Source organism: Mustela putorius, unplaced genomic scaffold, assembly GCF_011764305.1.
Source record: "Mustela putorius furo isolate JIRA1106 unplaced genomic scaffold, ASM1176430v1.1 tig00000460_pilon_pilon_pilon, whole genome shotgun sequence".
Taxonomy (NCBI): Eukaryota; Metazoa; Chordata; class Mammalia; order Carnivora; family Mustelidae; genus Mustela; species Mustela putorius.
In genome coordinates this window covers 25,050,517-25,122,237 of record NW_025421389.1, presented here as the reverse complement: position 1 = coordinate 25,122,237, position 71,721 = coordinate 25,050,517, and the positions used below count along the sequence as shown (strand labels likewise).

The 71,721-nt window shown below is 42.6% G+C and overlaps 3 protein-coding genes across 3 annotated transcripts in view; 1 reads left to right on the top strand and 2 right to left on the bottom strand.

The window, feature by feature from the left end:
* Positions 1-7,902, bottom strand: part of TMPRSS5 (transmembrane serine protease 5) — a 24,795-nt gene extending 16,893 nt beyond the window's left edge. The window contains exons 1-2 of the mRNA XM_045080522.1: positions 5,112-7,902; positions 264-387 (exon numbers count right to left, since the gene is read on the bottom strand). Coding sequence (XP_044936457.1) covers positions 264-387; positions 5,112-5,114 — 127 coding nt within the window. The 5' untranslated portion in view covers positions 5,115-7,902. The remainder of the gene's footprint in view (positions 1-263; positions 388-5,111) is intronic.
* Positions 7,903-22,998: 15,096 nt separating this feature from the next.
* On the bottom strand, positions 22,999-55,019 carry ZW10 (zw10 kinetochore protein). Its single transcript, XM_004749857.3, has 16 exons — positions 54,802-55,019; positions 52,567-52,701; positions 48,283-48,384; positions 48,007-48,084; positions 47,699-47,858; positions 46,261-46,413; positions 45,657-45,848; positions 36,582-36,745; positions 35,788-35,970; positions 31,743-31,981; positions 29,628-29,699; positions 28,880-29,049; positions 27,902-28,032; positions 27,064-27,195; positions 26,069-26,271; positions 22,999-23,607 (listed from the first exon to the last, which is right to left on the bottom strand). The coding sequence occupies exons 1-16, from the start codon at positions 54,904-54,906 to the stop codon at positions 23,487-23,489; spliced, it is 2,340 nt and encodes a 779-aa protein (XP_004749914.1). The 5' UTR covers positions 54,907-55,019; the 3' UTR covers positions 22,999-23,486.
* A 5,050-nt stretch (positions 55,020-60,069) lies between these two features.
* On the top strand, positions 60,070-61,095 carry CLDN25 (claudin 25). The gene has a single exon (XM_004749858.3). It carries the CDS (start codon positions 60,219-60,221, stop codon positions 60,903-60,905), a length of 687 nt encoding a protein of 228 aa, XP_004749915.1. The 5' UTR covers positions 60,070-60,218; the 3' UTR covers positions 60,906-61,095.
* The last annotated feature ends 10,626 nt before the right edge of the window (positions 61,096-71,721 follow it).

Below are 71,721 nucleotides of genomic sequence, written 5' to 3'. Positions count from 1 at the left end.
TGGGGCTAGACAGCTATGGGGCTAGGGCAGGAGCTGCACCCCCCACTGAGCCTGCCCGCCTCCCCCTGCCCCATGCCCACAAGGCCCACAGAGCCACTCAACCCCCAAACAAGACACAGAGCAAAAGCAGGTCTGGGCTAAACTGTGGGATAAACTCGCCGTCGGCCACTGGGGGTTCTCTCAAGAAGGGTCTGGGGAATGTAGGAAGATTACCCATTTGCTGTCCCCACCCTGTCATTCCCCTATAGCCCAGTCTGGCCTACTGGGGTGCTGCTGGACTTCGGGCCTCTGCAGTGGGTCTCTTGGCTTTGCTTGGAAGTTCCTGGGTCCTGGGCTCTCCTCTGCATACTGAGCCTCCATGTGGGTTTGGCCATCCGGCATCAGGCTCTGGGGAAATAACCATTGGTCACTTGGGATCCCCACACCAAGGGGAGAAGCTCCAGCCCCTACAAGACGCCACTCTCTAACCTTGGCTGTGCACTCACTGCCTTTTTTTCATCTTAGAGACTCTGTGTGTTCCCACTGATGCCCCCCAACCAGGCCCTCTCTGCTCTCCAACCCCCTTATTCTCACACAGCCCGTAAGTACCAGAGCCTGTATTCAAACCCAGAACCAGCACTCCTCACCATTCCCTCCCTGGCCTCCTGCAACCATCAAGGATGCCCTCTGAGTCTCTCAGCATCCCTCCTCAGTCTAGATGCCAGCTTTCTTCATTACCTCCTGTCTCAGAGGAAGAAGGCCCCCTGCCCAATTCACCGTCCATTCATTTACCCAGTAAATAAGACTTAGCCCAAGCGCTTCTGGGTGGCTCAGTGGGTTCAACCTCTGCCTTCGGCTCAGGTCATGATCTCAGGGTCCTGGGATCGAGCCCCACATTGGGCTTCCTGCTCAGTGGAGAGCCTGCTTTCCCCACTCTCTCTCTCTCTGCCTGCCTCTCTGCCTGCTTGTGATCTCTGTCTTCAAATAAATAAATAAACCTTTTAAAATAAATAAATAAATAAGACTTAGCCCAAGTGCTAGGCCACAATGGAGGACAAGGTAGGGAGCTCAAAAGAAATCAACATGGAAAAATTCCAGGAATAAAATTACTATCTGCATGTTCAGTTTTTTAAATTATTGTTATGTTATGTCAGTCACCATATAGTACATCATTAGTTTTTGTCGTAGTGTTCCATGATTCACTGTGTAACACCCACTGTTCCATGCAACCTGTGCCCTCCTTAATACCCATCACCAGGCTCACCCATCCCCCCACCACTCTCCCCTCTGAAACCCTCAGTTTGTTTCCCAGAGTCCACAGTCTCTCATGGTTTGTCTCCCCCTCTGATTTCCCCCAACTCACTTCTCTCCATCTTCCAATGTCCTCCATGCTATTCCTTATGTTCCACAAATAAGTGAAATCATATGAAAATTGTCTTTCTCTGTTTGAGTTATTTCACTTAGCATAATCTCCTCCAGTCCTGTCCATGTTGATGCAAATGGTGGGTATTCAGCCTTTCTGATGGCTGAGTGATATTCCATTGTACATATGGACCACATCTTCTTTATCCATTCATCTTTTGAAGGGCATCTGGGCTCCTTCCAGTTTGGCTATTGTGGACATTGCTGCTATGAACATCAGGGTGCATATGTCTAAAATGAAAACTTATGATCACACAAAAAACTATATGTATATAATGTTCATAGTAGCTTTATCTGTAACAGCTAAAAAGTAGGAACAAGTCAGGTGTCCTTTAATGGATGAATGACATCACCCATCGTAATACATCCATACCAAGGAATAAAGAAAAAGGAATGAACTATTGACACGTGGGACAATGTGGGTAAATTTCCAGAGAATTATGTCAAGTGAAAAAAAAACCAGTCTCAGAAGTTCACATACTGTATGATTCCATTTATATAACATTCTTATAGCAATAGCATTAAAGAAATGAAGACAGATTCCTGGTTGCCAGGAGTTAAGGAGGAATGGGATTGGAAGGGAAGTAGGTGTGGCTACCCAAAAGGTAACAGGAGGGATCCTTGGGGGATAGGAATGTTCTGTATCTTGACTTTATCAATGTCAATATTGTCGTGATATTGTACTGGAGTTTAGCACTCAGAGGAAAAGGGTACAGGTGAGATTATTTCTTATAAGTGCATGTGCATCTATAATTAACCCCCAATAAGTTTAATTTAATTAAAAAAAACCTTTAAGAACCAAACAAATAAAAAAATAAAATTAATTAAAAAATAATAAGGGGAACCTGGGTGGCTCAGTGGGTTAAGCCTCTGCCTTTGGCTCAGGTCATGATCTCAGGGTCCTGGAATCGAGCCCTATATCGAGCTCTCTGCTCAGCAGGGAGCCTGCTTCCCCCATCTCTGCCTGCCTCTCTGCCTACTTGTGAGCTCTCTCTCTCTCTCTGTCAAATAAATAAATAAAACCTTTAAAAAATAATACTATAAAGTAAAATTATTACTAAAATAATAAAGTAAAATAAATCAACATGAAACACTCCCCAACTGCCCCAGAGAATTTGCAGTCGAGTCCTGACATGTTAAGTGACAGAAGAAAGCAGGAGAGCTTCTCACTGGGAGATCAAAACAGGCTTCCTAGAAAAGGCAGCCTGAGACGGTCCCTCCAAGATGAGCTGGGCTTGCACAGACATCCATGGGCACTGGGGGAAGAGGCAAAGGCACGGGGTTCAGAAAGCACAGAGCAGAGTGAGCTGCAAGGCTGCGAGATGCTCACGTGCCATGAAGAAGAGTAATGGGAAAGAAGATCTTGGAAGAAACCCCAGACCGGCAATGCAAATCTCGGTCTGCAGCCTCTTACGTGAGCTGAACTCAGCTCCTCTCCAAACTTCAGTCTCTAGCATCTGATTTCCACTCACTGTCCAAGCCGCAGCAATCCTCCTCCAATTCCAAATGAGCAAGTTGACCCCCTCTTTAAGGACCCAACGAATCTTTCTACTCTTTAAGAAGAATCCAAAGTCCGAAGGCACCACCTACAAAATCCTCTGAGCTCTCGCCCTTCCTCACCTCTCCATCCCCACCTGCCGGCATGACGCCCTCCGCAGTGGAACTCGGTCCTAGGAACACACACGCCAGTCTTCTGGGCCCTCACGTGCTCTCACACCACAGAGACTTTGCCTCTGCTGTCCTTCTCCCCGCGTCGCTGACTCGTAAGACCCAGCTTAGACGTCACTTCTCCAAGAAGCTTTCTTCTCTATGAGGCACCTGTTGTGTCCCTATATTGCGCTCATTTACTTCTCTTTCTCTCCGCCCTTCCTCACTGGTCTAGGCTCCCAGAGCCCAGCTCAGGGCCTGCCACAAAATGGGAATTCAATTAATGTACATTGAGGAGGAAGGGACACAGGTAGGGAGGCCACAAAAGATTATATGACCAAAAGGGTTTTATAAGTTATAAAGCACAGTGCAAATGCTAAGTATCATAATAATATTAATAAGAAATAGGGGACGCCTGGGTGGCTCAGTGGGTTAAGCCTCTGCCTTCAGCTCAGGTCATGATCCCAGAATCCTGGGATCGAGTCCTATATCAGGCTCCCTGCATGGCAGGAAGTCTGCTTCTCCCTCTCTCACTCCCCCTGCTTGTGCTCTCACACTCTCTCTCTGTCAAATAAATAAATAAAATCTTAAAAAAAAATTTAAAAAAAAGATTCTTTCTCTCTCCCTCCCTTTCAGCCCCTCCCTGCACCTCGTCACCCGCACGGGCACATGCACTCTCTCTCTCTCTCAAAAAAAAAAAAAAAAAAAAAGAAAAGTTAATAAGACTTGTCTCCTCTGAAGACCACAGCTTACCCTGTCAAGACCCAGAGTGGTACCCAATGATCATAAAAACCTGAAACACTGGGCACCTGGGTGGCTCAATGGGTTAAAGCCTCTGCCTTCGGCTCAGGTCATGATCCCAGGGTCCTGAAATCCAGCCCCACATCGGGCTCACTGCTCCGCGGAGAGCCTGCCTCCACCTCTCTCTGCCTGCCTCCCTGCCTACTTGTGATCTCTTTCTCTACCAAATAAATAAATAAAATCTTAAAAAAAAAAAAAAAAACCTGAAACACTGACTCCAAGACAATGTTGGTTTAGGTGGGATTTCCATCCATCAGATGGAATGTTCCTGTCACATTCCTCAGTCCTGCCTTTGTGTTCCATAGAACGTCCTCATGCTCCTGACCCTCTGGCTAGGAGGAAAAAAGGCCTTTGAAGACTCACCCAGATCAGTCACTTCTAAGTCACCCTGGAAATCGTTCTACCAGATGCGTCAACACCCTTGCCAGCTCAGCTCGCAAGTAGGGCAGCAGCCCAAAATTCCGTATGAAGCAAGACACCACCCCTACCTACCTCCTATCCCCTCCCCTCCCCTCTACCAGTTATGGCCCAGGACAGGTAGGGCTGGTCCTTCCACCAATAGGGCTTGCTGCTCCACAAGAAACATGGGGTCTTGGCTTGCCCCTCACCACAGACACTCCTTCTTGGGTCCAGAGATGAGGCTCAAGGACAAGAGCAATGAGACTGGAGAACCACAGGCTTGTTAGAGTCAGTCGGGCACCCATAAGAAAGCACAGAAGTGACAACGGCATTTATGGTTTGGGTTTCTCCTCTGGGAACATGGTTTCTCTTGAACGGATGTTCTTCTGAGCAAAGAGGCAATGCTTGGTCTGGAGAGAATTCCAGGGCATGGTCAGGCTTCCTCCTGTCTCAGTATCAAGGGAGCTTGGCTTTCAGTTCAGCTCCTGGACTAACTGGCCTCACCCAGGAGTTGCTCTACCTCCAGACCCATGAGCTCATCAGTAGCCTGGAACGACTGGCCATCATGGAGCAGGACCTCCTGGTCCTCTCTTTGAGTATAAGTTCAGTGTAATAATGACTTGCTAAGCTCTGTCTATATGCAAAACACCTGGATAGGCCTATGGGGGACAGGAGAGACTAACAGTCAGTCCCTGGGGACAAACATTAGCCACACAGGGTCCCCTCTAGGATCTAGCCCTTGTGCAGAGCTGCCAGACAGGGCTCTTTCCACCTGCCTAGAAGCCCAAGTGTGGGGGCAGGGAGAGAGAAAGAGAGAAAGAGAGAGGCCAGGTCAGGGATGGCAGACGTACGTACGGCCTTACCATTCAGGTCAGTGGCACTGATGTAAACCCTCGGGGTCTCTAGGCAGGGTTGTGCTCCTGTTCTTGGATCAGCATCGATCAAACAGCCCAGCCCGCTTGGTGGGAGGATGAGGTCTCCCTAGTTCTCATACGCCCCTCCCTTTATCCTCCCCCTACACACACACACATACAGACATGCTCCAGAGAAACAATAAATCTGCTCAGAACCATGAATAGACCCCTTGTTGCAGGAAAGGGGGCCAAGGGCTGGGCTGGGCTGGGCAGCCTCAGCCCCTCCCATCTGCTAACTAGAAGCTTAGAAACAGAGAAAAAGGTTACAGGGAGGAGGGGAGGCCAGCGACTGTTGCTTAGCAACCAGGTCCCTTGTGCCCAACAGTGTGCCCCATGCATGCTAGCACAATCCCCCTTCCTGCTGACAGGGCTGTATCAGAAGGACGGTTATCCGCATCTGTGGAAATGCTTCTGAGCCCTCTAGATTATACCTCCTCTCTGTGTGGGCCGGCCTTCCCAGCAGGCTGGGCTGTCACCGTGCTGGAATGGGGGAAATAAGGAGAAATCTTTGCCGTTTCTCTCCTCAGGGATGCACTTGTCACCCCAATGCTGGGGAACTACGGGCTTCTTCCCCCGGCTTTCCTGGGGGCCAGTCGCTGCAGGAGCCCTCGGCGCTCCCTTGCTTCAAAGCACAAGGCGGCCCAGCTGAGCCCAGGGTGGGCTGAACACAGGGGAGCCGCATCTCTTCAGGGAGGCAGAGCAGGTGCCAGGGAAGAAAAAGGCTTGTGTGGTCTCCCCTCCTCCGAACGCTCCTCAAGGATCCCTCAGATGGAACGGTTAAGAATATGGGCCTTGGAAGCCGGGCCTTCACCTAACCCCAGTTCTGCCCCTTCCCTTACACGGCCTCACGTGTAAAATGAGGATAACAGGACCCACCTCCGAGGACTGATGCTGGAACCGAATGAGATAGTGAGTATAAACCTCCTAGCCCGGCATGCAGCAGCATGGAAAAGACCCAGTAACTGTTGGCTGCCGGCATTATTATCACTGTTGAAGCTCGTGACAAGGGCTCTGCCTCTGCCCTCTGCTCCCCTCAGACGCTCAGTCAGCTCTGAGCTTGCGGTAGGCATGCAGAGCTCCCCACACTTCCAACACGATGGAGACACGAAGGTCAGTTATGCATCACTGAAACAGGAGGAGAGAACTGGTGGCTCGGACTGAGACTCCCCGGGCTAGGCTCAGAGATCTCCTAAAACAAATACCCCCAGCCTACAAGCAGGCATACTTGCTGTGTGTTCCAGAACTGGTCTGGGCACAGACGATGAATAAGTCACCAACTAGGGAACGGCAGGCTGCGAGAAGACATGGGAACAGACACAAGTAAGTGAAAAGTGAATTAATAAGGCATAAACACAGGGGTATAGAAGACAAAGGAAGAGCTGACTCCTTTGCCCGGAGGACACAGAGAAAGCACCAGAGGGGGAGACATCTAAGCTGTGTTTAAGAAATGAGAACGCAATCATATAGAAGGGCATTCCAAATATACTATAGGTGATGTCAGTGAAAATGCCAGAGTAAAGATCTCCAAAAATGCTCTTCTCCATTAGAGCAAGGAGAAAGCAGACAAAAATTTGTCAGAATCAAATTTTTTAAAGTCTGGAAATTAACCAAAGGCTCACAGCAATATAGAAAGTGTTTATTCAAGGAAAATGACACAATTTCAGTAAGAACAGTGATCTTTGTGGCATTTTAATTTGTTGTAATTCCATCGAGCTCTCTCTTAGAAACCAACATCCCTCAATCGCTAGGAAAACCAGCAGCCTAACAGCAACAGGTAGAACGGGTCTGGAGTTCCTTCAGAGCCTCCTCTCCAGAGAGCTGCCATTATTTGAAATGTCTAGAAAATCCCTTTTGTGAGACTGTCTTACTTTGACTAGACTCTGAGCCCAACAGCATATTATCGGGAGGGAACTCACAACTCTCAAATTTTCCCTGACGAGGGCAGTGTTTGGACCCCACATCTTGCGCTTCCAACTTTTCAGACTTCTGCCTGAAGGACGGGCTCCCCTAGTGCCTAGTTCTGGGAGGGAATGGAGCTTGCATGCTTGATAACCGCTGTAAGGTCTGAGAACCGTATTCATCTTAGAACTCTTTAAAGTTATAAACTTCCGGACTATAGTTTATAACACTGCAGTATATAATTAAAATTTGCTAAGGGTATATAACTTAAATGTTCTCACCAAAAAGGATGTAAATAAACATGTGGGGGGAATAGATGTGTTAATGAACTAGAGAAGAAAGAACCCTTTCGCAACACACATAGACATCGAATCATTAAGATGTACACTTGAATTTTACAATCACAATTTTGTCGATCATAAACCTCCAAAAAGCTGGGAAGAAAAAAAAAAAAAAGAGTGTGTCTTGGAGTAAACCGGGACTAGCCTCTCTATGGCCATTCTTCTCTGCTTTGCTACCTGAGAAGGCTCCCCTGTCTCTCTTCACTCCTTCCCTTCTAGGTGAGCTATTCTGAGTCCGCTGGCTGTTTCCCTGGTCCGGAGAGAATACCCATCTCCAGCATAAGGCAGAGGGGCCTTAGTGCAAACTTTAAGGAGGGACTCACTGGTAAGCAGAGTGCCAGTCCCTGAATACCCTAAGAGTGATGCCTCCTTAAATTGTGTCCCTTGCGGGCACTATCTGGAACCAATGGGAGCATGAGCCCTCTGCATGAAGGCCCTGGGAGCTCTATTTTTACCATGGTGATTCGTATGTAGGCTCATTTTTAAATTTAAAAAAAATTTTTTTTTTTTTTTTTTTTTTGGTAGGCTCATTTTAGTCCTGACCCTACTCTCTTACTTTCTGCCCCCTAACAACTCCCTGACTCCCAGGACCGTGTCTACGGATAGGCCTCGCCTCCTGAACGTTGAAATTTTGCTTTCGCTCCTCCTTCAGTCACTCTTCCCCAAAACAAGAAGGGCCTTTCTCAGCGGTCCTTTCGGGGAGATCTCTCTGTTGTTGTATTTCTCCTCTAGCTAAATGGAAATGTCTGAGTTCAAGTTATATAGAATTCTCAGACTTAACAAAGTTTGATGAAAGAATCCATCGTTCATGCCACAGGAAGTTGGAGACCACCCAAACTCAGGTCCCCTGACATCTGGTGTGGGGTTTTCTCCCATTCCTACCACACATACACACCCCGCAAGTCACCTATTCACAGAACATGTAGGCTCTGAGAAGAAATCCCGTCTATGGACCGATGCTCTGGCCAGTGCCTTCAGAGTTCTAGCCTCCTCGCGATGTTCCCTTCCCGTCTGCTGGTAGACGACAGCTCCGGCCCTCCTTTGTGGATTTAAGCCTGCCCATGATCCTCCTTTTCCGACTGCCGGCCCTACAGATTTCAGACGTGCTTGCATGGCCCCCATAGTCATTCACTCTTTCTCTCCCAGAGAAAGGGAGTTTGGTGCTCTCGGTGGAGGTCATGAGAGCAGGCGTGGAACGAGCTGCAGGACGGAGATTCTTAACAGCTCTGTACATGCCCTCAGTGCTGTCCATTCCCCTGTTCACCTTCCTCTCAACCAAGAATGCACCTCTTGCTCTCAGACCCTATCTGTTGCATAGTGCATCTGTATATACAATATCCCCGGGTCCCCTCAAACAAGTCCCAGCCCCTCCTAGTTGGGTTTGGACCACCACACTGGGGTTAATTCAAGCCACCAGACCCTCTAATGCCATCTCACAGCCTAATGAGGCCCAACTCCATACCTCCTTCCATCTCCAGCCCTCTGGAGAATGGTTTTCTCAGTGAAGAAATGAATGATTCCTAAGTCTAATAAAAGATAAACTTTAAAAAGTAAAAACTGGGAAAATGCGAGATCCAGTTAACTTATTCCAGACCATTACTGCGTCTTAAGAGGCAGTGAAGAAACCCTGACCGTCTGTTATTGTTTTGCTTGCTTGGAATACAAAGAAATGGATAAAAGAGTATTTAGGAGGAAAAGAAGAGCTCTGTGGTCTCCTATGGTAATGAGTTGCTTATTCATCAGCATACTGCTTTCTGAGTACTCCCTTCTGTCTTATTCTGACTGAAATCGAAAATAGGGGATGCCTAAGCAAGTGTGGAGGGCAGCTTCCTCAGAAGGGTCCCAGAGATGACGCCCATTCCGTCTTCTCCTTTCCCTCCCCCTCCCTTGCCCCAGCAAGACCCCACTGGCAAGAAGTTTGACCCTTGCTCAGCAAATAGCCATCTTGAATATCTTGGGGTCATCTTCGCCTGCTTCCAACTCCTGACCTTCTGCCCAGCCATTCAAATCGGACACCTCTCAAATCCCCCCCCTTCCTCCAGCATCCTAAACACCCACCGGCATCTTCCCCCATAACAGCCACCCAAATGATCTCCTGCCTCTCGTCTCTTCCATCCTGATCGATATGTACACCTTCCCTCCTTTCGAGCAAATCCAGATGCTCCACTAGCAATACGGAAGGGTAAAATAAATGAAAATGGTCCCTCCTTGGTACTCTGCTGCCAAAGTAACATTTCCTAGAGCAAAACTGAAAATATTTAAAAAACCTTCCATAGCTCACCGTAGCTCCCACAATAAAAGTATTGATTCATTTGCTCATTTATTCCTTCAACAAGTGTTTTATAGGTTCCTACCAAATGTAGGCATCTTCCTAGATTCTGGAATTACATCAGTGAGTAAGTCAGGCACCACCTCTGCCCTGGAGGAGCTCATGGGCTTGTTCTAGCAACCCAGCAGTTAGAACGCAGTCTCCGACGGGGGGAGAACAGGGTATAACAGGGTATACCTAACCTGCACCCAAGTTAGTATGGCACAGGTCTTTTTCACAGGTTTACCCAACATACTTTTCTAGCCTCATTGTTTTTCCTCCCCTTTAACCTCCCTCCCGTAAGCCAGTCACTGGTTGTTTCTAGAATATCCCCAGAACAAAACATTGCACCTTCGTTCATCCTGCTCTCCATTCCTGAAATGCCCTTCCTCATTTAACTAATTAATTATTTTAGCCCATCAATCAGCCAGTATGCATTCATGGAGAACGTACTATGGGCCAGGCACTGTGCCAATACTGAAGGTAAGAATGCTGGGCAAAACCAGACACAATTCCTGCCCTGAAGAGCTTACCAGTTAGTGGGAGGAGACACACACGAATCAGAGGACCACATGATGCACACACTTACAGCTCTGAGAAAAGCACTATGAGAGAGAGGTACAAGCTGCTAATGAAAGCATGTAACAGGGACATGACTGAGTCTGAAGACTCGGGAAAGACGTCTCCAAGGAAGGGATGATTCAGATGGGATCTGGGAGACATGAGAGTGCTCCAGGCAAAGACAACAGGCAAATTCCCTGTCCCAGGAGAGAGTCTGCGGACACCAAGGGACCAAAAGAAGTGGAAGCCAGACCGCAGAAAGGAGACGATGTGAGCGGAAGCTGGAGCAGGAGTGGACCAGATGAGGTGAGCCTTCAGAGCTGAGGTAAAGGTTGGTCCTTATCCCTAGAACCATAACAACCATTTTTAAAGATTTTATTTATTTGAGAGAAAGAGAGAGCATGAGTGGGGGGCAGGGGGTACAGGGGTAGAGGGAGAAGCAGACTCCCCACTGAGCAGGAAGCCCAATGCAGGGTTGATGCCAAGACCCGGAGATCATGACATGAGCCAAAGGCAGACCACCCAGGGACCCCCAAAACCACCATTTTTTAAAAGCAGCCCATGGACATAATCAGCTTGCCACCATCCTTTAAGACCCAAGTTAAATGTCCCTCTAATTCCCCCAACAGCCTCCACACTAGTAGCTCATGAATCACATGCATGTGGGACATGACTGAGGGCTAACTGGGGTAAATCCTTGGACCAGAGACACTGTCTCTTCACCTTTGTCCTTTCAGCTGCACAGGGCCTGTCTGGCATGTGGTAAGAGCTCAGTAAAGGTTTGTTGAAGCAATTGATCAACATGTGCCAGTCTGTTTTATTACCTCCCCTCCACCATGCTGCCCACTCAGGAAAGTTCTCCCCACCACTCCCCAAGCCCCAACCCTACCTTAGTTCAGACTCCTATCATCTCCTGCTTTCTAAACAATCTCCCTGCCTTCCTTCTCAACCCCACACAACCCACACTCCATGTGGCTACGGAGTTCCTCCCCAAACAAAGGTCAAACCAGGCCACTCTGCTCCTCATATAAACCTTCACTGACTCCCCATTCCCCTCGGGGTCAAATTCAAATCCTTTAGTCTAATTATTCAATGTAGATCATGATCTAATCTCAAACTAATCTTTTCAGTCTCGTGTTGCATTGCATCCTTTCTCCTCCTGTACCCTGTATTCCAACTACAGTCAAAGTCCTAGAATATTCCTCAAGTAGACCTGCACTTCCCGCCCCTACCCCCGACTTTTTGCTTAAACTGTGTTCTCAGCCTAGAACGTCCTTCACTCATTTTTTTTTAAAAGATTTTTTTATTTGTTTATTTGAGAGAGAGCAGAGTGAGAACATGAGTAGAGGGGAGGGACAGAAGGAGAAGGAGTAGCAGACTGCCCCCTGAGCAGGGAGCCCAACATGGGGCTCGATCCCAGGACCCTGGGATCACGACCTGAGCCAAAGGCAGAAGCTGAACCGACTGAGCCAGCCAGACACGCCGTCATGCAGTTTTCGTAAGGAGAAAATTGCAGGTGCTTCAAAATAGAGCTCAAATGCCAACCCATTATCAAACTTTTCACTAATCCCCCAAACCCAGAATTACTGGCTTCTTTCCGTACAGGCAGACCTTAGAGATATTGCTGGTTCAGGTATAGGCTACAGCAATAAAGCAAATATCATAATAAAGTGAGTCAAATGAATTATTTGGTTTCCTAGTGCAAATAAAAGTTATGTTCACACTATACTGTAGTCCATTAAGTGTGCAATGATAGCATTATGTCTAAAAAGCAATGCACATACCTTAATTAAAAAATATTCCAAAAAACTATCAACTGAGCTTTCAGAAAGCTGTAATCATGGATCACAGATCAAATATAATAATAAAGAAAAACTTTGAAATATTGCAAGAATTACCAAAATATGACACCGAAACGCTAAGTGAGCAAATGCTGTTGGAAAAATGGTGTCATAGACTTGCTTGAACCTTTAATTTGTAAAAATGAAACAAGACAAAACAAATCAACAAAACACTATCTCCAAATCACAATAAAGCTAAGTGCAATAAAGAAAGTATGCCTGCATAGATAGAGTTATTCCTAGCATTTTACCCAGTAAACAGCACGTCATAGTCCTCAAATTAAAAAAAATAAAAAATAAAAAAGCTCCCTCTGTCCTCCCCTGCACTCCCCCCACATTAGCCACTATGGCAGCCATAAAAAGTGAGAAAGACAGAAAAAGCGATTTTCTACTCCCCACGCAGGAGCACGCATTCCCGAGAGGCTAGGGAAATAAGGCCTCCCTTGTTCAAATATTCAGACAAAAAACTACCCAAGTTGTATTCTAGGAAATGATTTCTAAGCCTACAAAGATGCATCTATTGTTTCTGGTTGATTTCTCAAGCTCAGACATAAAATATGAAGTTTGTGATTTACATACTATAAATAAAATATCCCCCCTCAAATTGCTCATTTGTTTTTTTAAAAAACTTTGTTTAAAGGCCATTTACTTTGGGAGCCATTCACATTTCTATCTGAAGACTTACGCTTGCGGATTACTCAGCCAGATCTGGACTGTGAGAAGAATTCCCCACATGGTGAGTCGGTGGTGTCACTACTGGACAGAAAGGGCATTTTTCATCTGCTTTTAATTGAGACAAAAAGGAGAAGCCAAAAATATCAGCCGTGGGGTTGATTAAAAGTACCTTCGCAAACATTTACTCTAGCTTAGCAATAGCCGTCTGACACTTTAGATCAATGTTTAACGACTGGTCAGACTGTAAAACCTTCATGACTCCGTGTACAACCTGCTTGGACACCCACTTTGTCACCCACTTGTCTTTCCTTTCTTCTCCGAGACTGGCCTTCATCCATCAACCAAAGCCCATTCCCGCCTGACCGCACGCCGAGCAGGGTGGGGCGCCACGTGGAGTTCTCGCTTCCTCGGCGGTCAGCCTAGCACCGACACAACACATGCCTGCATCATGACCTGGCCAGTCCGACAGCAAAGTGAGAGTCTTCTTCGTTTCCTCATTGGCTTGTGTAGGGGCAGCTCCTTTGAAGTGGATTCCCTCTTCACAACCATCCTGGAAGGTGGTCCAGACAGGGACTCCTGTGTCCGTTTGGTAGGGGACCGCACTTAGCCGAGGAGTTAAATGGTTTGCCCAAGTTCACACTGCTGGGCCAAGAAGAAAATCGTGTCTTCTGATTTGGCATCCAGACCTCTCTTCCCATCTCCAGGGCCGCCCTAGCCCCCCACAGACTGGGGGAGGCCAGTGAGAGACTGACAAGTTCAAGGGCTCCTCAGAGCAAGAGGCAAGCAGGGTGGGGAGCGGGGGTTAAGAGAGGTTTGGGGAACCATGTCAGCTTGGATTGGGGGAGAAGGATGGAAGCAGCTGACAATGCCAGCAGCAGCCCAGGAAGGTTCTGCAGTAAAGGAGATTTTTGGAAAGCCTTTAAATTATGGGAGAACTGACTTGCTAAGTGGCAAGATGAGGAAAGAGGAAAATGAGACTGCAGGGTCTTGACTTTTGCTCTGGTTCACATTTAATTTTAAAAAATACATCCAGGGTAAAGAACCCCAAATGCCTCTTCAGCTTCTCTCTCTTTTCCTGCCAGAATAGGGGCAAAGTTGCTAGGGCCCGGGGCTGCACCGGGGATGCCTGGAATCAACAGTGAGCATTGCCCGTCTCGTCTCTGTCCTCTGCCGATCTGTGAACCAGGGTTACAAAGCAGCTGTCACAGGAACTTGACTAATTAAATTAGAGCCCACTGAATGCCTTATTGACCTCAAACTCAGTCCAGTGAGCAGGCCCACTTAAAAGGTGACTATGTTCATGGCTGTTAGTTAACAGATTAAATAAAACGGCACAGACAGTGGTGGGCAAGAGGAAAAATCCTGCTACCGTAAACAAAGTGTGAGGAGCACAGCTGCCAGAGTGTGACCTGTAGATGTGTGCCATGCAAGCGGGTGAACTGTGGCTCCCCCTTACACAAATACATATGTTGAAGTCTTCACCAAGAATCTGACCTTATTTGGATAGGGTTTTTACAGAGGTAATCAAGTTAAAAGAAGGTCATTAAGATGGACCCTAATCCAATATGACTGGTATCCTTAAAAATGGGGGAAATTTGGACAGAGACACATAGATGATACAAAGAGACACAGACAGAAGATGGCCATCTGCAAGCCAGGGAGGGAGGACTGGGACAGATTCTGCCCTCACAGCCCTAGGTAGGAACCAGTCCAGCCAACATCTTGATTTTTGGATTTCCAGCCTCCACAACAGAGACGATACATTTCTGCTGTTTAAGCTACCCTCTTTTTAGTTCTCTATTATAGCAGCTCTGGCCAACTAACACATCTGGAGACATCTGAGAGGCAGGAAGACCCCTGGGTGAAAAGGACTTTTCATGAAGACACTAAAAAGAGCACCAGCACGGGACTCAAACAAACCAGGGCTGGGTGCTTGACTTTGTGTTACCCACTGTGCGTCCTTAGGCAAGCTTCTCAACCTCTCTGTGCCTTGATTTATCATCCATAAAATAGGGATCATCATACCTTCCTCAAAGGAGCGGTTTTAGGATTAAATGTGAAAACACAGTCTTTGGTTTATACAGACCTAGGCTATACATGACCCATTAGCAATTAGGCACAATGGCCACCAGCAAATACTGATCGGAATGATCATCACTTTTGTAAAATAACAACAAAGTGCACATGACCCTGATAACCACGCTCCCACACGATTCTGCGAACGTGACTATTGACGAACATTCGCCATCTCTGTTCCTTCTGTCCCAGCTGAATTTATTGCACACTTGCTCCTTCTCTCTGTCCCTCTGACTAAAGACTTCAGCTCTGCTCCTGTGTCCCTCTCTTGCATTTCTTTCTCCTGCCAGACATGGAACAGAAGAGGAGTTTACTCGGCAGCCTCCAAAGCCTCTGTCCCTCATCACATCCCTCTCATACTCATTTCTGGAGACAGAAATACAGACTTTGAAAAAAAAAAGTTGTTGTTGTTGCCTGCTTTAAAAAGCAAAACAAACAATTAAAAAAAAGTTGTTACTTAACTCCTCCCACCTCCACCCAAAGTAATAAAACTAAATGGAAAACCACTTCCAGTAGCAGTAGTAATAATAATAAGCTCACATAATAAAGCCATATTTGTCCAGAATAGCTGGCAAATTGACCGCTTGGGTTAACTGCCTATTCTATTTAAAAGTTGCCCCAAGTTGAAGACCAACTTTCCAAGAATGAGAACGTAAATCATGTATGTTAATTCCAAGTGCACTAGGATGGTTTGATCTTCGCCAGTCCGGAAGCTTTGTAGAACTTGGCAATGGTTCAGGGACACTGTCAGGGCTTCAGTTAGTGCTGAGGACTCCTGATAACAAGAACTGAAGGTAATATATGTCTCTAGGTGGTATAAATTCTACGAACAGTCTTTTAAACCTATATGTAAATACAAATATCTACACACAGCCTACGGGAAAAGCCCCCTGGGGAACCCAAATCAACCCTTTCCCATATTAGAGGCCGCACAGGTTACTTACAAGGGCACCCCAACTCACAGGGCAAAGGTGCCCCTTTCTCTCTTTATGTGGGCCACCATGTCACACGTCCTGTGGGGCTGACATCAAACCACTCCGTGATTATTCATTAAGCTTACTCTGCCCAGCTCTAGATCAAGAAAGTATTGGACACCATTCCTGTCCTCGGACGAGTTCCAGTCAGGTCAGGGAACTGCCTACAACACTAAACTCTAAATTGGGTGCATTGAGCTAGAGGCGGCCAAACTGGTGTCAACGGATCTATGATCACTGTGCTGTGTCAGGCCTGTGCTGTGTGTTTGACCATGGATTATCTCAGTCAGTCTTCTTAGCGAGCCCATGAGCTCAGTCACATTATTATCCCCACTTTACAAATGAAGATTCTGAGTCAGACAGAATCAACAGCTTATGTGAGGTCACAGAGCTAAAGAAACGTGGACTTGGGTCAAGCCAGGCCAGTGCGAGCCCACCGCCATCCTCCAACCGCCCTTCCTTCCTCCTGAGTCCAGCCGGACCTGCTGCCCCCAAGAAGATCCACCAAAGGACCAGAACCAAGTCCCTTCAGTTTTTCTTCCTTTCCCTTTTATCCCCACGGACTCACCCACAGTTCCCACTAATCTTCCCTAAGATAAGATGAAACAAAAAAACAAAAACAAAACAGAAAAACTAAGTCTAGAGGCTTTCTCGGGAGCTCATTTCTTCTACTCTGAAGCAAACTCCAAGGCAAAATTTATTTCAGTGCAAATGTAAAAAGGTGTTTACTATCTTCGCTTCATGGAAGAATAATACTGTTTTCTTAATGAGACTGTGAGTTTGCCTTTATGAAAAGAAAACTGTCATATAGGTCTGCTTCTCCTCGAGCTGAACCACCCTTTCCTACTTACTGCTTTGCTGCCAGAAATTACTGAGACAAACAAAGGCCAGAAAGTTAAGATTCTGTGGTGTTCTCAGGAGCCCAAGTGAAATGATTATAGGTTGACAAAGTGTATGTGAAGCAAGCAGGCATGGGAGATAAAGGGAAACAGAAAGGGGCGCCTGGGTGGCTCAGTGGGTTAAGCCTCTGCCTTCGGCTCAGGTCATGATCTCAGGGTCCTGGGATCGAGCCCCGAGTCGGGCTCTCTGCTCGGCGGGGAGCCTGTTTTCCCCTCTCTCTCTGCCTGTCTCTCTGCCTGCTTGTGATCCCTCTCTGTCAAATAAATAAAATTAAAAAAAAAAAAAACAGTGGGGGTGGACAGAAAAAGAATCAGAAGTATGAAGCACCCAGGTAGTTCAGTCAATTAAGTGTCTGCCTTCGGCTCAGGCATGATCCCAGGGCCCTGGGATCAAGCCCCATGTCAGGCTCTCTGCTCAGTAGGGAGTCTGCTTCTCCCTCTGTCTGCCACTCTGCCTGCTTCTGCTCTGTTACATAAATAAAGTCTTTAAAAAAAAAAAGTAATATTGCCACACGTGTGTACTACAGCACCACCCAGCTAAGTGGACAAGGAAGCTGGTATTTTTCTAAAATGAACAAGAAGTTGATACACTGCTGTAGGGGCTGTCAGCTCTCCAGACACCCACTCAAAGTCCCACTCTGCTAAAAACCAGAATGTCCAATGTGTTAACTAGTAGTCTTGCTAATAATTGCTTTCAGAAAGTCAAAGAAGCAAACAGGGGAACTTTTGTCCAAAACATCCATTAGAGAACAATTGTGAATTTCACAACAGGCGCGGAAGAAATGATGTGGCCTAGACATAGGGCCCAGCTTTAGAAAAGCATAGTTCAAAGACCGCAGAAGCATATTTCATGGCCGTAGACTCTAAAAGACATCATTCTATGAATGAAAGTGGGGGGAGGCAAAGTTGAAAACTGAAAATCTGACAATATAATAAAATACGATTATATGAAAAAATGTGCTGCTATCATATAAAAACAGCAGTGTGGCTGCAAATGGAAACCAGCAATGAGTTCTACAAGACAACAACAAAACCAGCAAAAAACAAACGGAACCTTCATATTGCAAAAAATAGCAGAATGGCCTGGACAGAGAAAGATCACGTCAGGAAGATTAAATCCCAGTTTATGAAAAACATTATTTCAGGGAATTTGGTGGGGGGGTGGGGGCAGGGAGGGAGTGTTGCCCGTGAAAGGAAAGGAGCAGAAAGAAAGGCTCTGCTGGGAGCCAACAGGGTGACATTAAAAGCCAACAGAAAGCAAGCTGAACACCTCCAACACCGCTGTGCTTCCACACCCATAGCAAGCAGAATTCTCTTTGGCCTGGAAAGGATCGAATAGAAACATAGTCAGGAGGAAAAGGAAGCCCGAGATGCGTGACAAGACAGGAAGAGAAAAACTGGACTTAAAATGAGCTCACAATTCTCCCGCAGATGAATTCTATCCCATGGGACTTAATAAAAGAAACTGCACATGTAATCACAGACCCGTGCTACTAGTGAATGTGAGCAGGTGCCCCGACTTTGAGAAAGGGGAGAAAAGATCTACTGGTCCTTCAGACCCATGCAACTGAAGTTAATTTTACAAAAGATCCTAGGACACATTAGTAAACAGATAGTTGGTGAACAAAAAGTCCGTTTTTGGGGGGTTTTTTTAGTTTTAATAATAATAATAATGTAGATACAGATGTGGCAGACTACCTAGATTTTGCACTAAGGAATAGAGCTTGGTATTGAAATGCAATGAAATTGATAACAGGGTTAATCTGACATACTTAATGTTGTGCAAAAATTTTACCATACTGCACGATAATCAAGCATAAATGGAGCCCTTCGTGCAGATTAAAACAATTACTATTCTTTTAAAGCAGCATTACTAAAGTCAGAGAAATGGAGAAAGGGGAATGGGAGACAGAAGCCAGGTAGTGGCTGTTACACCCCTTGTCCCACCCACTACCCCCAGACAGACCTAGGGAAAGGGGGCTGCCTGGCCTTAAACCAAGCCAGTGCCGGACTCCAGCCAATAGCCAGTCCTTGGACCCACCAGCTGGAGCTGAGTCACTATGTCCTCTGGATTCTCTGTGAAAGAAACCAGGAAGACCTCATTTTAAGAGGGCAGAGGACATCGTCTGATGAAGACAATCAGCAAGAGAGATGTCTTTACTGGGCACCTTTAGAACACCCACCAACTATGGGATGTCGGGGGCAAGCGGCTGGGGCAGAGAGGACTCGAAGGGAAGTGATGGCGTAAGTCGGCTGTCAAGTGTGGTGGGTTTGGTGTTTGTTGGCTCACACCCAGTGTTCAGGGAACAGGGGTCGAGTGGGACAGGATGAGCCTGCGTGGAGAAGTAAGGTTGGGGAAACAGGGAGGGAGGCAGGCAGCTAGAGGACACTCCTGCCGGCAGAGAGGGGGAATGCTGAGATCTGCAAAAGAAGGATGCAAACAGACAAAGCTTCAAAGGAAACAAAATTCAGACTTCACACAGGAATGAGCCCTGGGTTTGAAATGATACACTGTCTGGCATCTGCTTCGGCATCCCCGTGTTCGCGGGAGCAGGGAGGACAGAGGATCACAGGTGTTACACTGCCTGGATGATCGTAACTGTTGAAGACGGGTGATGGGTACCTAGGGTTTCACCATAGTATTTTCTATGCTTTTATATATGCTTCCCCCCACCTTTTCTTTCGAAGCTACTGAAGCTTTCCTACTTACTCAGAGGTAAAAAGAAACAAAACAAAAACCTTACGATGGAGTACGCAGTCGTACCTTCTCCTGTTACTTCTCTAACGTCTCTTCCTCCTACTCCTCTCCCTCACTCTGCTAGTTCTTGAGTCCACCAGGCACACGCCCACCACCCTAGGCCTTTGCAAGGGCTGGTCTGTCTACTCAGAATTATCTGCACCCAGGTAGCCACATAGCTCGCTGCCTTCTCAAGAAGATGTACTCTATCCTCTTTAGAATGACAACTCCCTCCCCTTTTCTCCTTTCTCTGGAATTCTTGTGGGGTTCACATTTATCCCTCTACATTTATTTTTCCCATAGCGAAGCTTAAAATCTTCAAACATACTATCTAATCTACTTAGTTTATCACCTTTGTCACTAGAATTTAAATCACCAGAGGGACAGGAATTTTTGTTCCAGGGTGGGGGGGTGGGGAGGTTGTTCAGTGACTAGGACAAGCCGGGGCACCCAATAAACTTAAGTGGGGGATGAATACAGGAAAATCCAGAACTGCCCGGAAGGCTGAGGCAAGGCAGAGGTAGGTGTCTGTGGTCTTGGTACCAGTTTTCTTCCACCACAGTCTTTCACACTAAACAGGAAATCTAGAGCAGCTGATTTCTGAGGAGAAGCGCAGAACTTAAACGGAGCTCATCAGAATTATTGCCCTCCTCCCAACCTCTGGGCAGAGATTTCATAACTTCATTTTGAGACATCTAAGTCTGTCCCCAGTTATGTCAGGTGACATACCAAAATTCTTAAAACCCCCCCCAAAAAAATCTTAAGCCAAAACCCTCATGACAAAGGGAGGAATTCTGTCTAAACCATATGATAATTGAAAACCTCAAAGTGGGGCTTTGTTACTTTCAGGAAATGTTAGGCTTTAGGACAATGTATATTTTTAGGAGGAAGTCACCACAAAACAAATGTTCAAAATCAAGTCCATGATTAGGAAGAATGTGGCCATCAAAATCTAATTTTAAAAGCTAACTTTGGGGGCGCCTGGGTGGCTCAGTGGGTTAAGCTGCTGCCTTCGGCTCAGGTCATGATCTCAAGGTCCTGGGATCGAGTCCCGCATCGGGCTCTCTGCTCAGCAGGAGCCTGCTTCCCTCTCTCTCTCTCTCTGCCGGCTTCTCCCTCTACTTGTGATCTCTCTCTGTCAAATAAATAAATAAATAGATAAATCTTTAAAAAAAATAAAATAAAAAACAAAAGATAACTTTGTGCCAAGACCTTTTGTATGTGAGACACTTTCCAATAGCTTCATCCTCTCCTGCATTTACAGTTACATCCTTTCCTGAAGAAGTTACTTCTATACAGAGCTTCATGTATCCATGCTACAAACTAATTGTGGAACTTGGGCAAACTCTTTTGGGCCAGTTTTCTTATAAGAAAACTACCCTCTGTGTGTGTGTGTGTTTGTGTGTGTGTATACACACACATACCACACAGAACTTACAGATGATAGACAAAATCTTGAGACATCAAATTAACAATAAAAAGAAACCCCACAAAAGGCCAGGAATCATTGCCGTAAGCAATAGTGTAAGGGAAGCAGACTATCCACTTCTTTCACAATGTTACTGATGAAAGAAAACCCATTTGATCTACTCACAAGTGATGGGTCGGTCACATCTCACAGGTTACAGTGAGTAAGGCTGCTGTCCGGAGTCTGAAGGATCTTCCAGGGCTGACCCAGGCCAACAATATACACCCAGGGCAAATTTCCACAGACCAGACCTACAGGCCTTGTGATGCTCCCAGGCCTGAAGTAAGAGTGCCATCTGGAGGATCTCCATTTTAGAGAGAAATCCTCGTGCAAAACTGACCGTAGAAAATCAGGAGGGAAGTCAACAATCCATGATCCGCATAGGGACAGAAGTCACTACCAAATAGATTCAGGCTGTTTGCCATCTCACCTTTTTAACAAAAATTTTTCTCCTAAAAGCTTGGGGAACCTTCTTGAATTTCACTCTTAGCGTCATTCGTAGAGTCCTGGTTGTTATTTAGAAAGGGGTTTTTTCTAGCTGGCCCACAGAGCCACTCAGTGAGTCCTCTGGAAGTTCCCTTCCTCCCATAATCTGCATGGTCTCTCTAAAAGCAGGTTCTACTCCCATTCCCACTCAGGTTCCCAATCAGAACAGGTACTTTCAAGGTCCCTGTAAGAGCTTCCGGACAAACCCAACTGCCAAGTGCCCCACTGGATGGCTTGTCTCTGCCGAAAATGAACGTCCACTTGATCACCAGCTCCCCACTGCCCTGGCCAGGGAAGAAGAGCCATGTGCCTCCTCTGTGTGTGTCCAAACTGTTTGCTAGGGGAAACAGTCCTGAGAGACACAGTCGACACGGCCTCGCAAGAACTGCAATGCAATTTTCTGTGCTACTGAGGGGAGGGAAAGAATGCGAAGTGTGCCTTTCAGTTACAAGAGATCCCACCCCCAAATTGCTGTACCTGTCAAGCAACAGGAATAGCTTCTATGAACAAAAGAAGCCCGCTCTTCAGTGTAATAGCCCTGGGATGCCTTTATTTCAGCTCTGTCCTTAGCTCCCCATTCTCTCACTTGCTGAGAGAAGAATGCTACCTGAAATTGTGCGAATTTTCAACAACAGATATTTTCTTCACCCGTGAAAATGGCTCCTTCCTCTCTCAAGAGAGACAACTCCTTTGTTCTCAAAAAAACTAAAGTTGGTTCAGGCAGTACTTTTTTCTGTGAGTTCTCAATGTAGGACGTGCTCGGTATAGACAAATAGCTCATTGTTAACCACAGCTGAGCTCTCTTATTAAAAACAAAAACGGCCTTCTTTTTTTCATTATTCTCTGATCCCTATAGTAGGTAAAAGAAAAACTAAGCAACCGGAAGGAGTAGGGGCTGAACCAGAACTGAGGGAGAAGGCAGGACACTTGAAGACAGGAGGAAAAATCATTGTTCTTGTGTACCAGGAATCAAGGGGTTAAGCCTAAGGAAGCATGCCCACTGTCCTGAAAACTTCTTCCAGGCTGTGTCTACCTGGACAGCATCTAAAAAATCACACCCTTTATTCTTTTCATGAGAGGAAACTGTCTTTCAGTATGAAGAGTCCTACAGAGGGCCAGGATAACCTGGACATCATGCAAACCTCCGAAGGCTGAAAAAGAGTTAAAAACCGATTAAGCAGAGCTGAAGAATTGCCCATTTCAGCAAATCAAGGATTAGGCTACGGAGCCCAGAGTTAGTATCTCAGGGCATATATTATGTGACAAAGGAATGTGACCAATTTAAAACCTTGGCCATTTGATAAGGTACTGAAACAGTGGAGTTTAAGAAAAGGTGAAAAAAGATTTCCAACCAAAAAAAAACAGAATTTAGTTGAAATAGAAAAAATGTCAAAAATGTAAACTGAAAGGAAGTCCTAAGACTCCTACAAATTACCAGACAATTGAAGAAAGAAGATGCAATTAAGTCCTCTGTGAGAATCATGAATGTCAACAGAGAGAATGGTACAAAAGACCAGAAAACTCATTGGTCTCTTTTGTCAAAGCTCCTATGTTATTAAAGACAGTCACCCTTAACTCTGAAAAGCATTATTTATTGGAAAGAAATATTAAAGGAAGTCTTCTTAATTCTGGCAAGGACAGATATGGCTCCCCTAGCCCCCAAAATATACCTCCCATCTGCACACAAATTCTTCACCCTGACTCTTGGAATCCCTAGGATTCCTCGATCGGAGGCCAGGGTCTACATCTACAATGGATACGGTTCCCAGAAGGCCCGGAAGCGACATGAAATAATGCTACCCGACAGTTTCTTATCAAGGGAGGATGGCTAAAAAGTCAACCAATTGAGGTGCGTCACTTGACAGTTTATATTAATGTCCAGTTCTTTAACAAAGCCTCATACAAGCCAGAAGGTAAGGCGTTCTTGGGTGAAATCAGACTTCCATGATATCCTGGTTCACTGAAACTAATGGATGATTCCAAGAAGTCTTTAAAATAGTAATTACACCAAGAGAAGGAATCCACACAGTCAAGACATGGCTTTCTTAGGAAGACGCAGCTATTTAATCTTAGCAAGGGCAGCTGCTCTTCTTTCTGTGTTCTGGAACAAGGCACGAATTAAAGCTCTTACTTCACTGGAAGAGAATGCAGCTGCCAAGGGCCCTTTTCCATCTGCCCACCTGCAAAATAAAAGATAAAATTCTATTTCCTCTTATGTCTCTGTATAAGCAAGATTTTAAAACTGCTTATTTATACCCAAATGCTCATTTGTCTTAAATGGAAGTAAAACAGATCCTGGCATCCTTCCCCCTCTTGATGGCTCTACCACCAAATCTCTGTAACTTTTGCTTCTCTGAGTTATTTTGGTATCAGCACAGTTAGATGAAGAGATGAGGTTAGGAAGATAACACTGTCCCCCCTTATTCTATATTCACTAAGTCTTGCTTGAACTTGAGAAATATGGCCACATCCTCATATGGTTAAATAGAATCTTGGGATCGGTAACTATTTTTAAAAATGAGCCACAGGCAACAAACTTTAACCAACAAAGGACTGGTATAAAAAATACATAGCAAACTTCCCTGAATCAACAAGGAAATCACAAACAATCCTATAGAATAAAGGGCAAAAATCATGAACAGGCATTTTACAATAGAAGAAAAACAAATGATCAATAAAAAGATGCCCAATATCATTAGAATTTAGGGAAATTTAAATTACAATGACAATGAACTACCATTTCACACTAACAAAAATTTTAGAGCCTGATAATACCAAATACCAGGGAAACTATGAAGCAATAGGATAAATAAACAACGAAATATCTGTACAACAGAATCTGATACAGCAGTGAACACAAACTACAGCTCTGCATACTCTCGTGAATTTCAAAAACAGAATATTGAACACAAGCAGCAAGTTATGGAAGACTCCATTTATAGAAAGTTCAAACACAAGCAAGACTAAACTCTATTGTTCAGGGATATGTGCAAATGTGGCAAAACTCTAAAGAAAGGAAAAGAAGTAAGTAAAATTCAAGATAGTGGCTGCCTATGGGAAGAAATGTCTGGAGAGGGGCATATAGGAGCCTTCACGGTACTGGTAATATTTTTCTTAAATTAGGTAATAAGAACACAAACATTTTACTTGTTTCCTTTAGATTGTAAATATGTTTACATATATGTAAATTTCATAATATTAAAATATTTAAATGTATACATACGTATATTTCATATATATATTTTATAATATTAAAAGATTTAAACTATATAACTGCAGGTAGTTTCCTCAGAAAAAAATTACCCAATTAGTTACCATTCTTAGGTTTAAGTGAAATCTCTAGGAGAAAAATTCTTCCTAGGGAGAAAATATGAAGCTAAGATATACCAGTACTTCTTCTCACAACAAAGTATTAATGATTATTGGGCTGCAGGAGGGTTAACAGCAGAAAGAAAATTTCTTATCTGCTGCCCTCTGGAGTCTTACCTAAAGACATTACCTACGAAGGACTTGTAAATAACAAATAAATAAATCAAATTTTATACTAAGGTAGTATAGATAGTATAGTTAGTATAGAAATCTCATTTTCCCAGTTTTAGGACAGACAGTATACACTGAGAATAGCTCAGGCACATCGGGATGACTGGTCTGATACAGTGGTGCATCCATAATGAACTAGTAAATGAACTAGTAAACCAGGCTAAAACAGGCAGACAGGTAGCTCTGAGGATGGAGATGGACCTGAAGGCCAACTCAGGGAGCTCCCTATGTAAAGTACGCATACTCATCAATAATTTACCAAGACAATAATAAAAGCACCCACAAATGTATAACTAACCCATATCTATCCTCCTCTGTGCAGCATCAGTGACCTCCGCACACCAAGTATGATACAATAAAGCATGTATTTACTGCTCACAGCAATGTTAACAGATGGTCTCTGATGTCGGGGAAAAACACCATCCACTTTATTTCAGAAAAGATGAATCTTCTCTATGTGTATGATGCTTAATCTCTAAAGCCACTGTACTCCCTGCAGAAGAACTGCTGATCGATCAAACTGTGGTTTGATGCTGAATATTCCATTCAAACAAAAGTCACTTCACTTTTAACAAATCAAAGTCAATCTTACAATGTATCTACTTGGGGCACCTGGGGGCTCCATCCTTAAGCCTCTGCCTTCAGCTCAGGTCATGATCCCAGGGTCCTGCTTCACCCTCTCCCACTCCCCCTACTTGCGTTCCCTCTCTTACTATGTCTCTTTCAGTCAAATAAATAAAACCGTAAAAAAAATTTTTTTTAAATAAAACGTATCCACTGTTGGTTAAAATGGGCAACAATTTCCACCCAGGTGTCAGAAGGTTGTCCTTCTTAAAAATGCAAGATTATTGGCACAGCCTGCCAGAATATGTTCAAGACCAAAGTAATATGAAACAAGAAGTCTTTATGTTATCAAATAGGAGAAAGTGGTAATGAGATCTACACTATTACAGATCATGCAAAGGCCCCAACTGCTGTGACTCAATATGAAACTTTCCTGAGCAAAATCAAGAAACGGAGAAGAGCACTGCTATCAATGGCACCACAAACAGACACAGAGAGAGAGAGAGAGATAACCCTCTATAAAAGGGTTATACCCACCGATCCCCAATTTCTTGCAGGCTGGCTTGTAATATCATCATCAATTCCTTAAATGGCATCCACTTTGGCACAAAGACTGGAACCTCTTCTTGGTATTTCTTGTTCTTGCTTTCTTCAGACAGAGGTGCAAATACTTGGGGTCCTTCATCCATCACTGTTTTGCATAAGGAATACAATCTATCAGCATCTTCAGTAGAGATGTCCTGGTTTTGCCAAGAGGGAACACAAAAGAAGAGAATTGGGCCAGCTTAGCCGTCAGGAAAATCTTTGGTGCATGCTGTCCAAGGGTCAGATACAGCAATTCGTTTTCCAAGTACCTAAGCACACCTTAGCAGACATGAAATATCATCGGCTCTCTGACAGTACTCCTCACGCAAGAATGACACAAAGTGTGTTTCAACAGAATGTCAATAACTTAGTATGCCTACACGAAGAAGCCCATTTCTCTGGCAGAAATGTGGCACGGCTTGCTGAAAAGCGGGGATATTTTTATAAACGAGGATTTGGCCAATCTATGCTGTAGAGACATCAGCCGGCAGAGTCCAGGCAACCTGCATCTAGGTTCACATATGTAATCCCAACGGCAAGAGTGCGCTGAAAAGTGGTATCGGCACCAGGCCGCATCTCACTTTACCAAATCATTTAGTTCACTTGCAAATTAAATAAATATATGACTTCACACTTTATAACACATCTAAGGACTACACAGTTTCCAGCCTTCTCATTCATAATTCACACTATGCTAAAGGGAGAAGCAGTAAATCCTACTTCCTTATATAAGTATAAAAGATAGAACTTAGCAAGTCTCTAGCAAAACAGAATTAAGATGGAACTGAAAAAAAAACAGTATAATGAGTTAGACGTTAAAACATGAGCAATCTCTTCTACCATCTGTGTTGACTAGAAATGAGATTTCAACATCATTTTCTTAGTAAAATGACACTCTGAGACAAGGACCGCCCTCTCAAGTCTGGCGAGCATGTAACGGCCCTTACCTCTAGAACAGTGATTCTGCCGATGATCTCAGAAATTGCTGTATTGAGTAAAGTCCCCATGGCCTTGCAGTATATATTCACCGGCAGGACATCCTGCCACACGATTCCAAGTCTCTTCAGCTGGTGTAGTACCTGTCAGAAGAGTACAGCTGCTGACCCAAAAAAGAGACGGGTGCCAACTCCATTCTGCACATTCACACTCAGCACATGGATATGGGGAAAGAGGCATCATAGGAAGGGGAGGTAAAGTCATCAAAATAACAAGCTTCTTTTGAAGATGTCACCCCAGTGATACCCCTGCCAGATGAAAAAGAGACTTATCCCAAGGATGGGAAAACCACTGCAAGATAAACCAGACGCACTGACAAATGGACAGGATTGTGGACTTACTACATTGTATGCCTGAAGCCAATATAATAGTGTGTATTAGCTTTCACTTCAATAAACAATAAATAAACAAAAACCATGTGCTCAAAATAAATAAATAAATAAATAAAAAGGCAATGACAAATCATGTAGGAGAGAGAGGGGCACTGAGGTAAAAGCTATTATTTCAGATTTCCCAAACTCAAATTTGTGGATCAAAACCTTGCTAGGACACTTATTAATAACTAGTCATGTTTATTGGATGGACAAAAAGAAAGATAGCTTCCTATTGGCTTGGTGGGATAAGGAAAGGGAAAGATTGTAAGCATGACTATAAAAGTACCCCTATCTTCCCATGGGCGTTATAGAGAATCAACTGAGCTACCTACTGTGCATTCTTTGCTGTGTAAAACACGAGGGGGAATTATCTAGTGGAAAAGTACAAATCCCACAGCTAACAGCAGCTGCCCACCTGCCGGACTGCTTTACTTGCTGCAGAGTAATTCTCTTCATCGTCCATGTTGGAAAAGTTTCTAGCACTTGACAGTCTTTCCAGAAGTTCTCCTTTCTGTGCTCTCATTTGGCCCAAAAAACACTCTGTCCCTATGGTGCAGAAATAGAAGAAAGAATTCTAAAAGTTGTTCCGTTGCCTACTAGAACTCCAGGGTGGAGGAAGAGAGACAAGCATGAATCATCCATAATTCTGCTTATTCGAAAACAACTGCTTGCCTGATGACATCATAAAGCTGCTATAAGGTTACTAGAAATAATCACTTCTAATACATTAGCCAGTCCCTCCGAACCCACTCTCCAGATAGTAAGTCTTTCCCAGTAGTCTGTCCAGGGTCAGATAAGAAATATTAGTTATTCCAAAGAAGCAGCTACTCATTTTTCTAATAGATCTATACCACCTAAGTTAGAAATCAGGAAGTAAAAAGCTAAGTGAATCATATACAGTCCCTGCTTTTCTTAGAATATCATTATAGTAAACATATTGATTTATTCCACATTTCATTTCTTTTGATTTTTAATAATGCCAAGTAAACCTAGGTAGAAGGGCAGAGAGCTATCTTGAGGTTCTGCAAAAGAACAAGCAGTGACATTAGTAAGCACTTACCGACAATGCTAACAGAATTATCACAATCCAAATCTCATTATGTGTCATTCTACTGACATGACTTTGATTTGGTGAATTCACTGCACACCAGCCATGCAGCCTGGATCTCTAATGTACATGAAATCATGTCATAAAAAGTAATATTTCCACAAAGACTGCATTCACTTTATAAAATTAAATAACTGGGAACAGTTGCAAACTAAATGCTCTCCCATTTCCAATATAGCTCAGGACCACCACCTAATCTCTAGCTGCCTCATTCATAAGTTACAAAGACACTAGGCTGAGAAGCTGCATGATCACTCTGTTTTCCTAAAATGAAGGTATCGTTACCAAGTCTCCTGAAGCCAGGTACGAGATCCACAAAGGTCGTGGTGCCATCACAAAGAATGGGGGCAAAACGCGATCTGAACTGATGCCCAAGCGTCAGCAGGTGGTGAGCAATGTACATACAGTTGTTGTGGTGAATAGCGGCCAACTGGGGCAGTTTTTGAAGATTCTCCCTAGGCCAAGAGGAGGGGGAGAAAGAGAAAGAAATCACAGGTTACCAAGGCTGAGACAAGGTCCAGTCTCATCACTCCCACCCCAGTCAGTCAGAAGGAAACTATTCTGCCCGAGTGCAGCCTGATCCTATAATCCTACCCCTGTAATTAACAGGAAAGAAGGAGCAAGGGAACCCAGATGTTGACCTGTGCTGACTCTGTATGTAAACCAAGCAGAGCTGTACCCAGTCATTCCCCTCAAACCCAACGCTGACCAGTCAGAGCAAGTAGAGACTTGCTGCCCTTCTGCCAAATTCCTTTTTCACTTAGACAATGAAGCACTAAAACTCTTCTAAATCACTAGTTTTCAAATTGGCTACAGACCAGAGCCACTTGGGAAAGTTTTAAATATACAGATGTTTAGACTTGAGTAAATAACCAATATTCTCCCAACATGATTTTTTAAATGGTTTATTGCGTTTCATTCTGAATTTTAGTAACCAAAATATTTTTGGTGGGAACATACAATTACTGGCTTTAACCCCACTTACGCCTCAGATATACAGAACCATAGAGAAATCAGACACAGTGGCACTTACTTATGGTATGTTGGCACGACATCATGGAACAAATGGAAGATATTCCTCACTGAGTAGAAAAGTTGAACAGCACTGGAGGAAAAAAAGTTTCAACAGGAATACATAAGGATACTGGCAATGAGAAAAAAAGGTCAAACTAAGTGCACATTAGTCATCAACCAAAACTACAGTTCAAGAGAACACCTGCTCTGGTCACTGCTGAAAACACCCTTAATCTAGATGGAAATATATTCTCAACCAGTATTTACTAACTAGATCGCAGTTCGAAAAACCTATATCTATTAATAATTTTCAGAATAGCAGCATTAACCCAAAGCCTCTTTCCCATTATCAATTTGCATTCTGCCAGTACCCAGAGTATCCCTTCAGTAACAAATGGAGCTAAGCCTCAAGCAAATGTCACGCTCTCACTGACACACTCTGCAAAGGGCAAGGTATCAATAAAGGCATTCACTTGGTTCTTTTAGAATCAGTCTGACTTTCAGCTTTCACCTTTTCTCTTCCTTACCCCAATGCAAGGAGATGAATCAACATTTCTAGGATAGACTCTAACCTCAAAATTTCTTGCCCTTTAAATCTGGCCTTGGAACACCTCAAGATTATTATTAAAATGCACTTAGAACATATATTAGGTTTACACAGCTTATTCCACATAAGACTATCTTAAACTGTGTACCTTGAATAAGTAACAGGAATTCCACAAATATTTAGAAAAACAAGCCACGGTTACTATATCTTGAAACACTGTTATTACTTGATTACTATTTCATTTTACTTTGGAGCACTTGTTGCTATTCAAGGTTTGGTAACGGGGAAGTGAGTCATAATGTAGTTGTGTTTCTGCTTGTCCTATTTAAAACTATTTCTTTTGGAGGAAAGAATGCATATAGATATGCAGTATAAAAACTACTGTTCAGTGTTCTGTTATCAAAAAATTGAGGAAATAATGCCTTGCCTCTCTAACTTCTGGTCTAGTATGTTTCAGGTGAAATAAGAGTTACCCCTAAATTTACTTTGCCAAAGGAATATATATATTATATATATTTTTTTTTTCTTTAAGGAATATATACTTTTCTACATGTTTGTTCTTCCTCCTTATATTTAAAACTAGATGGGCTTATGAACACAACAATTCCCTGAAGTCATGGAAGTATCTTAGTAAACATGTTCTTTCTAGAGCAGAATAAAATAAAAGGGTTTGTTTGCACGGGGAGATAAAAACAAAAACTCTGGAAGCCAACCTGAGAGGCAATGTAGTTGAGTCAGGCCCTAACTGGGAAAGTTCTTTCCTGTGAGGACAAGAAGTAAAGAACCGCTACCCACAGACTCAAACTAAAGGGGCTTTTGTCAGTCGACTCTACAGCCTGGGCTCCAGCCTGGCATCTTCTCCTCAATTTTGTCTAGGAGTAGGAGAGGAGCTCATGAAGCAGAGAGGTTGAGAACAAAATGTGGACTAGAGCCGGAGGTACCCTGAATACAGGATAGATTAAGAGAAATCATTATCTTGAAATGATAAAATCCAATCTTCAGAACATTCTATGCTTTTCCTTCTACCTTTGGCCTTCCAACCAACCATTACTGCGTCAAAAACAAAAATGTAAAATAATTATAATTAGGGACTGGATTTCAAAACGTAAAATGAATGCTAAGCTAAAAGGCCAGGGCAGGCTGCAGCAGATGGTGTAACAACCACTATTACCACGGCCACCAGTAATAAAATGAATACTGGAGTACTGATCATTGTCCCGGAAGTATTCTAAGTTCTTTACAAGTGCTTCTTCATATAACATCATTCAACCCCTATAAAAAGTAGAAATTAAACAAAAATTAAAAGAGCTTTTTGTAAAAAAGTGATTAACGTATTTAATGTCAAAGAAACTCCATTCGTTCATCCATACACATGCTTCCATTTCTAATATATGCTCTGAGAAGTACATGTTATTGCAGATAAAAGTGAATTATCGATATAGATCTATCTGCTACATTGTTTCTCTAGGGAAAAAAAATACTAACTAATGGGATAAGAAAACCCAAAGAATTCCACTAATTTTCTCAATAAATGTCCTAGTTTAGATGTGCATATCACCACGTCACTGCCATTTTCAGAACTCTTACCACTGATCACTGCTGGTTATTGCCTCTAGTAAAGTCTGATAGGCAAGTTCCATTAACTGCTTCACAGATTCACTGATGCGGCACGTGGGCAAAGAGAAGGAATGTTGGTCCAATGTATTTTCAGGCTCTAAATTCACCACCTCGTTGTACTGAGTTGTGGACATTTTCTGTACTTCTGGCTTCTCATCCTCCTCAGGACGGGGCAAGTCCGGCACACTTACCTTAGAATCAGGAGTAATCTAAGATTCAAACATAAAACAGAGGAGATGTATTGTCCTCAGAATAATTCAAATGCAAGCTGACAGGAGTTAAGATACTGGTGGACGTGCATGATGATCAAGTTTTGGCTCTACAGTGTAATCAAAAGATTTGAATAAATATGAAAATTATTTTGACAACTGCTTGATCTTGGGTGAGAGCATATCCTAAGAAACCAAGAATCCCCTTTACTGTACCATTCTTCCATTTCTTCTTTGTACTCTTCATATTGTTGGAAAGAGCAAAGCTATAAAACTGGCCCAAGATTTCAGGCAAATGAAAGGACCTTCAAAAATCATCTTTCTCAGACTAGACACCTAATTACTGAAGACCAGTCTAGTTTTGTGTTCTGTTGTCATTAAATTATTCACCATCAGTAAGATGTATTGGCTTAGTCTAAGAAATAACCCATTCAGGTTACCTCTACTAAACAAAACAGAACTTCCAAACTAAAACCAAAAAAGCTTTCCTAACATTTATACAGAATGAAAACTCCAGGGCACCTGGGTGGCTCAGTCAGTTAACTGTCTGCCTTCGGCTCAGGTCATGATCTCAGGGTCCTGGGATCAGGCCCCACATCGGGCTCCCTGCTCAGCAGGAAGCCTGCTTCTCCCTCTCTTTCTGCCTGACACTTGCCCTGCTTGTGCATGTGTCACACTCTCTCCCTTTGGCAAATAAATAAATACATACATACATAAAATCTTTAAAAAAAGAAAGAAAAGAAAAGAAAATTCCTACACTTATCAAAACCTACTGAAAGAACACTAGGCTGCTAGCCTGGAAACATCAGTGATATTTACCTTGACTTTTAACAAAGTCATTTAACCTCTCTGGACCTCAATTTTCTCATCGTAAAATGAAGAAACTGTGCTACAGTAATGCTCTTCAAACCTTGTTTTCCCAAGATGCCAGAGGGGCCGAAAACCAAAGCAACCAAGCAGGCGGAGCAGCAGGTCTGCTCTGTACATGCTGACCTTCTCCACAAGCCGCTAAGAGAAAAAGCTCCAGGTCTAATAAAAATGTTTATGTCACCAAATTTGCCTTCCTGATCTACAAAATAATATAATAATACCCATTTCAAAGGGCTATTAAGGAGTTTAAATGAGAATATAAATGTCTGGGAGCTGGCAGTCAAATTTATGGCAAAGATAGAGAGAAGAAAAAATGTAATTAGAGAGATGATTAAAAAAACACTAATGTCTGTCTGAAAAATAGTGGGCCCAAAATACACACGACCCAGTGAAGTGACTTCTTGGGGAAGCTGAAGGAACCACGATGGAAGAATATAAGATGTGGACAGTTAAAATGTCAAAACAACAAAAAGTAGTTTTAGATCTTTTGGGAAAAGAGTGGGTATATAACGGGAATTGTTTAGAGAGAATTTAGATGAAAACCATTAAAGGCAATTAAATTGAAAATGGCTTTCAGAAAAAGGAAACGGAGCTTTTCAAAGTTGAGCAGTTTAGAAGATCTAACCCGGGGCTTAAACGCCAAGAGAAAGAACCAGGATTGAATCTAGAGCAGTGGTTCTCAATTAGGGACAATTTTGCCCTCTGGGGGACATGTGACAATGTCTGGAAACATATTTGGTTGTCACAACTGGGAGAGGTGCTACTGGCATCTGGTAGGTAAAGATCAGGGATACAACTAAGCATCTTGCAAAAGGGCCGCAAACAACAAAGAACTACCTGGTCCCAAATGTCCACAGTGCCACTACTGAGAAACCCTGACCTAGTGCAAGCTACTGTTGGGATTTGAGCTCTTGAGGAAAATACAGTCTTAAAAAATGTCAGAGCTAGCTGAGTAGGGAGCTCAGAGATTACCTAGTTCCATTCTGTCACATTACAGAAAGAAAAATGAGGTCCAGCAAGGTTAAAGATTTAGCCCAGGGTCACAGAGCAATTCAGTAACGATCCTATTTATATCAAGAAGTTATGGGACAGGAAAGTGAGAAATACATTAATTCATTTACCAAATGTTTACTCAGTACTAAGTTTACAGTATTATGTAAAGGTATTTTCTTGGTGCTGGAGATAGAACAGTAGTCAAAAGGGTGGCGGGGCGGAGCGGGGGGGAAGCCCCACATGGAGTTTATTCTCTAAAGAGAAAGAAACAATAAGTAATTCATTGGGTATGTTTGTTGATAATAAGAAATTTGAAGAAAAATAAAGCAAGGAGAAAACAGTACAGGATTGGGGGAGGTCACAATTTTAAAAGGAGTTGCCAGAAAAGGGAACAAGTCACCCAGGTATCTGTAGTAAAAATGTACCAAGCAGAGGGGACAAGAGACTCAAAGGTTCTGCAACCAGGTGTGCCGAGCAAATTCGGAGAACAGCAATGAGGCCAGCACGTCTGCAGCCTGTAGCTGAAGAATGTAATAGCAGAGCGGGTCAGAGAGGGAATGGCAGGACAAATCCTATAAGGCTTTACAGGCTACAGTCAGGCTACTGGGTCTTTTTCTAAACGGATTTTGTGCAGGAGAATTACATAATCAAGGAGTATTTATGTAAAAATAAATAAAACCCCACAGCACAGCTGCTGGCACTGAGTGGCCTATAGCTCCTTAATAATCCAAAATACCTCAAAATGTTTTAAAATCTGTGCATCTCAAAGGGCTAATGAACTGTTTTGCTGGGTGGACACTGTAACAGGGGACCCCCAAGAAAAAGGGAGGATCGCAAAAGAAGGGAGAGAAGGAAGAAAAGCCTAGTCCCTATCACTGTGACAGGAGAAAAAATGGCTGAGGAATTTTCTATTCAGGGACTACCTTCGTCTGTTTTACTTTAATTTAAGTAACACCTTACATTTACCAGATATTTTATATACACAAAACAAAACAAAACAAACAACCCAGAAAAGAAAATACACAGACTTACCTAAGGTCAAAGGAGTAAATTACCTTTCATGCAAATTAAAGAGCCCACTGACTTTGCAGATAATTGCTGAAAGCCTACAATGATTATCTTTTTTGTTTTATTACTTTGACTACAAAACTAGTGCCTCTGTTAGCCAAAGACATGAACTCAACACTTTCACAACACGGTATAATCTCTGGACATAACAAAACCCAATCAGGGCACCTGGACGGTTCAGGTCATGATCCTGGGGTCCTGGGATCTAGTCCCACATAAGGCTCCCTGCTTCTTCAGGAGCCTGCTTCTCCCTCTGCCTCTCTCATGAATAAATAAATAGTCTTTAAAAAAAAAAAAATTGCAGGGGTGCCTGGGTGGCTCAGTTCGTTGGGCGGCTGCCTTTGTCTCGGGTGATGGTCCTGGCGTCCTAGGATCAGGTCCCACATAGGGCTCTCTACTCGGTGGGGAGTCTGCTCCTCCAGCTGACCTCTTTCCTCTCATGCCCTCTCTCATGCTCCCCTCTTTCTCAAAAAAAATAAATAAAATCTTTTTTCAAATAATTAATTCATTAATTCATTAATTTAAAAAAATTACACCTGTCCCAAAATTGTGTACCAAAAACGCAAGTAATAAAATCGAGAAAAATCTACATAGGTTGATATATGGTCTAATTTCAACAACAGGGATCTCTTATATTTACATGGGCTTTTCAATGTCCACAACGCTTTCATGTACACTATCTCATCTGGGCCCCACAGGTATCCTAGAAAAGACGCAGATATCAGGACCACTTGAAAGATGAGAGAACTAACTACTGGAAGATGAATAACCTCCCAGTGCCTCAGCAACTGTCATGCTCTTTCACTCTACTAAATGTGTCTCAAAACTGCATGCCCCTTCCTAAATACAACAGAACACAAGATAACTCCCAGCACCTTCACAGTGTTGTGAATTTCAGAGGTCATTAGGTTTCTGGCTGCCACAATCACATCCTGACATTTCTTGTTAGCAAAATGAGAATTGATGTTACGGGCGTATTTCAGCAAATCAGTAGTATCTCCTTTTAAAAACCTCATCTCCTTGAGGGCATTTTCAAATTCTTCAGTAGACTGTATGATCTGAGAAAGAAAGAGAAATGGGAAAAAGGAAAAAAAAAAAAGAATTACATACACACAGTCTATTCCAGTATTAAAATTTCAAATCCAATGTAGAAAATATAACAAGAACCAGCTGGTCATTTAAGTTTTACAGCAAACCAGCAGCTTGAAGGTATACATATATTAGACATTCTTTCAGCCCTAAGTTAATTAGGAATAGTACCTTCAATATAAACTTCTGATCTACTGAGTAAAAGTGGGACGAGCTCTAAAATAAATACACTTATTTTTCAAGGAAATACATTTCCTTATTTCAAGGAAATGTTAAAAAAAAAAAAAAAAGCAAAAAAAGTAAAATGTCATATAGTAACTACTATGGTTGATGAGTATAAAAGAACAATGGTTTTTCAAAAGGTAGCTCACTCACAAAAATATACTTAGAAAGTAAACAATCTTCCCAATAAAAAGGTAGAAAGCAAGGAGAGAAATGAAGTAACAGCGAATTTGCTTCCACTCCCTATTAATAATTTCCTTAAAGATGTCACTACACAGCAAAAGGTCTCCCAGGAAAAACAAGACACTGAGAGGCACCTACAGTCTCGTATAACCTTCTGTGGCATGTCTGCACTCACCTCCTCATACTGCTGTAACTTGCTGCTGTTAGTTGGGATAGAATAAACCAAACAGTTTTTAATGAGGCACTCGGACAAGTCCTCCCAGACCACGTCACCAAGCATCTCAGCCAATACGATCTTAGGTGTTTTTTCATTTTCTAGGTCAGTATCAAGAGGTAAATCTGAATCAAAAGAAAAACTTTTAAAAACAAGAAGCCATTCACAGTTCAGATTATGCGCAAGTTCCCTAGTTTTCTAGAATTCTTTCATTTTAGGATGGGGAAGAACACAGCACAGACAATTCTACAGTTATCTCAAGTACTTGCGTGGGACAAAGCATGACATACAATGATTACTTTATTTTCAGTGCTCAGCTGAAGAGTCTGCACTGTATTACTGCCTGCACTCTACAACAATGAAGTATTAAGCCATCTACATTATGCAGTAATCATCTACTGCTAATCTACTGATCTGATTATATGACAAGCACTCAAGTTCTGTATGCCAAGTTGAAACTCATTTAGAATTAAATCCCAGTTCTTTAATAATGAATAAACATCCTCTGTCATCTCTGCCTAGGATCTGCATGTTTATCCTAAGTAAAATATCAATAAACATCTTATATTACAGTGTAATACCTAACCTGGCAAACGAAATACTTCAATGCTTCTTTGCAATATATAGTAAGGTGGGGTTTTTTTTCCCCCAGCACATTTTAAGGGAGGAGAGGGACAAGCAGACTCCCCACTGAGCAGAAACTCCCCCCAACCCCCACTAACCTGGGACTCAATCCCAGGAACCTGGGATCATGACCCAAACTGAAGGCAGACACATCACCAACTGGGCCATTTAGGGGCCCCAAGAGACAAGCTATTTTTAACGTAGTTCGCATTCGCCAAGGAAGACCTTAGGGTATGAGAACCTTGAAAGAAAGTGAAGCATATTATCTCAGAGCCTTGAGAACTTTACAATGTCTAAAGTCTACACCTCCACAGCCACTGGCCACATTTTGCTGCTGAGCACTGAGGAACTGAATTTTTTAAATTTTTAATCGATTTCAATTTCAGTTTAAAAATGGAGCCTGGGTGGCTCAGTCAGTTAAGCATCTGACTCTAGATTTCTGCTCAGGTCACAATCTCGGGTTGTGAGATGGAGCCCTGCATCTCTCTCCCTCTGCCCCTTACCCAGCTTGCATGCTCTCTCTCTAAACAAACAAATTAAAAATAAATAAACAAAATCTTTTTTTTAAAAAATGGAAGCAGGGGCGCCTGGGTGGCTCAGTGGGTTAAGCCTCTGCCTTCAGCTCAGGTCATGATCCCAGGGTCCTGGGATCGAGCCCCACATTAGGCTCTCTGCTCAGCAGGGAGCCTGCCTCCCCCTCCCTCTCTGCCTGCCTCTCTGCCTACTTGTGATCTCTGTCTGTCAAATAAATAAATAAATAATCTTAAATTTTAAAAAAAAATCATAAAAAAAATGGAAGCAAAAGTGTGTGATTATAGAGGTAGCATAAAGCAGCTGTGGTGCTAGAACAGTCCGTATCCTGATTAAGGTGGTAACTACAGGAATCTATGTGTGGTGAAACTACACAGAACTACATACTACACACACACACAGGAGTGCAGGTGAAATCGGAGTAAGCTCTGTGAATTGGACCATCGTCAGTTTGGTGGGTTTGATATTGTGCTATAGGTACACGAGATGTTAACACTAAGGAAAATGGCAGAAGAGTACATGGGACCACTGTACATTCTTTGAATAAAACTCTCAGAGTAAAAAAAAAAAAAAAAAAAAAAAAAAAGGAAGTAGTATAGTTTTCTGTTAAGGACAGCTTCGTTGTTTCAATAAGACTGCAACTGTCACTTGAACAACTGTACCATGTAGACAGTTACATTGTCTTTACTGCTCGTGGCTGGCACACACATCATTTTTCCAGAACAGCACACGAACACATCACCAATCCCGTCTGTGTAAACAGATTCATTCCATTCGAATTATTTTTTTCCTATGCACCAATGTAACACTATAATGCATTTATTTAAATATTTATGCATACAGCACAAGCGACAATGGTACCTATATAAACTGTAAATGGCAATTAAATAGAAATATTTATCTTATTAATCATGGTAGAATTATTTTTCGAAGTTTAAGAAAAATAACTACGGACAAGGTATACTACCGATGCAGAATTAAGTGAAGATGCAAAAGCAAGTAGAATCATGGGAACAGGAAAGGAAAAAAAGAGAGACTGGAAGAAAATATGCCACAAATATCACAATAAATGGCAGCTTCAATTTACTAACACAGAGCGAAACAAAAAACCTGTCCTTTTTTTTTAAGATAATAAGGTAAACAATATTAAGAGACATTTTCGGCTAATATCAAACATTTCACCATACTACAAAAAAGTACTCTATTTATTTTAGTTTTTTATTAAGAAAGGGTACTGAGTTTTGTCATATTTTCCATATCTAATGATGTAACCCCTCTTAATATGCTGACATAATAAACTGGTTGATAGCTTTCTTATGCTAAACACCTCTGTACTCCTGGAATAAACAATGTCTCCTTTTTAAAGGTACTGTTGAATTTAATTTACATATTTTGTAAATGTTTCCATTTATAAGCCAAAGGTAAAATCAGTCAACAATTGTCTTTCCTGTGTGTAAACTATCATTATTACATTTTGGCATTAAGTTTATTCTGTTTGGGTTTTTTTGAGATTTGATTTATTTATTTGAGAGAGAGCATGAGTGGGAGGGTCGGGGGGAGAGGGCAGAGGGAGAGGGAGAAGCAGGGTCCCTCAATGAGCAGCGAGCCCAATGCAGGACTCAATCTCAGGACTCTGGGATCACGACCTGAGTGGAAGACAGACGCGAAAGTGACTGAGCCACCCAGGCACCCCTATGCTGGTTTTTAAAAACTTAAGCAGAAAATACTCATCTTTGTTTCTAATGACCAAAAGAGTTTAACACAGAATTATCTACAAACTGAAATAGACACCGAATTTAGCTATAAACTTTCTATGCCTAATGGTGGGCTTCTTAGTGGCAAGTCTTTAACAACCTTTCAAATTTCTTCTATGATTATTTGTTTGCTCAGAGTTTCTGCTCCTTGGTAAAAATCTGTAATTGATACTTTCTAGAAAACCATTCATGGGAAAAGCTATGTTGAAGCCTTAAACCCCCAATGTGACTGCATTTGGAGACAGGACCTGGCCTTTAAAAAAGCAATTAAGGTTAAATGAGGTCATTAGGGAGGGGCTCTCTAATCCAGTGTGACTAAGTGTCCTTATAAGAAGAGAAAGAGATACCAAGGATGCACTCTAATAGAGGAGAGACCAGTGTGAAGGCTGTCTGCAAGGCAAGGAGAGAGGGCTCAGGAGAAACCAAATCGGCTAATACCCTCATCTTGCACTCCCGGCCTCCAAAACTGTGAGAAAGTTGGTTTCTGTTAAGTCACACAGCCTATGGCATTTTGTTATGGCGGCCCCAGCAAACCAATACAATATTCATATAAGGGACTGCTTTCTTTTTTATAAAAATGGGTTCATGCCATATATTTTATACTTTTTTTTTAATCACTTAACAACAGATCGTAGCCATCTCTTAAGTCAACATAGCTAGCTCTACTTCATTTCTTTCCCATAGCTGTAAAATGTACCACAGTATGGCTCAAACATAAGTTATATAACCATTTCTCAAATGAGGCCCAGTCCAGTGTGCAAGGATACATTACTCACACACACAAACATAAAGCCTATTGATATCACTTCTGTAAAGAATTAAAAAGTGGAATACCTAGCTCAAAGGATTGCATATTTTAGATTTTACTATACATACACAGTAGTAGAGCTTCATATTATTTTCTACAAAGCACGACAGAAAGCAAATGAAGGAGACTATCATTCCACTTTCTTGGCAGAAGTGTCTCCCACTCTCTTAATGTCGCCCTAAAGATCACAGTTCCCCTTGAGGGTGTGATTTCCATTCCTCTACTAGGGAGGATAAGCAACACATTTTTAGGTTTATTAACAAATTGCACCTTTTCTTCCATGAGTTGCCTATTCAAATTTTTTGCCTATTTATCTATTCATGTTCTTTTTCTTTGGAAAAATGTCCTTATACTAACGCCTTATCTGTCAAACATTTTATAAGAATTTTCTCCCAGTTCACTATTGTCTTTTGACTACCTTTACAGGATTGTTTGGCACATGGAATTTAACATTTATACACAGTCAAATTTCTCAGTCCTTCCCTTTACGCATTCTGAGCTTCCTCAGCCTATTCACAGCTCCTAAATTTTCTTCTAACATTTTTATTGTTGTTGTTGTTGTTCCACATAGAGGGCTTTAATTCACCTTGAATTTACTTCGGCATAAGTATGAAGCAGGAATCTAACTTTGCTTTATCACACAGCCGGCCAATTTTGCCAGCACCATTACTAAATGAACTGTCTGTCCCGCTAAACTGAAATGTGACTTTGATCAAACATCAAGTTCTCATTTATCCTGGCTCTACTTCTGGACTCTTGCATTCCCTTGATTTCCTTGAACCAAGAATATGGTTTTAATCTTAAATTATCCCACGAGTGTTTCTTAAATCTTTATTGGCAATTCTCCAAATCTATTTTTGATAAGCTTTAGAGTAATTTATGAAGTTTGAAAATTTATTTGGTTAGAAATGTATTAGATTTATAGACTGTTTTGGAAGGAACTGACAATTTTATGAGACTTCTAATCGACAAAAGCCATCTTTTATTCAGGTCTTACTTTATGTCCTTAAAAGATTTATGGTTTTCTTCACGTATGTCCTCCTCTTTTCTCTTATTATAACTTATCTTTAAGAATTGTATAGATTTTGTTAGCATTATAAATATCTTTATATTTTAATATAACTGATTATTATTAGTGCATGAAAATGTTACTGATTTTTATATCTTCATACTGTATCTAAATAATTATTAAATTTTATACCATAAATTTAAATTAAATATAAAGAAGAAGTATAATTTAGATTAAATTATGGGGCGCCTGCGTGGCTCAGTCGTTGAGCATCCGCTTTCCGCTCGGGGCATGATCTCCGGGTTCTGGGATCAAGCCCCACATTGGGCTCCCTGCTGGCGGGAGGCCTGCTTCTCCCTCTCTCACTCTCCCTGTTTGTGTTCCCTCTCTGTGTATCTCTCTGTCAAATAAAGAAATAAGATCTTAAAAAAAGAGACCTTAAAAAAATTAATTAAATTATGAATTTAATGTGATTTATAATCATGTGTGATTTATAATTGTATTAATTATAAAAGTTTAACCAGAGTCTTTTGGCTCTTATGTATGCAATTATATCATTTATACATAAAGATAATTTCTTCTTTAAATATTCATACTTATTTTAATTTTTTCTTCTTTGCATTAGCACAACCCCTAAAAAAATAATACCAAATAATGATAGTATGCATTCCCGATTTATAACTGGTTTTAATGGAAATAAATCCTTCTTTTTTTTTTAAGGTTTTATTTATTCGACAGAGAGAGACAGTGAGAGAGGGAACACAAGGAGGGGGAGTGGGAAAGGGAGGAGCCAGGCTTCCCGCAGGGAGCCCAATGTAGGGCTCAAGCCCAGGACTCTGGGATCATGACCTAAGCTGAAGGCAGAAGTTTAACGACTGAGATATGCAGGTGCCCCAATATTTAATCCTTTAATAGAATGTCTGTTGTTTGCTTTTTAGAATCAGTTAGTTTTAAAACCAATCATTACTTCAAGAAAATTCAATAAAATAAGTATAACATAATTAAGTGATCTATTACATAGCTATATAATTTACTTAATCACTTACCCATTCTTTAAAATTTTATTACTTTCCAGTATTTTAGCATAAGTAACATTATGATGAACAACCTTATATATAGTTTTATATCTTTAAAATTATTTCTGTAGGGCAGACTCCCATAAGTTGAAACCTTGGTTCAAAGGATTTAAACATATTAAGGCTTTTTATGTATTTTGCCAAATTCTTTCCAAATGAATTTTCTTTTTCCTTTTTTAAAAACTCCTTTGTGAGAGGTACTTAGGTGGCTCAGCAGGTTAAAGCGTCTGCCTTCAGTTCTGGTCATGATTCCAGGATCCCAGATCAAGCCCCACATCTCAGCTCCTCACTGAGCCAGAAGCCTGCTTCTCCCTCTCTTTCTGCCCCTCCCCCTGCTCATGCTCTCTCTCTCTCACAAATAAATAAATAAAATCTTAAAAAAAAAAAAAATTAAGGGGCACCTGGGTGGCTCAGTTGTTAAGCTTCTGCCTTCAGCTCAGGTCATGATCCCAGGGTCCTAGGATCAAGCCCGGCATCAGGCTCCCTGCTCGGAGGGAGGCCTGCTTCTCCCTCTCCCACTCCCCCTGCTCGTTGTGTCCCTCTCTCGTTGTGTCTCTCTCCATGTCAAATAAATAAATAAAATTTTAAAAAATAAAAAAATTAAATAAAAAAATAAAAGCTTCTTTGTATACACCTTAAATTAATATAACATTGTAGGTTAAACATAAAAATGAAACTAAATAAATAAAATTTAAAGTAATAAAAGCTTCTTTGTCATTGGTATAACAATGCTTTCTAATAAAGAAAACTTTGAAGGAAAAATACAGATTTAAAAAGGTGAAAAGAAGAGTATATAACCAAAGGCCAACATAAGAGGAAGGGCAAAAGCCCTTAGAAAGGGCTTAGGAAGCCATTAGGAAGTTTCAGAATAACTAAAATCCAAAGAAAATAGAGGAGTCCAAAAAGAACTAAGGACTCAAAATGGAATTTTCAGGTTATATTTAGATCAAGAAGATGAAGGAAGGGAATGAATGCTGACTGACAGGTATCACAGAGAACAAAAAATTCCTGAACTCACTCTGATACCCTCTTCTTTGTCAAAGACAGTGATCTCTAAACCAGAGGGGAAAGAATAAATAGTAAAAGAGAAACTAGAGTCTAAAATGCATACAAAGAGATTAGAAAAGCACCTGGCAACACTAAGTAAGCTGTCTTCTGCTCTGAATATCCTAGATATAAGAAAACTTAGAAAAGAACAACAGGTCTAGTACTGATTAATTTAATGGAGCAAAGTAAAATTGTAAAGAGGTCCATGCCAGAACTCCCCAGAGCACCCTCTGTCTGTGACCCAGATAACAATGTCATTGCTGACTCAGATTAAACTACATGAAAGCTTGGGTGTCCATCATGCCCATGACATGAAAGGGAAAGGACAGGAAACACACTGCAAAATTTTATCAGGTAAAATTTGACAAACTAAAAAGTCAGGTCTAAGATGGGAGAGCAGAAGTTTGCATTGCATTAAGTATGACAGAGGATGTTCATTTGGATTGAGCTCAGTGAGTTAACTGTGTAATAAATAAAAAGCCTTTGGCTATACTCATAGAAGCATGGAACTGAGAATGAGGCCATGAATGCTCCCAAACTATGCTGAATTAGTTCACACTATACCTATAAAAGTTTGTTCTGTTCTGAATATCATACTTTAATAAGACTACAGAAGAAATGGAATATATTCATAGAAAAGCAATGAAAGTAAGAACTTAAAACGTTATTCAAAAAAAAAAAACCTAAGGATGTTTATACTGGTGGTAAGATATAAAGGAAGTAACAGCTACTGAAAAGAGTTTAAAAGTCCATCATATGTAATGGGAATTTAACATGTTCTATATATTAAACAAAGTAGAAATAGCATCAATAAAGCAGGCATTACAGAGCACTGTATTTTGAACAAATTTTTTAGACAACTACCTTGAAGATTCAATTTGCAACATGGAGGTTTTGCTAATAGTATTTACTACAGATACAGGAGACATGATTTTTAAAAAACAAACAGAACTCCATACAAATCAGAGCTGCCCAGAGGCAGGGCAGAATACATCAAGAGGAAGGGACCTCCCCCTCACTAACAGTGCTCAGGCTGGCTATGTGACCCGGAGAGACTCAAGCATCTGAGATCTCTAGTTCCTTCCAATCCTTTGTTTATTTATATGTATGTTTATTTATACCTATGTATTATTTCCCTAAGTGAAGGAAGAAGAAAACTACCTTGGATTTCTGCAGTTTACACAAGTCTAAAGACTCTTTTTTTCCTTCTCTGCTACTGTTAAAACTAGAACCAATTCTTTCCTTTACACAGAAATTATTTTACGTAAATAAACTAAATGACTGCCAGGAAAGCATATAAACAACACCAGCATTTTTTAACTTTTTTCTACATCAAGAATGCTTGACTATTCAGTAAGACAACTGAGAAAAGCATAAAGAAGGTAGTCAAAATAAACAAATAAATATTTTTTTAAAAGAAGGTAAATCAAGTAACTAAAAAACAGTATTAAAACACCAGAAAAACTTTAGTAGTATGACAACCGAAAAAATTATTCAAAGAAATATAGAAATTGGTTATTTCAATCATGAATATATAAAGATCTAAACCACAGCCTAAAATGGAATGTAATTTATTTATGTTAAATCTGGTTTGTTTCTATCAGATTAATGGAGATTTTCCTACTGAAATACATAGAACTTGGTTCAGGCCGCCTAGGGGGCTCAGATGGTTAAGCGTCTGACTCTTGATTTTGGCTTAGTCATGATCTCAGGGTTTTAAAATTGAGCCTGTACTGGGTTTGGAGCCTGCTTAAGATTCCCTCTTTCTCTCTTTCTGTCCCTCCCCCCACATCTCTCTTTGTCTCGCTCTCTAAAAAACAAACCAAAAAACAATACTTAGTTCATCTCTACTTTTCCCATAATTAAAGCAAGAGTCCCAAAGTGTGATGTTACTAGAAGTCCAGTGAGAGAAGTATATCCTAAAATTCAACTAAATATTACAAATACAGAATCTGCGGTAGCACTGGTGACCCTATTTTCAATATAGGGAGGAGAATGAATGTAAAGCAGAGCAGGAAATAAGCAGGTGATAACTTTACTTCTTTGGCATCATTTACTCACCTCCAATTCCTCCAAACATCCTTATTAGGGGCATTTTTATCTACTTTAAAATAATGTTTACTTTTAAAAACAATATCCACTTTTCCCAGACATAAAAATAGAAAGCACAACCTGGGAGATACAGACCTAGAAGCTGTTTCTGGAGCATTTCCAGTACCAGTCTGATCTTCACAAAAACCTCAGATGGTGACGGATGTTCCAAGTCAGTCATCACAGATTCAAAACGAATAATAATGATGTTGGGCTGGCTTTCTATAATGGCATGAAGGGATGGGCAAGATGCCAGAGGCCTAAGGATATACTTCAGCAGCATCTGACCTGAAAAATTGTATGAACATTCATCACAAATCACTGGAACAAACTTAAAAAAAGCAAGCATGCCCCCTTACCACCAAAAAAGATCTTTGAACCCAACCATAAAAATACATATCCTGTGACATCACACACCACTAATGAGTGTACAGATTTTTATTTAAATCATTTAAAAAGTCAAATTAAATAAATAGCAGTAGCTAGTTTATAAAAAGGAAAAAAGGAAAGTCAAGAAAGGATCCAAGCCCTTAATAAAAAGGGTAGTATTTATGAGAATTCCATCTGATGAATCTTAAGGTCAAACCCTAAGATCCACCATCAATATTATCTAGAGAATATTTTATAAATCTCCCTGTCATTCCTTTAATACTAAACATTCTGAGATGTCACGAAAATGAAACAAAGTAGTATGCCTTACCAAATGATTTAAGCTTCATTTGTAGCTCCCCAAGAATAGAAAATGCCAAGAGGACAGAACTGATCGGTGGTACAGGTGTCTTCTCTTCCTTCTGAGACTGTTCAATGCATAAATGAAGTTCTGTTTGCAGGCAAGATTCCAAGTTGCTGGTATCTAAGAAAAAGGAGGAAAACATCAGCTGTCTCAGCAATGCAAGTTATTTCCACTTCTACTCCTCAGAGCTCATTCTCTACTATGATTCCTAAATATGTGGTTTTATTACAATACACTTCTAATGTAACCAAATTTTAATTATGACGTACATGTCCTTGGCATCACTTTAAAACAGGAAATGACTGTATATTATATAGTCATATTCACAGAATGTGAATATTCATATTGGTATATTCACAGAATCAAACTAGGTGCAAAAGCAAGACGTGCCTAATAAATGGCTTATTAAATAGGTATTGAACGGAGGTAAGGAATGACAAGTAAGGTCCTCGTTTCAATGAAGACCTCTTTTTAATGTTTCCTTGAGTACAGAGAAGTGTCTGCCTAGAAAGTTTAACAAGAAGGGTGTATTATAACAAAGAATTAACATGCCTGCTATCTTCTCTTAATTTTATTCTGCCTGCAAATAGAGTCCAAAATTGTCTAGATGACTTCCTTCGAAATACCTGAAATACATATGTGCGTGTGTGTCTATATACATACATACATATTTAATGAATCTGAAGGCCTAAGTGGGAATGGGAAAGGGGTTGGGGGAGACTGAAAGAAACTAAATTTCAATACTAGAAAATATAACAGGGGTAATGACATGTTCTCTACATATATTCTTAGGGCTTTGCTATGTGTAAACAAGACATCAAAGGCTCACACCTAGCAGTGAGCAGAGAGCTCCAGAGCCAAGCAATGTAAAGCAAAGCCAGGCCAAAGTAATTCTATTTTTTTCATCTTGCAAAGCACCCCGTATCTCGTGATTTTGCCACCGTTTTTTCCCCCAAGGACTGAGAAAAACTGAGAAAAACCCCTGTCTCACTGAGTCCCCTGCCTTCTTTCCTCACCAAGAGAGAAAACGGATGAACAGCTTTTCAAAGCTTCCTGGCCAAGGTAAATGGCAGGGATTGGGGCTGTTGGGAATGGGTGTACCTACAATGCAGTGAAAACTCTGTGTGGTCTTTAACTGCTACTGCCTCCTCCACCACACCCTCATCACGTGACTCTTAGCCACCCAATCATCTCCCCCTGCTATGCTCCTTCCTCCAGAAGGGAACAGAGAGAGACAGAAGGGAAGTAAAGCGAGGAGCTAGTCCTAACATGCATTCTGCTTAGCAGGAGAACTCAGTGCAGCGGAGACTGAGAAATCCACCAATATAAAATATTTAGAATACATTCAGAGGCCACACTGGTTCAGGCAGATTAAGCAAAGCAGTCCACCTGAGGTCAGCAGCACCTTTTGATGGTGGGAACTTCCACACAATCAGCTTCTGCCACTCTTCTCCAAGGTGATAAAGGATGTTCTGTTTCTGTATTGTGAGCTCCATGCTGAGAGATTTCAACATTTTTAAATCAAGGCATTTTCTGGATTTCAGTAACTTCAAGCATTTCTGTGCCTGGCAGTGAAATGGAGTCATCATTAGACATTCCATCTGGACTCAGGGTAAGGAGAAGGTATTGGTATAAAAGGAATACGTGGAACACAAAATTTACTAAAACCAAGAACAGTACTGATTGCTGGTACTGTGGAGAAACGTTCAGTACCTCTTCCAGACACTGAGCCGCAGTGACATACTTCTTCTCCGTTAATGCGCAATTGTATTCTTCAATAGCAGCAGAAAACTAAAACGATAAACACAGCTATCAGGTATTTCATTTTATACATCCTATTATTTCAAGTCTGTCTGCTTGTTTGTTTTTAAAATACAAAAAAAATCTTAGAATCGGAGGTATACACATTTAATTATTAATCGGAGGCCAACTGGAAAAAAATTACTTTCTCACCAGCAAAACACTCAAGTTTGAGTTGAGTTTACTGACCTGCTGCAGCTGCTTAAGCAAACTTAAGACAACGGAGTCTCTTTCCAACTGTTGCTTCAAGTCGGTAAATTCAGCTGTTGATACATGAAGATCCCGGCGAACCTAATTCACACATCAAAGGTAAGTACTCTTAAGTTATACTATATCCAAGAAATAAAACATTCAGAGCTAAGCAATAAGCTTTATTAGGTGAACATAATTCATACTGAAACTTAAAGGCTGGTCAGGATTGGAAATAACAATAAAAAAAAAAAAATCACAGAACGCATTGGGAAGAGATCTTAAGCAGTTTGCTTAGTCCAAACCATTGCCCTACGCAGCAGTTCCCACTGCCATCAACATAACAGGCTCATGGCACCATCTAGCCTTAATTTGAACCATATTTTTCACCAGAGAGCTCACCCACCTGGGTGACTAGAGGGGTATCCCCACCGGCAAGTGACAACTCATTCTACAGCTGATAGCTCTCACCATTAGAAAAATTTTGTGCTGAACCAGAATCCACCTCCCATTCTGTCCTGCCTTTACAGGTGCAAAGTCCCTTCTTTTCTGTATCTCTACCTCTTCCTAATTCATTTTTCATTCATGAAAGACACACTCGATACCCACTAGAGCAAGGCTCCTTCCTTCAGGTTTGAACATGCTGAAATTTCCTCCATCTTTGAGGAAAAACTCCCTCCACCTCAGCAACCCCATTTCTCAGTGGTTACCTTGTTTTTCTCCTCTCTCTCATGAACAAGCCTCTTGCAAGAGTGACTCATGTTCACTGTCTTTACCTTCTCAATTCTCATTCATCCTACAACTCACCGAGATCTGGTCTCTATCCCCACCATTTCAACAAAACTGTTCCAAAATAGTGCCCCAAACACCAATCAATTCCTTGCTGCTAAATCCAAAGCAAACATCGTCAGTGTTTAACTATTTATGAGTACAGTTCTTTTCCTTCCCTTAGTTCCCTGAAATTATTCTCCACTGATTTTCCTCCTAGTTCTCTGGCCATTCATTTTCTTCATGGAACTTCATTTTCCCTCTGACCACTTCATACAGACTGACAATCCTCTCTCCCTGGCCCTCCTCCTACTCTGAACCACTGGTTCTCAAAAAATAATTGTATTTTTTCCCCCACTCCCATCTAGGGACATCTGGTAGTGTCTGGAGACGTTTAGGTTGTCACAACTGAGGGAGTTCTACTGGCATTTAGGGAGTACATACCAAAGATACTGTTAAATATTCCACAAGGCACAGGATAGCCCACCACAACAAAGAACTATCCAGCCCCAAATATCAGCAGTGCTGATGCTGGGAAACCCTGCGCTATACACCCTCTCTGGACAATCAGTGGCTCACAGCTTCCATTTCTAAAGACTCCTATCTCAAGTCCGCATCACCTTCCTAGGCTCCAAACATGTATGTGGATGGGTCATGTATAAATTGTCCACTAACAGCTGTTTTCCTGTTCCCCACAGTAATAGCACATGGCTATCCGACGAGACTCTCTCAGTGGAGCGTGACCATGTGTCTAAGATCTCACCAATGAAATACAAGCAGAAGTGATGTGCACCATTTCGAAGTCTGGGTCAAGCAGATGTGCCTCCTCTGTGCCCTCTCTTTGTTCTTAACCTTATACAAAACACCCAGTCTGCCCACTGCTCTGAGTAATAAACTGTCTTTCATCTCTCACCCAAGGAGTCTTATGTCTTCTAATGGCGTCCATGAAACTGTGGCAGGCTAACTAGCTAACCTGCAAGTAGATTAAAATCTCAGATCCCCTCACAGTTCTGGACTGTGTAGAATTGGCCTGGAAGCCCAGACTACTGCATTAAAAACCATTTGAGCCACTGCATTTCAAGGACTGCCTCTCCCTCACTCTCTCTCGTCTCGTTTCATTTCTTTTTGAAGTCTAGCCTTCATCTTTATACACTCCAACTGGGCAGCTCCATTTGGATATCTCACAGGCACCCCACAAAAACCTACTCCTTCTCAAGATTCTCTATTTCATTGAATCAGTGACCTTGTTCTCCATGATCCTTCATGCCCCAAGTCTCAAAGATCCCACCTCTTAAATGTCACTAGGATTCATCCTCATCCTCTTCTCCATCCTCATGGCCACTGACCTTACAGCAGGCCCTGTTCTTTCTTCCCTGATCAGTTTAACTGCCTCCTAATGCTTTAACTGCCAGCTCATTTCCTTGTCTCATTCTCAAGTCCTTTCTTCAAGTTGCCAGCAGAATAGGATTCCTAAAATTCAAATCTGATGCCATCAAGATAATGTCCACAAGGTCCTTGCTTACCTTTCTAATCTTATCTCCTGTCCCTTCCCACCAAGCTCTCTAAACATGAGTCATATGGAACCCTCGCCCCTCTCTGAAAGGCGTCATCTCTCCATTCCATCTATGTCTCTGTAACGCTGTCCCCAGTGTCCACCTAAAACGCTTTTCCTTCCTCTTTGCCTAACTACCTATCACTTGAGGTTTGGGTCTGATGCTATTTCCTACAGGAAGCCAAGCTCAGCTATATTTTCTATTTGAATTATTCCTATTTAATGGATATCATACTATTTTAGTCATCTACATTAGGCATGAGATTCACACTTCGAAATTAAAAAAACCATCATTACTGTTCAGTAACCAGCACAGTATTTGGTGCCTTGCAGATGTTCAGTAAGCATACCAAATGACTGAGTGACTCCCTTTATAATATCTACCTATTAAATCTCATTTTCAGTCTCCAGCCCTAAGTTTCAATCTTACTAGGGCTAAACGCCCTCAGTTTCTTTCACCATTCTTCCGATGACAAAATGTTTAAGTATGGACCTTCTCATTTAGACCAGACACTTTACAAAATGCAACCACCAGAACTGAATAAATTTCACCAACCATAATCTGGTCAGCTAAAGGTATAGACATGACTCTCTTGTTCCAGACACTGCATTTCTAATAGTATAGTCTAAGACTGACTATTGACTCACAGATCAAACAATCAACTAATTACAAATATACTTTGAAAATATTATTTGAACTGTGCCAGAATTGTAGAGGAACAAATTTGTTTTTATTAAAACCTCGAATCAGAATGACTGATGAACTGGCTGTTAAACAGATTTTCTAGGTACCTAGAAATCCCCATTTGTGCCTGAAGTTTTATACAGAACTTTTGAAAAACGTATCTACTAACTTTCCTTCTTTAGTAAACCACATGGAGAGAAAAGACTTGGGTGTCTTTCCTTAAGGACTTTGAAAACATTTCACCATCTTGATCGGAGATAACAATGAGCCCTGCCCAATAATTTAACAAGATAGAGAAGGCCTCTAAGATTATGCCTGTTTAAACCTCTAATATCACTGCTTTCCTTGCTTCAAATGACTATGTCTCCTAAAAGTAAAAAACAGGAAAAAAATTCCTGGTGAAATAATACATGTGAAAAATGTTTTTAAGATTACAGTGTGATGGGGGCGCCTGGGTGGCTCAGTGGGTTAAAGCCTCTGCCTTCCGCTCAGGTCATGATCCCAGAGTCCTGGGATCTAGCCCACATCGGGCTCTCTGCTCAGCAGGGAACCTGCTTCCCTTCCTCTCTCTCTGCCTGCCTCTCTACCTACCTGTGATCTCTGTCAAATAAATAAATAAAATCTTTAAAAAAAAATTACAAAGTCACAATTTTTGTTTCCAGACTGGCTTGTTTTTGTGATGGCAGCACTCCAGCAAACACGGTAAGCATTTCTAAACCCCACCAGACTTTGCCTAAGAAGCAGAGCAAGCACTGACCCAACACAGTGACATGATACAAGACAGGCAAGGATTCTTTGTGTGTCCAGATAAAGAGGCTCAATGACAAGCAGTAGAGTGGTTGTAATTGGCAAATCAAGCCAATTTTCCAGGAGTAGGCCAAATGACCAAGATTATGCTGAGTCTGGAAAGTGTGGAGGCCAGCCATAGATATAAGAGAATGCTAGCCATTAAGAGAAGCAAACATTTTAAACTAAGAGACAAGAAAAGGCCAGATGATTCAGCTTTATTTTGAAGACAGTAAAATTCTAAGATTATTTTTTTAATTTACAAAGTGCTGTTCAAATGCAAAGTTTTGCTATGAAAATTGTTTATAGTTCTAGAAAATATTTCTATTTTAAAATTGAAAGTTCCTCTAAAGTTATCTAATGCAACTTCCAATGTCCAATAAGGAAGGAAAGTGAGATCTTAAAAACTTACACACAGAGTTGAAATGTCTTAGGACTCAAGAAGCTGAACTACCACCCTACAAACCTAACCAATATAATGAACCATTTTTACCTCACTCTCTATCCTGGATTTCAGCAGGTCAATGTCCTCAGATAGCTTATCCACTTGGGTAACCAGGTCCTGGGCACTCTGCATGCTGGGCAGGAATTCACTATACTTCTTGCTGATCATAGTGCACACCTCACCCTATAAAATAAGACAGAAGAATTACAGTGGGATGAGTAGAAACCTCTATTAAAAATATACAGCTCATCTTTCATAAGGAATCCTCCATGTTGGAGCCTTCTTGCCAGTTACCCACACCCCTTTACTTTTCCTCCATGCCAGTGGGTTTCTTTGAAAAACACATTCCTCCCACCCTTAAGGATCTTGCTTGTAACATTATTACGATGCAAGAAGACAATGATCACCAAATTCCACCAGTCCCCAAAAGTTATACAAATGCTGGAAAAGAAAAGGGGAAGCCAGAAGTTCTCATAATAAACTAGATTAGCTCTGACTACAGCCACCAACTTTAATCATATAGCTACTAGAAAAAGCAAATGGATAAATTAAATCCACAATCTGTGTACTTCAGTTCATGAATTTCTATTTTCTTGCTTATAAAATTTTAAGGCCTAATCCTAAAACTCTAACTTAATTTGAGCTTCATCAATAAACAAATTATTGAATACTTTGCACTGAATGCTTTGGAAAATACCAGAAAAAAAATTATGCCTGCCCACATATAAGTTATTTTAAGCAGGAAAAATACTATACACTTAAGTAACCAGAATATAAAAATGTAATATAGGAAAAGAGTTAATGTCCTTCAGAAACACATATGAGAAAGAGATCACCTCTGCTTGAGGGAAAAATGGACATACTTTTCACGCACAAAACTACGTTTGAGATAGGACTTAAAAAATGGGTAGATGGGGCACCTGGGTGGCTCAGATGGTTAAGCATCTGCCTTTGGCTCAGGTCATGATCTCTAGGTCCTGTATTGAGCCCCTCTTCGGGCTCCCAGCTCAACAGGGAGTCTGCTTCTCCCTCTCCTTCTGCCTCACCCTCTGCTTGCTCTCACTCTCTCTCAAATGAGTAAATAAAATCTTAAAAAAAAAAAAATGGGTAGAAACACTATAGGTAAAGATGAAAAAATGGCCACATAAGCAAAATCTGGGAAACAGGAAAAATACTGGGTCTGCTTGGAGCATAGAAAGTAATTGTCCGTTGGCTGAAGATCCTTGGTGAAGGAAACCCAGTGGAAGGAAAGCTAGGTCCAGAACAGTAAGAGCCTTGAGTGCCATGCTAAGGTCGCTCACCGGTCTTTCCACCATATAAAAAGTGTTGAAAAACCCTAAACCCATGTTAAAGGAGAGATGGCGGTAACATGACTACTTACAAGTCAGGAAACCATCTTTGTAAAATCAGGGGTTGTCAGGAAGACCTACTTCTTGTGCCTTTATGACAGGGTTGCCAAACTTGCTCCCTGAAATCCAGACTTAACGCCAGACTTCAGTCCTAAACGAACCTTTCGCAACTTCCAGACTTAAATCCAAACTTAAACACTCAACTTTAAATGAAAGCCACAAAGATGTGAACAAATACTGGCAAGGGAAGGATACCAATACAGAGTGAAACTGTGAATGGAGATGTGCTTTTGGGGTTTGTATCAATCGCAAGGCAGCGGGGTCCACCGAAGCGTTTTTTGTATGTTTTACAACACTCAGACCAGCCTCAAAGGACTTGGGGACAAAGACCAGAGTTTCATACACATGTTGACAGGCTGGAACAACAAAAATTTCAGAGGGAAGGACGGTACAATTCTCCCAGCTATTTTATTCACCGGCAAATGGCATAAAAAGGAGTGGGCGGGGGAGATAAACACAAATCAGGGAGGTGGTCCTGACCGCATTTCTCTTCTCACCTGCAACCTCCCCGGACACCTCCGGGCTTCCGGTCCCACCTCCCCTGCTGGTTTCCTCAGTCCTGCCACAAAGCCCCCGACCCGACCGATCCCCACCCTAACCCCAGAGCCCAGCACTCCCGGGCCACCGCCTCCTCCTCCCCTAGGCTCCAGGCCTCCGCGCCTCCTTACTCCCCAACTCCTGCCGGGACTCCCCTCCGTGCCCCTCCCCAATCCACACACCTGCCGGCCCCCCTACTTCACATTTTCCCCCTCAGCCCCTACACCTGACTCTGCTCATCACCCCTCTCCCTGCCCTTAGCCCCCACTCCTTGCCCCGTCCCCCCAAACGGACCCGGCGTCCCTTTTCAGTCAGCCTCCCGCTGCCCGGCCTTCACCTTGATCTCCTCCACCCGCCGGGTCAGGCGGCTGATCCGAGTGCCCAAATCCTCCTTCTCCAGCCTCCCGGAGTGTGCCAGAACCTCCGTCACGAAAGAAGCCATCGCCACGACAGGAACCAACAACGACGGGGTCCCTATCCAGCGGCCAGCGCGGCAGCCCCAGTCCCGCCGGCGGGATTGGCGCGCGGCCTGCCGGGAAACTGAGCCTCGCGGGGCCCAGACTGTGGCTCTGAAGGCGAGGCCGCACTACAACTCCCAGCAGGCACCGGGACCGTCCTAGGTTGGAATTCCACGGTGTCCCTTAGCTGGCAAACTGGGTAGACGCGTTTCTTTCCCTGGCTGTTTTCAAATAGTTTCTTCCCGCTTGTTTTTCGCTAGAAGAAATGAAATGTTTTTACTTAAAAACCAGTCCTAAATGAACCTTTCTCAACTTCAAAACGCTTAACTCTGAAATTTATCGAGCCGGAATACCGGAGGAACCCACCTTGATCTTTTTTCGTTAATTATTCACCCTTAAGGGCCGCAGCTGCCAGCAGAGTCTATACGAATAGAGCCCTCTGGAGTTGTGCAAACGACGTCGCATTACCTCATAAAAAAAAGTCTGCCTAAATTGCCCTCCTTTTATGTTGCATAGTTTACAATGCAATCTATGGACATATATTACATTGCGTACAACTATGTGCATCTATTACATACATTCTACATCTGTGTAACAAATGCACGTGTTTCTTCTATGTAATACATTACATATTTATAAATATATTTTTTAAAGATTTCATTTACTTATTGGAGAAAGAGTGCACTGGTGAGCACAGAGGAAGAGGAGAAGCAGACTCCCTGCTGAGTAGAGAGCCTGACCGGGGCTTGATCCCAGGACCCTAAGATCATGACCTGAGCTGAAGGCAAATGCTGAACCAACAGAGCCACCCAGGTGCCCCCATTACATATTTATATTGTTTATATGACTTAAGTATAAATAACATTAGAACTGTGTAGACTAGGGGCGCCTGGGTGGCTCAGTGGTTTGGGCTGCTGCCTTCGGCTCGGGTCATGATCTCGGGGTCCCGGGATCAAGCCCCGCATCGGGCTCTCTGCTCCGCAGGAAGCCTTCTTTCCTCTTTCTCTCTCTCTCTCTCTCTGCCTACCTCTCTGCCTACTTGTGATCGCTGTCTGTCAAATAAATAAATAAAATCTTTAAAAAAGAAAAAAAAGAACTGTGTAGACTAGAGCAAAAGACTTTTTAATTTATTTGACAGACAGCGGTCACAAGTAAGCAGAGAGGCAGGCAGAGAGAGAAAGGGAAGCAGGCTCCCTGCTGAGCAGAGAGCCCCATGTGGGGCTCAATCCCAGGATCCTGGGATCATGACCTGAGCTGAAGGCAGAGGCTTAACCCACTAAGCCACCCAGGCACCCCAAGATATTTAACACTTTCTATCAGAGGTTACAAATCAACATTATCTGAAGTTTTTACAAAATTGATCCATATTGAAAGATGTTCATTATATACCATGTAGAGGATGATTTTTTAAAAAATAAATAGATATAGATACATATATAGAGATAAAGGGTATACACCAAATTATCTGAGTGGCAAACTTATGATATATTTTTTCTCTTTTTTGCCCTGTTTTCCTATTTTTCTGTCATAAACATGTACTGCTTTGATTAAAATGTCATCTCTGATTTTTAAAAAAGTATCTGGTGAGAGTTGACCCCAGATAGATGCTGACCCTAAAGTCCTTGTCAATTTTAGGTGTCTGTAGGACTATCTGCTTATCCCATTGAGCCAAGGGCAGCTTTCTGTGACACAAGCAAAGGAAATGAAACAGGGGTTGAGACAGGAAGCACAAAGGACAGCCATAACATGCTGGAAAGGCATCCCTCCCTAGAAAACCAAATTAGTTTCTGATCAATAGACCTGTCAGCCACACTTTGAATTCTAAATGCTACGACTACTACATGCCCAGTGAGAAAGAAGGACCTGCAGGGGACATTCCTGAAAACTTACATTCTATTTAACTACATATGGCAGACATTGGGCTAGGCTGGAAATCCAAAATATGTGAATAAATAATCCCAGGAAATATGATCATTGCCATCTTGAAGGTAAATGAGAGATCAGTCCAGATTTTGGGGGGGCCTAAATCTTATCCAGTTGCTGGGATGGGGAAGACTCTTTAAGGAAAAGTATATAAAATAAATTCAAAGTTAGGTGCAGGCCTAAGAAGGGACCTGTGCGAGTAACAGGCCCAGAAGCTAAGTCACCTCTGAGGAAGATACAAAGGGCAGAGGAAATAATGGAGTAGGCTGTCCGGCAGTCTGATTGACCCAGAAAAGTTTCATAGTAAGAAGGAATCTGAACTGAGAGTGGAAGGAGGTACCACTTTGAGGTTGAGGTTCTGGGATCTTCTCCAGGAAACCAATCCATGGGTCAGACCCACAGATGCAACTGCAGAGCTTTGCCTCTCCCTGGGCAGAGAGGCCAGTGGATAAGCTGCAGACGGTCCGTCGCGTTTGCAGGCAAAGGCCAGGAAGAGCCAGAGTTAGACTGAGGAAGGAGAAGAAAGAACATAGAGAATGGAGTGGAGTTGCTACATACACACAGTGCATGCAAGCGTGAATGAATATCTGCATAAATGAAAAAAAAATTAATAAGATGAATGCATTCTCTTTTCCCTCACTAACCTGATCTCCCCCATGGTTCACACTTATCATGATTTATATGTCTCCCAACTCACAGATTTTCACAAATTGTCAAGAAACAGTCCTGAATGGGGGGGTGGGGGCACTGGGTGGCTCAGTCAGTTAAGCTTTCAACTCTTGATTTCAGCTCCGGTCATGATTTCAGGGTAATGGGATCGAGTCCTGAGTCAGGCTCTGCGCTCACCGAGGAGTCTGCTTAAGGTTCTCTCTCTCTCTCTCCCCCTTGCTCCTTCCTCCACCATGTCTACACTCTCTCTCAAATAAATAAATAAATTTTTTAAAAGATTTTATTTATCTTTAAGAGAGAGAGAGAGCACAAGCCAGGGGAGGAGCAGAGGGAGAGGCAGAAGCAGGATGTCCGCTGATGCAGGGCTCAATTCCAGGACCCTAGGATCATGAGTGGAGCTGAAGGCAGACAGTTAACTGAGCCACCCAGGTGCCCAGATAAATAAATCTTGAAAGAAGGAAGGAAGGGAAAAGAAAGGGCTCTGAAGAAAAAGCAAGGTAATAAGGATAATTCTTCCTGACCTCAGAGCTCATACACCTGTAGCATGCCTGTGTTCAAGAAGGAAAATGTCAAATACAAACCTGAATGAATAAAATGCAAGCAGACAGCATTTCCAGGGAAGCATACTATTTTGCCATTGTGTTGATTAGAACATGTGGTTCTTATAAAAGCAGCCAAAGGAGCCTACAATCTGGGAGAGCCCCCCATTTGCTTCAAAACAGTGGGAAGGGAGGAATGTGGATGGTGGATGTGGCCATGGATGAGATCAGATCGGTATGTGTGGATGGTTTCTGAAGCTAGGTGGTAGGACATGAAATTTCTTTTTCCATTTGCTCTACTTGTGTATTATTGAAGTGTTCTATAATAAAGCATGAAAGAAAAAAGGGGCCTTTGAGATGATTCTGGTCACCTCCCTCCCCCCCCACACACCACTGGTAATCTGATCAGACTGTACTGAGACATCATTCAGATAAAGTCAAGGTAGTGTCTTCTTAGATCCTTTCCCCATGCTTCCCCTTCCTCACCGTAGGACTATCAGTAGCTTAAAATATGAAGAGGGGAATATAATGGCCAACATGGATGTCTTTATTACAAGAAATCCCAATTTTCTTGGGTGTTTGTTCATAAAGATGAACCATGCCCACGTGCTCTGTCACTGGTGTGCAGGCGCGGTGAAGGGGGAGTCACCGTGGTGGCCTGGAGACAGGGCCATGAAGTGACACAGTCTGAAACCGCCTGGCCCAGGAGCTAGATCTGTTGCTTACCAGCTGGGGGACCCTGGCATGTTACCTAACATGCATCTCACAGCAGTGGGGTGAAAATTCAATAAGGATAAAGTATCTGATCAAAAGTCTGGCATTTAGCCATACTCAGTAAATGCAAATTATTTCCTTTGCTGTCAGAACCTGCCTTTTGGCTGCAGCAACACATAGGAACGGAAGTTGGCATGAGTAAGTACCACCTCTTACAGCTACTGTCCTACAGCAGCGGGAGCTTGGTGGCAGCTGGGGGGGGGGTGCGTGTGCGGGGGGCACATCCCTCCTGGCAGATTCTGGTCTGGATTGCTTCCCTGGATGGGGCATTTTCCATTTGTTTCCTGCTTACAAAAATATTAACTGATACACTTACAAAATATATAAAATATATAGATAATCACAAATAAGGAAATAAAAACTATCCATAATCCTTCCACTAAAACAACCACGATTAACATTTTGTGGCATGTGATATGTAGAAAAAGACATACACTCTTTTTTAAAAGTGAAATTATGCTCTACATGCTCTATACACTGATTGGTCACTTGCCTGTCTCACTTAACGATGAATCAAAAATATTTTTCACGTCACTGAAATTCTTTCTACATCACTTTAAAATGGCTGCCCAGTACTAACCAATATTTCAAATGGGCATTTTCATAATCTTTGTATATATTCACCATAAATTAGGGTCAGTTCCTGCAGGTAAGGTGCTGGGTCAAAGTAAATGCATATTTAGAAGTATGAAATATGAGGGATGCCTGGGTGGCTCAGTGGGTTAAGCATCTGACTCTTGGTTTCAGTTCAGGTCATGCTCTCAGGGTCCTGGGACGGAGCCCCATATGTGCCTCCATGCTCAGCGGGGGGTCTACGTAAGGATATCTTTCCCTCCCCGTCTGCCCCTCCTCCCTCTCTCTTGTTCTCTCTCTCCCAAATAAATAAATCTTTAAAAAAATAAAAGTATTAAATATGAAGTCGTGTTACCTTCCAGAAAGATTACACCAATGTATATTCCCAGAACACCATTCTCATCAACTGGGAAGTGATTTTACTTTCAAGTTTATGAATTTACTCATCAAATAGATATTGATAGTCTACTGTCTGGTTGGGGTTGTTTTGGAGTTTGGGGGTTTTTTGGTTTTATTTTGTTTTGGTTTGGTTTGGGGTTTTTTTTGGTTTTGTTTTGGTTTGGTTTTGTTGTTGTTGTTTCTTTTTTTTTGCCTCTCAGGAGGCCCTTCCCCAGAACCCACGCCCACATCTGATCTTGGGCACACCCCCCTAAACCCAACCTTGCCAAGTTCCTAGCACCTGCCTCAGCTGCTGCCTAAAAACTGAAACAAGAGCCCTCAATGAAAGATCTTCCACTGGGCCACCCCCAAAGTACACCCCGCTAACCCGTCACCAAGCCATCTGTCATTTGCTTTCTGCCTCTGTAGCGGGAGCAGCCATGGCCTGGAGTCTCCGCGGGAAAGCCCAGCTTGGAGGACTGCTCCTCTCTCTCCTCGGCTGGGTCTGCTCCTGTGTCGCCACCATCCTACCGCAGTGGAAGACTCTCAGTCTGGACCTGAACGAAATGGAGACCTGGGTCATGGGACTTTGGGAGGTCTGCGTGAATCAGGAGGAAGTTGCCGTGTGCAAGGCCTTTGAGTCCTTCTTGTCTCTGCCCCAGGAACTCCAGGTATCCCGCATCCTGATGGCAGCCTCCCACGGGCTGGGGCTACTGGGGCTTCTGCTCTCTGGCTTCGGGTCCGAATGCTTCCAGTTGCACAGGATCAGATGGGTATTTAAAAGACGGCTTTGTCTCCTGGGAGGGACTCTGGAAGCATCAGCTGCAGCCACTACCCTCCTCCCAGTCTCTTGGGTGGCCTACACCACCGTCCAAGACTTCTGGGATAATAGCATCCCTGAGATTGTGCCTCGCTGGGAGTTTGGAGATGCCCTCTACCTGGGCTGGGCTGCTGGGATTTTCCTGGCCCTCGGTGGGTTAGTCCTCATCTTCTCAGTGTGTCTGGGAAAAGAAGATGTGCCCTCCCTCCAGATGGCTGGCCCTACAGCCCCACCATTCTATGCCCCAGCGGACGAGTCCAGTGCCTCCTTCTATCTAACACCAAGACCCAGGAACCTATTCATCTAGGAACTGCTCCTGCCAAGGAACATGTGGAATAAAGGAATGTCGGTAGAATCTTTTCTCTTCCTTATCCTCTGCCACTCTACATTTAGTTCCCTCACATGGGGGTGGTAGTCACTGTCCCATTGGTTAAGGATTTGACTATCTTGGTGATATGGTGATCCATAATTTTGGAATAAAAAATCAAGGCACAGGGCACCTGGATTGCTCAGTCGGTTAAGCGTCTGCCTTTGGCTCAGGTCATGATCCCAGGGTCCTGGGATCGAGCCCCACATTAGGGTCCTGCTCAGCGGAGAGCCTGCTTTTCCCTCTGCCTCTGCCTGCCTCTCTGCCTGCTTGTGCTCTCTATCTCTCTGTCAAATAAATAAAATCTTTTTTAAAAAATCAAGGCAGAATTTCTAATGAACATGTTTTTCTGACTTAGATTTTACTTGTTTTAAATGCTTTTAAACTCATAACATTAATTATATACTCCATTCATTACTAAATATATTGCAAAATTACAACTATCATAGGAAATCTAAGTGTGAATAGCCACTATAGATATGAATGGAAATGCTGTGGGGTGCCTGGGTGGCTCAGTCAGTTAAGCATCTGCCTTTGGCTCAGGTCATGATCTTGGGGTCCTGGGATAGAGCCTGTGTCAGGCTCCCAGCTCAATGGGGAGTCTGCTTCTCCCTCTCCCTCTGGCCCTCCCTCCACTCACAATTGTGTCCAGGCTCTCTCTCTCTCTTTCAAATAAATAAAAACCAGCACACCTGGGTGGCTCAGTGGGCTAAAGCCTCTGCCTTCAGCTCAGGTCATAATCTCAGAGTCCTGGGATCGAGCCCCACATTGGGCTCTCTGCTCTGCGGGGAGCCTGCTTTCCCCTCTCTCTCTGCCTGCCTCTCTGCCTACTTGTGATCTCTCTCTGTCAAGTGAATAAATAAAATATTTTAAAAAAATAAAAATCTTTTTAAAAAGGAAAAAAAATGAAAGAAAGAAATGTTGGAGAATATGCCTTGGCAAATGAAATGAATTATTGCCCCAGGATAGCACCTTAACATAGGAAGCTTCCTTGTGTTCGTTCTCTTTCTCAGGTACACAATCTGTAAGGGGAGCGTCACAATATCTGTGTGGTTCTGTGGATTCTTAACATCCCAGAGGGAAGACGAGTTCTTGTTTCTGCTGTATTATGAGGCTGTGAGTGGTCAGCTCTGTCTTCCCAGAAAAATAGGGTGAATGAGCCGTAGGGTGAATAGCTGTCCTGGTTTGCCCAGAACTCGGCACTTGCAGTGCTAAAGCCAGGAGAGTCCCAGGCACACTGGCACAAACTGATTACCACAGACTGGCTGTGCCCAGGAACGGCCCAGTGTGGGCACGGATGTGGAGAGAAGTAGCAGCTTCTCAGAAATGTCTTCTATGCTAGGCAAATTCACATTACACTTCCTTTCAAGTGGAACCCTCAGGTCAGCAGATCTACCCAGGCTGTGGCTACAAATTAAGTCCCCTTCACAACTGTGACTCCAGCTCCTTTGCACCTGCCCTGGCCAGTAGTGGGCCTGACTACCCCGCCCCTAGGTCTTCAGGCTTTTGTGCAAGTCCTCAAGTGGGAGCCTCACGCTTACTTAGGAACCTGCATGTCGGCTGACATGACCACGCGTTACCCACCCTGATCCAATCACTGCCATCTGTCCCCCACTCCCTTAATCAGTGGAGAATGAGTCTGTGATTCCTGCAGGAGAATAGAGGTGCTGGCTCCCAATGTCCCCCCGCGTGGGTCACTTCCCCAGGCCCAGAGGCATGCCCAATTGCTAGCAGAGCTGAGGAGAGACGACGTCCCCCAGGCCAAGCTCTGGGTATGACCAGCTTGTGGGCCTTTGCCTCTCGCTCCTCCATCAAGCAGCCCCGGTGTTTTTAGGGAGCCGCTGCAAGAGCAAGAGGTACACCAACATGAGTGTAAACGAGTTTGCCAACATAGCCCAGGCCGCTTTCCTCCTTAGAGAAATAACGTGGGTTTTTGGTTGGTTTTCCTGAGGAAACAAGTCTGTCCAGGTGCAACTTCATTTCTGGCAACATCTGCCTTCTAACCCAGAGTGGGGGGTCTCTCTAGAAGTCATGCTTTCTCCAGAAATCTCCTTTCCCTTTAATGCATGTCCTTTTGTGTATAAGTCCACTCGATGTCCACAAATCCAAATGACTTTCAGTAGATAAATTTCTGGGCATAAAAGGACAGTTTGCACCAAAGTCATAGTCTGGCTCTCTGTGGCCCAATGCCCATTTCGTCAACTGCTCCTTCTCAGGACTGAGCCTCAAATATCCAACACTTACGCTTGGGTCTCACCAGATCTCCAGGATAGATCCATCTATCATTCATCCACCTGGTCCCTTGTTCATTCATTGAACAAATATGCACTGAGCACCTACCATACTCCCGGCACCGTGCTAGGAGCCGGGAATAAAAGGGTAAAAGACAAAATTTATCCCTGCCCCTCGTAGAGGCAGAGGGGGAGACAAATATGAATGTGAAATCACTTAGATAAAGGGAAATCGTGATCATGACACGCTCGACAAATTCGGAACAGTACGTGCTTCTAGATCACGCAACAGGAGCAACTGTAAGGTAGTCAGGGGGTCACGGACGGATATCCTAAAGGGGCGATAACTGGCTGAAAGGTAAAGGATGGAGAGCAGTTCTGGGTGAAGAGAGGAAAGTGCATAAGGAGCGTTATGGAGCTGTCTCTACTGTTGGGACCACAGGAAGCCGAGCCTGCGGCCAGGAAGTGGAACTCAGCCCCCAGGTGATCGCTGCTCCCCCTCCTGTCACACCTCATCCCCACACGGTTTCCGGATGACACAGTTATGCAAGGCGTCAGAGTTTATGAAACACTCCATGCATCGTGGGAGTTTCACTGAACACATCTTGAGGGCTGGGGTTTTTTGTTGTTTTCTTTTGTTTTTGTTACTTGAGGTCGGGAGAGCTAATATGCTTTGTTTTGCTAAGGAGGAATGTGAGATGCAGAAACTGTGGGCAGTGCGCTCGGTGAGTCATGAGCTGCCTGGGACAGGAACCCACTAGGGCCGTGAAATGAGTCTGTCCTGAGGAAATGAGTCTGCCAGGGCCGTCCGTCTCTCTTCGCACCATTCCTGTCGCTTCGTGAAGTTGGGTTACTGGGACAGTCTGTTGCTGAGATGGTCTGCCAGACCGGAGGAAGAGCTAGCACTGAAGCAGAAGAAAAACAAATCCAAGATCTACAAAGAAAAATCATATGCTTTGTGCTTTTGTTGAGGCCTAAACAGGGCTCAGGTGGCTCACCTGTTCCTGCTGCTGGCTCCGGGTGCTCCTCCTAATCCCATGTTTGCATGTTTGCAGGTGCTAATGGGATACTTATCACCAGCATGTGATTACAGCTTCCACTGCCAAAAAAAAAAAAAAAAAAAAAGAACACAAACTACAAGCCAAAGATTTGTTAAGAAAATATTTTGTCTTCCTAATTCTTATAAAGGACACAAAGGCACTTTTTTAAAAAATGGGGATGGATGGGGATTGTTGATTGATTCCCAAGTAATCAACAGCATGTCATCTCCCAGAAGGGAGTGTGAATCCACATTTAGAGAAGGATTCTGAGGAAGAAGATGCGTTTCACTTAAAACTGCCACTGTTTGTTTTCATCTACCTGCTTTGTAGGGAAAATAATGAGAAATAAAAATAGAACTAATTAAATCTTAGTTTCAACTCAGCCTTTTTTCCCTAAGGACTCGCAGCACATTATCCTAACATTAGGAACATTTCCTTATTGTGGTTACCCATGGAGAGCTGTGTGTTGTCATGTGTATTAGAAATAGCAAAGGATACCAGTCAATCAGAATTCTAAGTCAAAAGCTTTTGTTATATGCAAAGCACTGTAAGAAAACAACTCAGGGACTCACCAAATCTGTTGTCATTGGAATTGGTTGTGCCTCAGTCCTGTCTTCTCCAACAGCCTGTCTTTGGGTCTGAAAACTTCACCATGAATAGCTAAGGCATTCCAGAAGGCCCCTGTTAAGATATTCATGTGTTGGGCACCTGGGTGGCTCAGTTGGTTAAGCATCTGCCTTCAGCTCAGGTCATGATCCCAGGGTCCTGGGATCGAGTCCCGCATCAGGCTCCCTGCTCCATGGGGAGTCTGCTTTCCCCTTTCTCCCCTTTCATGCTCTCTTTCACTGACTTTCTCTCAAATAAGTAAATAAAATCTTAAAAATAAATAAATAAAATACTAATCTGTTACCCTGGGACGGGAAACCACTAGGGCGAGCTTCTGAGACTAGACCTAGAGAAAAGGTCCTAAGGGAAGTCGATGTGGGTTAAACACATTTTGGGATGGGAGAGAAGTCAGAAATAGTTTCATGAGCTTCTGGACAGGAGATGTGTCTTAGCAGCCAGGACTAAGACAATAAACCAGAATTAGGAAAATGTTTGTAGTCACCGGCCTCGAGCACAGAATGAAAGACCCCAGGGGTTACTTTCCACTTTGAATGTATTTTAAAAATTATTTTTAAAAATAATGACTTATTTTTTTAAGCCATTCTTGCTATGCCATCCATGTTTATGTAGAATGGACTTCTCTGTTGCCCAGAATTTTTAATAAAGCCTCAAAGCCAAGGCCCATGGATGCCATGTGGCCCCTAGTCTAAAGAGAGAGGCTCAACCACTACTTCCAAGAAGGGGCCAAGCTGGCCAGCCCCACACTGACAGCCTACAAAAGAGAAGCACACAGATTCATTAGGGAGGATTCTGGGAAGGGAGTCTGTAGCATTGCTGGGTATGGTGGTGTTCCCTACCCTTCCATGTGAGGAATGGGTGGAAATGGACCTCAAGAGAATGACGCAGAGACAGGGGCTCTTTCTAAGAAGGAAGATGGTGTCTGAAACACACCCATCCCACACCGGTTGAGCTCCAGAAACTCTATAATCCCACGCCTGCTCAGGCTTGGGACGGTGCCCAAGAAAGTTCTTGAGGAAACTGGATCTGAACTCTGGAGGCACAAAGAAGGAAGCCTGATGCCCACCAAGTGGTCTGCGGCAGGAGGCTGGCTGGAGTGCGGCATGGTGGCAGCAGCTGCACTTGGCCTTTGTGGGGCAGGGGTGCTGAGCTTCGCACAGCCCAAGTGGGTGTCGGGGAAGCAGTCTGGGTGACGCTGTGCCAGAGCCCTGCTGGGAGGCATGAATGACTTAAGTAGGCAATTAGGAGGTCTGTAAGGGGTCAGCTAGGAAGTCCAAAAGCCACATCAAAGGACAGTGCGGAGGTTTTCTATGGGCTTCTCTCGAGAACCCGTAAAATAGCCCACGCAAGAGCTAATAATCACATTTCTGACATAACAAAGGACGTTTGAGAACCAAGAGGGCATTTCTGTTTTTATTTAAAAAGTAGACATCCTTCGCCTTCTCTTACAAAGCCTCCTCCCACAGGCTCTAGGGGAGCCAGGATTTGGGGGTGGGGAGGGGCATGGAGCGGGGTGAGGGGGAGGACACCCTATGGCTCCTTCCTTACTGCTAGTCCCTGACCTTCAGGCCTTGGCCTGAAGTCAGGTGAGAGGAGAAGCACTTGAAAACGGATGAGTAAACTTTTGCTCTAGATTGGTCTGGGCTCTGCCATACAGGAAAATCATTGTTTTAATACTCCCACATGCCAGGAAAGGTACGCCATCTTCCTGAGACGCTGTCAGGGGCAGGGAAGGAGATCCATAGGATCGTATTGGAAGGTGTCAGTGGAAATAAAAAGAAACTACTGTCTTGCTGGACTTTAGTGAGTTCAAGCCTTTCAATGACATGATTAAAGAGAAAAATGTATCTGAAACAGGAGAAGAATCGGATAGAAGATGCCGTGATTCTTCTCTCCGGCAGAAGTGCCCTTCAGTGTTTCTTTTTCCCAGACTGGCCAATGCAAACACTTCTAAGTACCAGAGCCCCATAACCCTTCAGATATCTAGCTATGCCCTGGTTATTTAGAACCCATCTGTGGGACCTACACAGGCCAAGCCGACTCTTAAAATTCTCACCCTGTGACAGATTCCCCCACGAGAACTGCATCTAGGGCTCTACTCATACTGAGTCATTGCTACTTCTCCCTTCTTGACTCTTAAAATATTACTATGAGGTAAGTATTTTCCTGTTTCATAGCCTGGGAAAACAGGTTCAGCCAGCATTTGAACTCAGACATGTCAGACTATAATGTCAATATTTCCATGGAACATCTTTTTTGTTTTTTACTTAAATTCAATTATCCAACATATAATACATTAGTTTCAGAAGTCGTCTTCAATAAGTCATCGGTTGTGTGTACCACCCAGTGTTCATCACACCACTTGCCCTTCTTAATGCCCACGACCCAACTACCCCATCCCTTCACCCATTTCCCCTCCAACAACCCTCAGTTTGTTTCCTATAGTTAAGAGTCTCTCCTGGGTTTTCTCCCTCTCTGATGACTTCCCATTCAGTTCCCCCCCTTCCCCTATGATCGTGTGCACTGCTTTTTATATTCCACGTGAGTGAAACCATATACTTCCTTCTCTGACTGACTTATTTCACTCAGAGTAGTACCCTCCAGTTCCATCCATGTTGATGTAAATGTTAAGTATTCATCCTTTCTGATGCCTGAGTAATAGTCCATTGTATATATACACATCACATCTTTATCCATTCATCTGTCAATGGCCATCTTAGCTTTTTCCATACTTTGACTATTGTGGACATTGCTGCTATGAACATTGAGTGGCACATGCCCCTTTGGATCACTACATTTGTATCTTTGGGGTAAATACCCAGTAGTGCCTTTGCTGGGTTGTAGGGTAGCTCTATTTTCAACTTTTTGAGGAACCTCCATGCTGTTGTCCAGAGTGGCTGCACCAGCTTGCATTCACACCAACAGTGTAGGAGGGTTCCCCTTTCTCCGCATCCTCGCTTCCCTGTTTCCTGACTTGGTAATTTTAGCCATTCTGACTGGAGTGAGGTGGTATCTCCTTGTGGTTTTGATTTGTATTTCCTTGATGCCAAGTGATGTGGAACATTTTTTTTTTTTTTATGTCTCTTGGCCATTTATATGTCTTCTTTGGAGAAATGTCTGTTCAGGCCTTCTGTCCATTTCTTGACTGGATTATTTGCTGGGTATAGAGTTTGCTAAGGTCTTTATAGATCTTGTATACTAGCCTTTTATCTGATATGTCATTTGCAAATATCTTCTACCATTCCCTAGGTTGTCTTTTAGTTTTGTTGACTGTTTCCTTTGCTTTGAGAAGCTTTTCAGCTTGATGAAGTCCCAATAATTCATTTTTGTTTTTGTTTCCCTTCCCTTGTAGACGTGCCTAGTAAAAAGTTGTTGTAGCTGAGATGGAAGAGGTTGTTGCCTATGTTTTCCTCTAGGATTTTGATGGATTTCTGTTTCAGATTTGGGTCTTTCATCCATTCTGGGTCTATTTTTGTGTCTGGTATAAGAAAATGGTCCAGTTTCATTCTTCTTTTTTTAAAAATATTTTTTAATTTATTTGACAGAGAGGGGCGAGAGAGGGAACACAAGACGAGAGAGGGGGAATGGGAGAGGGAGAAGCAGGCCTCCCGCTGAGCAGGGAGCCCAATGTGGGGCTCAATCCCAGGACTCTGGGATCATGACCTGAGTCAAAGGCAAATGCTTAATGACTGAGCCACCCAGGCGCCCCCAGTTTCATTCTTCTGCATGTAGCTGTCCAATATTCCCAACACCATTTATTGAAGAGACTGTCCTTTTTCCATTGGATAGTCTTTCCTGCTTTGTCAAAGATTAGTTGACCATAAAGTTGAGGGTCCATTTCTTCTTACAAGAGACATTGGTTCGGCAGTGATTTATAAGTCAGTCAAGATGGGGACCTGTTCATCTTGTGGCTATTCCTTAAGCAGGGACAGTCAAGATGACTTAGTGAATGAGCGGGCCACTTTCAGGTCATCACTGGGTTATCTGCCCTTACTGTTGACATCTGAATGCTAAATTGGGAAGATCAACTCTGGCACGCAACACTACCTCTAGTCTACCATCAGGACTCTAGACAGAACACTGGCCATCCTTCCATGAATGTTAACACTAGGACTAGCACATACTTAATTTTCAAAGCTCAGTACTGGCGACTCCTGGGCACCACTTCTGTCCTAGCATGTCAACCCCAAGTCCCCTACATTCTACAGAAGGTCTCTCCCCTCCTTCTACTCAAACTAATATTCCTGTTCATTGCTTATTATCACAATTTCTCATCCTCTTGGTGTCATGGGAATGTGGTGTCAAAGCTGATCTTATTTTGAGAAGGGAAGAGACTAGGTCTCTGTCTTATAGGACCCATTCACCTGTCTGTAAGAGGTCAATAGGAGGTTGAGGGGTCTTCATAATTAGTCAACAACCTCACAGGCGAACCAACAAGCAAGACATTTACAAGGAGGAAGACATGGAAATGTCCTGAAAAATCTCCCTTAAGTCAGTTCTACTCCGACTTGCAGTAGATTAATAGGTCAGTTTATTGCTCAATAGCTTAGAAAGAAAGTGGATAATTTTTTTCAAGTTTCAGAGGAAAGTAATATAATAACAAGCAGCTGAGGGGTGCCTTGGTGGCTCAGTGGGTTAAGCCTCTGCCTTCAGCTCAGATCATGATCTCAGGGTCCTGGGATCGAGTCCCATATTGGGCTCTCTGCTCAGCAGGGACTCTGCTTTCCTCTCTGCCTGCCTCTCTGCCTGCCTACTTGTGATCTCTCTCTGTCAAATAAATAAATAAAATCTTAAAAAAAAAAAATGACAAACAGCCGAGAAGTTCAGCTTGTACAAACTTTAAGGAACTGATGTTTTTATATGAATTAAAGGCAAATTATACAGAAATACATTTTTCTATAGCTCTATCAGCCAAGTGCAGCATGAGGAATGCAAACATAAAGTAGTTCAAAAAGAATGGCGGCCTCTAAAGTCTCCCTGAAGGAGGTTCTACAGACTTTTTGTGAACCCAAAGAATTCGGGTTTGTTGTGTAAAAGCCACTTTCTTAGCAGACACAGAAGTTCTTTGGAGGACTAGCTTGACTACCTCTCAGCTGTGACTTACCTCAAAATCACCTGCAATGCCTTCTAAGCGTGAACAACAGGGGCCCAGCCCGGATCTAACAAGTCAATATCTGCAGGGTTGAAGCCAGTGGCCGTCTTTTTTATTTTTCTTTAAGTGACACAACCGACTCTGGATTGGCAACCAAGGTTAAGAACCACTGCTGAAGAGCTTTGGGTTAAAAAAAAGCAGGAAAAGAGGGGTGCCTGGGTGGCTCAGTCATTAAGCATCTGCCTTCCACTCAGGTCATGATCCCAGGGTCCTGGAACGGAGCCCCTCGTCGGGCTTCCTGCTCAGCGGGAAGCCTGCTTCTCCCTCTCCCACTCCCCCTGCTTGTGTTCCCTCTCTCACGGTCTCTCTTCCTGTCAAATAAATAAATTAAATCTTTTTTAAAAAGGGGGCAGGAAAAGAAACCTACAAAGTCTTACAAAAGAGATACAAAAGCAAAATACAGTTCTTTGAAAAGACTAGTAAACCCCTGATAATACTAACCAGAAAAAAGATACATGTCACCCAGCATCAGTAAGAAAAAGAGGTATCATGAGAAATCACAGATCCTACGGTCATTTAAAAAAAAAGAAGAAAAAGAAAAATAATGAGGTGTTATGAACTTTCTGCCAGTAAAATTTAAATTTTAGATGAAAAGCAAAAATTTATAATAATTTCCAAAATTCACATACGTAACCCCCCCAAATATGAAAATGTTGTATATATGAAAGAAACTGCATCCATAATGAAAAACATGCCTACAAAACACACAATTCTAAGCTCAGATGATGTCAAAAACAAAGACATTAAGGAAGAAATAATCTTATCTTATCCAAACTCTTTCAGAGCAAAGAAAATGAGAGACTATTTCCTAATTCATTCACTAAGACCAGAAAAACCTTAATACTAAAATCTTCACAAGGACAAAATAAGAAAAGGCCAATCTCCCTCATAAATATACATGCAAAAATCCTAAAAATAAGAAAAATTCCATGTACATATAAAAATATCATGACCAGTGTATTTTGGCAACACATGGTTGGTTTAACATTTAAAATTAATAAATGTTACACATGAACAGAAAAAAGAGAAGACACATGTAATCATTCTAATAGGTACAAAAAAGCATTTGATAAATTTCAACATCCACTCATAATTTAAAAAAAAAACTCTTTGCAAAACAAGAATAGAAGGAATCTTTATTATATAACAAATGGAATTTATAAAAAGCCTACAGCATACTTAATTGTGAAATGTTGAAAACCTTCCCCCCTGATATTAGGGGACATTGTTTCTAGATACCAGCAATAAGCAATTAAAAATGTAATTCCAAAAATGACAACATTTACAATCGCTTGAAAAACATCAAAGATCTAGGAATTGATTTATGAAATATATGGAAGAACTTAATACAGAAATTTAAGAAAAACTACATACACAGGATATATTGTGTTCCTAGATTAGAAGATGTCAATTCTCTCCAAATTATCTATAGTCACTGCAAACCTAACCCAAATCCTGGAAACTGACAAACTGATCCCAAAATTTATATGGCAAAATTTTGATTAATAATAGACAAGACGATCTTGACTTCATCTTGACTTGAACTTGATTTCAGTTCAAAACTGGAAGATTTATTGTACTGGAAATCAAGACTGATTAAAAAGCTACACAAATTAAGACATTGTGATGTTGGTAAAACCAGCCAAACATACTAATGGAACCAACAAAAGGGCCCAGAAGGATACCCCTACAGAGACACTTGATTTATG

Excerpts from the sequence above, each read along its gene's own strand:
- ZW10 (XM_004749857.3), bottom strand. The coding sequence starts at position 54,906 with ATGGCTTCTTTCGTGACGGAGGTTCTGGCACACTCCGGGAGGCTGGAG. Across the intron at positions 28,033-28,879 it reads ACCTGGCTTCAGGAGACTTG|GGACAGAGTGTTTTTTGGGC; the intron begins GTAACGATACCT and ends TCTGCACCATAG. Across the intron at positions 27,196-27,901 it reads CAAGTAAAGCAGTCCGGCAG|GTACTACACCAGCTGAAGAG; the intron begins GTGGGCAGCTGC and ends CTCTTCTGACAG.
- CLDN25 (XM_004749858.3), top strand. The coding sequence starts at position 60,219 with ATGGCCTGGAGTCTCCGCGGGAAAGCCCAGCTTGGAGGACTGCTCCTC.